Source organism: Ursus arctos, unplaced genomic scaffold, assembly GCF_023065955.2.
Source record: "Ursus arctos isolate Adak ecotype North America unplaced genomic scaffold, UrsArc2.0 scaffold_27, whole genome shotgun sequence".
Classification (NCBI taxonomy): Eukaryota; Metazoa; Chordata; class Mammalia; order Carnivora; family Ursidae; genus Ursus; species Ursus arctos.
In genome coordinates, this window is record NW_026622952.1 from 20,554,403 (window position 1) to 20,625,995 (window position 71,593).

Genomic DNA, 71,593 nt, shown 5'->3' on the forward strand with positions numbered 1-71,593 from the left:
AAGCTATTTGCCCAACCGAAAAGATGTAGTTACACGAGTTATCATTTAAGGAAAAGGCCAACAAGCTATGAAGATGAAGGGGTGGCAAGTACCCGTATAATCACCTCGATGGAAATAGGCTTGACTGTTATCCCCTCGGATTTCACCAGTAGTGAATATAAGAAATTGCCCTATCTAGGAAAATGTCTTTAAAACAAAAACAAAAACACTGTGATTGGGGACATTATCCGATGTCTTTAAACAAGGAAATCCTCGACAAATTCCCTTCCACAAAGAATTCTGCAAGCATCTGTTTTCTGCTTTTTCTAGGTTGGAGGACAGCTCAGAAGTCAGTGTGAGGTTTGTTATCATTCTTCTCGATTGGACTTTATCGTGATCATTTCTTCTCACCTTTACTTTTGGATTCATTTTGGGTTTTTTTGTTTTTTTTTTTTTTAAGATTTTATGTATTTATTTGACCGAGATAGAGACAGCCAGCGAGAGAGGGAACACAAGCAGGGGGAGTGGGAGAGGAAGAAGCAGGCTCATAGTGGAGGAGCCTGATGTGGGGCTCGATCCCAGAACGCCGGGATCATGCCCTGAGCCGAAGGCAGACGCTTAACCGCTGTGCCACCCAGGCGCCCCTCATTTTGGTTTTAAAACCTTTTCTACAATCTCATTTTTTCCCCCTGAGGTGGGTGGCATATACGAAAGGAGTCATTCATTCAGAGATTTAAAATGTGCCTCTTCAGACATGCGTTTCCAAGTGGCACTGCATTCCCTTGGCAGAAGGTTTCCTCTTTTCCCATTGTTTATTTACTTGAAGCGAGAAAAGACGAAAAAGCAAAGGACAGTAAATTGAGGGCGGAGGGTGTGCCTGGAAAATTCCCAGGAATAAACCACTGACAAAATATTGCCCCCGAAACAGATCGGTCCTACGAAGAATTATGATTTCCATATTCGAAGGCTCTTTTTCTTGTACAAATAGAGTTGAAGGGTGGCTTATCCAGGTCTTTCCTCCATGCTCAAGCAACAATTGACAAGGCAGGTGTGCTGCGCAGGAACTGTCTTCACAGCTGTCGCAGGGAAATGGGGGTGTATTTATCTGCAGTCTGAAAGGAGTAAAATTAATATGCAGAGGGGGACCTGTGAGATTTCCCTGTCCTGGTTGCTAACCACATTCCCAGATTTCTAGGACATCCATTAAGATCTTTGCATTTACTTTACAATTGTCCATAGTTATTAACAAGGTTTTAGAAATTAATTAGCTCGCAAGGTGGAAAATTACCCTTTAGATAGAAATCCGAGGGTCTTGGGGCTGCCTTCTTTCAAATGAGTAATTAGTAACATTTTGTGTGTCTAGTTTGTGGAGGAACGATCCGGTGTTTCCTAAGTCTCTCCACGTGCTTTAAAGGCATAGTGACAAATATTGACCAGGGTAGAGAGTAGGTGCCAGTAAGCGTGTTGAATACAGGAGTTTTACAAATGGAAACCAGGAGGAGCTTAGGACAGCAGGGAGACTACTGGTCCGGGAGCCGGAACACCTGTTTTATTCTGGCACTGCTGTTCTCTAGCACCGTCGAGGCAAGAGGCAGCATGCCGCCCATCCTTCCCCGTTCCCTGCCCCGAGGAGGCCATTCCTGCTAACTCCATCCCCGGAGCCCCCCTTGGGCTTGGCCTGGGGATGACAGGTGGGAAACAGAGGGTGAATAGCTAGTTCTCCCACTTCAGCCCGTTTTTTTTTTTTTTTTAAGATTTTATTTATTTATGTGACAGAGAGACAGCCAGGGAGAGAGGGAACACAAGCAGGGGGAGTGGGAGAGGAAGAAGCAGGCTCCCAGCGGAGGAGCCCGATGTGGGACTCGATCCCGGAACGCCAGGATCACGCCCTGAGCCAAAGGCAGACGCTTAACGACTGCGCCACCCAGGTGCCCCTCAGCCCCTGCTTTTGCCTCATCACCTTTCCTTTTGGCTCTTAACCCCGCTCACGCCTCTCTAAATGGCCCCATTCAAGTTTCTTCATTTGAACCATCTGGGGTGGATTCTGCTTCAGCCAGGCCTCTGACCAGTACAATTGGCAAGCAGCTTCAGCACGCTGGAAATGATCCGGAACAGTGGGGTTGAATTCTGAACCTCTGCTGGGCTCACAGTTGAGTCTGGGTTCTTTCTAAGAGCCTGCTGGGTGGGGAGGGGAGCAGGGGAGGTCAAGTGGTGGCCATGCGCCCCAGGCCCAGGGGCCTGCTGCCCTCAGAAGTGTGAGATACGGACACCTCAAGTGGTCTTGAAGCCACTGCTCAGAGGCTTAGATGCAATTCAACGCCCCAAGATACTAACGTGCTCAGGCACTCTGCGATAAAAGAGGTTTGCTAATGACTCAAACCCCAATTGTTTTTTTAAATGAGGGATTTTTTTGTTTGTTTTTTTAAAAATAGCCTTTTGACTAGAGGGTGAAGTGATCCCATGAGGAGGCAGCGAAGCCAGAGTGCAGGCTTCGCTCTGTTGGCAGAACTGTCCCCAGGCCCTGGCGCTGAGCCAGAAGTGGACATAGTTGCAGGAAGAAACGGGGGACCTGGGGACGAGGGGGAGGCCAGAGTGGGCAATGACAGCCGCAGTCTTTCATATTTAGATTTTATACATATATATTACATTCATGTATGACAGTCGTTTGTACCATTTCCCAGGGGGAGGAGACGTTGCCCAGGCAAGGTAGGGCGCGGGGGCGGGTCTGGGGTCGGGCAGGGAAGCGGGCGGCTAAAGTGCGGGGCCAGGCGCTGCGCTCACAGAAGCTGCAGGAGCTTCAGGGACTGTAAGAGGGCTCCCGGCTCTGCGGACGCCAGATACTGGCAGCACAGCCAGTCCTCCAGCTCCACCCCGCGCCTGCGGTCCACCGCCCTCTCGGCAAACTTCATCATCATCAGGGCGCGCTTCATGTCGATCCAGTTGTGCAGTGTGCCGCACAGCACCTCCTCCGACGTGCCCGGCTGCTCCACCAGCTCCCGCCGCGGCCCCCACAGCAGGCACTGCAGCACCCGCTTGGCCTCGCCAATGCGGATGCGCTTGATGGGGTCGGCCTCCAGCAGCAGGTGCGCGAGCTGCTGCAGGCCCGGCGAGTAGAGGGACAGGGCGGGCAGCGGGGGCAGGTCTTCCTGCCGGTAGTCCTGCTCCCGCAGCTGCGCGCGCACCTCGAACGGGTTGGGCTGGTGGAGCAGCTCGTAAATGAGGATGCCCGTTTGGAACTCATCGAACTTGCGGTACTGGGAGGCCGATACGATCTCGGGGGCCAGCCGGGCCTGGCTCTTTTTCTGCTGCAGGTTGGCGGTGCCACCCGGCTTCTGTTTGGCCTTCAGGAAGTTGCTGATGATGAGCCGGGGCAGGTACTTCTCGCCGGGCGCTTCCTGGCAGGCGGGGGCAGCCGAGGGACCGGGAGTGACACCGGCGGGGGGAGCGGCAGCGGGGCAAGGAGAGGGAGCAGCAGCCGGGGAAGGGGATGCGGCAGTGGCGGCGGCACTGGAGACAGGGGGAGCGGGCGTGGCAGAGGCGGGGCCGGGGGAGGCCTGCGGGGCGCAGTGCACCAGCAGCAGGTTCTCCAGGCACAGGTCCCGGTGGATGATGCCGTGCTCCTTCAGATGCTCTAGCCCGTTGCAGAGCTGCAGAAGCAGGAAGCACACGCGCCGCTCGTAAGCCTCAGGTTCCGACTGATGGCTGGTGGCTGAGTCCCGCACGAAGTCAGAGGCCGTCTGGTGGGGCACCTCTGGGGTGATGACCACCACGCAGTCCTGCTCCTGGGCAGGGGGGTGTGAGGGCAGTGCAGGCAGAGAGTCCTTGGGTGCGTCCGGAGAGGTGAGCATGCTGGAGGGCACCGAAGCCACGAAGTGGCCGCAGTCCTGCTGGATGTTGAAATGCACGGGCACAGAAGGGCTGCAGTACGAGGCTGTCTTGGGCTCAGGGGTTTTGCAGATCTGCGGGGAAAGGCAAAGTGAGGTCAAGAATGGACTCCATCAACCTGCTCAACAAATGGTGTTGGGACGTTTTGGTATCCATCTGCAAAAAGGTGAGCTGAGACCTTATTCACACCGTACACACAGATTACCTCAAAAGGGATCACAGGGACTTCGGTGTATGAGCCAAACATGCACATTTTAAAAGAAAACACAGGGAGCTTTGAGACTTTGGGTTGGGCAAAGAGTTGTCAGATACCTCCCCGTCCACAAAAGAAAAAAGTAGATAATGATCAAAGTTCTTCTTTTTTGCTTCTAAAGATACCATTAAGAAAAAGAAAAGACAAGTCATAGGCTGGAGAAAATACTTACAAAATACATAGCTGATACATGATTTTCTAAATAAAATGGAACAAAAAATTCTTACAACTCAATAATTAGGAGATAAGTTACCCAATTAAAGACAGCAAAAGATATTAATAGGCATTGTACCAAAGACCTATGTAAATGGTCATAGGCACCCGAAGGGGTGCTCATTAGGGAGATGCAGGTCCAAGCCACATGGAGGTTCTAGTGGACGCCCGCTAGAACGTCTATAACAAGAATGATGGACAATAACAAGTGTCTGGAAGGATGCAGAGAAATGGGAACCCTCCCACATTGCTGGTGGAGTGGAAAATGGTGCCATCACTTTGGAACAGGGTTTGGCAATTTCTTTAAAAGTTAAACATAAAGGTGCCTGGGTGGCTCCTTGGTTAAGCACCGACTCTTGATTTTTGGCTCAGGATGTGGTCTCAGGGTCCTGGGATGGAGCCCCTCATCAGGCTCCGTGCTCAGCGGGGAGTCTGCTTGTGATTCTTTCTCTCCCTCAGCACTCCCCCCCAATTGCTCACTCTCTCTCTCAAATAAATAAAGAAATCTTAAAAAAAAAAAAAGGTGAAACATGAAATGACTACACAACCCAGGAGGAATGGGGTTCCTGCAGAGCGACGTGCAGGGTGGCACCCAGGTACCAGCAGGAAGACATCCTTCTGCCCATGGTGTGGGCCGGACAAATTCTCAGGAAGTCAGACCGGAGTTTACACAGGCTGTCAGCCTGACTCCCCATCCCTTGCACCCGAAGGCAGCCACCTGACAGCGGATATGTCCAACCACGGGGGACGCTCCCTTCTTGGGGAATCTCAGGGACAGAAGCAGGCCCCTCAAGGACGTGGCCAAGTTCCCTCAGGCTGCCCCAGTTTCTAGATCCAGGTAAATATGCAAGGCCTGCGCGCCGCCATGGCCTGCAGGGCCAGCCGGTGTTACTGGCAGTGCTGGATGGAAGCCACACGCTGTCCTCCGAGGGTGAGTCACAGAGCCGAAAGAGAACAGACACTCTCCAGGGTTAGGGATGCCCAAGTGCCCAGGGCACCCTCAGAACTGAAGGGAGGAATAAACCAGCCGGTGATCTCAAGCTCCTCTGGGGAATCCCCACGACCACCCCTCCCCTGCTTCCCGACATCGTCTCGTCCGCATGACAGCACCAGCCCCCCGTGCCTCTGGAGCACCGCTAATCCTCCTGCAGCTGCCCCAGCTGGAGAGTCTCCAGCAGACATAATGGCCCTGGGTCAGGCCTCGATTTCCCTGCAAGTACGTGAAAGGGACAGAAGACAGCCGGTGGGCTCCTCTCTCCCAAGAATACAGTGCAGCCTCGGCCACGCTTTACGGAAAGGTAAGCATGGGTGTGCAGTCCTGCAGAGAAAGGCCTCGCCTCTACCGTTACCATACCAGCCTACAGACGGCCCAGAATCACCCTCCGGGCGGCTGCCTTGCCACACACGAGGCATCCAGCCGTGTCTGTGCAGCGCCACGTGCTAACAGGGGACGTTTTCAGGAGTTCTGTTGCAAGCATCTTCTCGCAGAGGTTGATTTAGGCTGCAGCTATCCAAACCTTCTCAGCATAAGGGAGTCCAGCCTCTGAGGAAACTTTTAAACACGATGGGGGGGGGGGGGCAGGTAACACATTAATTTAGTAATCCATTACAGAAGTGAAACAGAAATAAAATGGCAGCACATTTTCTCCCAGACACTGCTCCCTATTAACACTAACAGGAATGATTCTGGAACACATGGCGGGGGGGGGGGGGCGGGGATTGTTGCAGACTCCTGGTTCTAGCCCACCCAACTGTATCTGGATTTTAAATGGCAGTCTTCTGAAACACTATTGAAGGAAGGGAGGGGCGCCTGGGTGGCTCAGCTGGTTGAGCGTCTGCCTTCGGCTCAGGTCATGATGCCTGGGGTCGAGCCCCGTGTCCTTTTCCCTCTGTCCCTCCCTGCTGCTCGTTCTCTCTCTCTCTCTCAAATAAATAAATACATAAAATCTTAAAAAACAAAAAGCAAAACAAAAAACGAAAGGGAATTTGCAGCCCTCAAAAAGTGGTCTCGCATCTCGATCCCAACCACTGTGTACGGACCTGTCTGCCGTGCCAGCCGGGGCTACGTGGGCAACGTGCTGCTGTGGTCAGGGTCACTCTCCTCCCGTGAGAGCTTCTCAGCCACCACAGACCCCAGCCTAACTCTTGCATGTGTGAGGCACTGGGGCCTACTAAGCGTTTTTCACGCAGTGTCTCGTTCCATCTCAGACAACCCGAGGAGGAAGGAGCCGCTACGGAAGAGGAAACAGAGGCTCCAAGGGGTTAAATTATTTGCCCAAGATTGTACCAGTGAGAGGTGTTCCGGGGCCCAAAAGTATGGGCTTGGGCGTGAAAAAGACCTTGGCTTAACTCCGAACTCTGCAAACACTGGCAAGTGACAATCGATTCTTGCTGTTTGCAGTGGTCTGTTCTATCAAGTAGCCCACAAACACGTTACGAGTGAATGCTGACCCGTCGCTCCTAAGGGAAACGGCCAAGGCGAAGTTCTTACAAGCGTCTGGTCACAACATTTTACCAACGGGCCCGTGCAGAACCTTGCTTTGTGCGTGTTTCTGTTTAAAGACGCGTTAGCAGCAGACACTGCGGATTCACGGCCAGCACTGTAACTCAGGACTGAACGCAGTTTACTTAACGCTCTTGCAGACACACATCACAGCCTTCTGGCACTCAGGAATGCCAGACAGGACTGCAGCGCTCGGCCTGGTCATTTTCAACAGTGAAAACATCAACACGAAGCACAAACGTGAAGAACGAGGCAGTAAAGAGACCACAACAAGGACACTCGTTCACGGATGAGTGCTGAGACAGGAAGCCAGAGCCTTGCCTTGTCACACCCGGGCTGGGAGTTCATACCACGGGTGACACAAATTTCCTCCTACTCTGTGCGTGCAGTGACCACAAAAAATGATTTGGGGTTACACATAAATTTTAGAGAGTGGATTCAAAAATACGGAATCCACAAATAATGAGGATCAACCCGATGTGTCCCAGTCTGGTTTCTCCTCTGCAATCAGGGCCGTGATCCAGGTCCCTGCTCCCAGGGCCACTGTGAGCCGTCCATGACACGACGCAGGTGTGGCTCTCAGCATAGTGACTGGCCCACGGTGAGCACGCCCTGGGAAAGGTTGCTATGGTGATTGCTCTGCAGGTCTGGCTGGAGCCATGTGGTGAGGCAATCCCGAGCCAGCTTGTGGGTTATTGTACAAACCTGGAGGGTGCAGCTGGCCAGGGCCTGGGAAGTGTTTCCAAGGATCCCTTTTCTCAAGGGTATCAAAAGCCTGGGCCCAGCAAACACCACTGACAGTTTGCACAGATGTGTGAATGAAGGAGGTGAGTAAATGGCAACGGGGGCTGGATGCATTTCAAAATCGGGGACCTAGTCCTCTGCTAGGACCCGCAGCTTCCTCACTGCCCCGCGTCCGAGAGTCAGCACAGTACAAAGGTGGGGGGGGGGCATGGGCGGCTGCCCCCTGACATCCTTTTTTACCATGCGGCAGGGTGGGTGTGGGCAGAGGAAGGGGCGCAGGGGTGGGGAGCCTTCTTCTCCACCCTCATCCCCTCCACTTCATTTTCAGGGAGTTTGTGCTTGGGTTTTAGTGCAAGACCACACAAACCTTTGGTTCAGCTCAAATTTCAAACGCTTTGCTGAGCCAAGTCTCACTTTAAACTTCGGAGCCACAGCCTCATTCGTGGTGAAAAATCTGGGCGAAGTCACGTTTGTTAAATAAAGAAGGCCCAGCTGGCTTAACACAGGTCCCTAATTACCGAACTGGAGTTCGAGCTGACTGAGGAATAAAGCCTCCCCGAAAACTCACACACAGCTGATGATTTCTTCTTTTTCCCCTACCACGTATTCCCGGAGCAGGGCTGCAAGAGCTGGCTTTAATCTCCCGGCTGCGGCAGGGCGCCGAGCTCGTAAACGGAGGGCCCGGCATTTCATGGGAGCAGGTGCGAGCCTGCTTTTGCTAATGGGGACTCGCCAGCAAGGCTCCTGCGTACCAGGCACAGATGAAGTGAGCCCCGCAACAGGGCGGCGGCGGCGCGGGAGGGGGGACCGCTTGGTCCCGCGGATTCCAGGTGACTGTGTTCCGTCTAGACTGCAGCGCTAATGAAGTGGGAGAGCTGCACGTGGGAAACGAGGTTCCAAAAGCCCCCACCCCACAATTACCAGGCCAGGCGCACTTGCAAATTGATACTGTTGTTCCCTAGACTCTGGATATTTGAAGCTCTTCTCCGAATTTCCTTTTCGTACATGACATAGATAGTCCCTGGGCTGCCAAGTCTCGGGCAAAGTCAAACAGGACACCCAGGGAATGTCTTCCTTAGAGGGCCAGGGCCTAGCTTCTCGTTTCCTTATGGTTTACATTTCTAATGAATGGGGAGGAATGCCCGTTTCTCACCTCCTCTGGGAAAGCTGGATTTTCTGCATTGTTCTTCAGAGAACGTGGCTAACTCTGCAGTATTACAGGAGGTCCTAGATCCAAGCTGCACATGACAAGCACTTAGAAATACAAAAACCATGGGGGTGCCTGGGTGGCTCAGTCTGCCTTCGGCTCAGGTCATGATCTCAGGGTCCTGGGGTGGAGCCTCGTATTGGGCTCCTGTTTCTCCCTCTTCCTCTGCCTGCCACTCCCCCTGCTTGTGCTCTCTCTCACTCTCTCTCTGTCAAATAAATAAATAAAATATTAAAAAAAATAAGATGAAAATGAACTTATTAAAAATATATATATATAAAAACCAGATCCCTTTGTCCCGAGGTTCTGATCCGGTGGAAGAGGTTGTGCCAGGCAGCCCCTGGGTTCTTGCAGCAGGGTCACATCATGGTCTAGCCAGTGGCAAGAGGCAGTAAGCCTGTTCCACCAGGTTCTTTGCTCCTCAAAATGGAGAGGCACTGAATGAGCCCAGATTCAGCCTCAGGAGACAGGTGACAGGGGCCTATGCCCTTTGACCCCAGGGAGGGGTCACCTCCTCAGGTTTCCTGGGGCTGGCAAGAGCAAAGAACCCCCTCCAGGCACCTCCCTGCCTCAGCCTTCCAGGAGCTCACATGTACGGCCCTTTCACCCTTTCACTGGCTGGGATCTGGGCCGACAGGATAACAAGGCTTCTCATGTTCAGCTCACCGAGCGTCCACTCACTTCCCCTCGACTGGATACGGCACCATCCTAACAGGAAGGGAAACACTGGGATTGTTTCTTTTTTGCTTTTAACTGGTGTTGGGGAGTGGCAGGGCAGGATCGCTTATCAAGAATGTAGCTGCTGCGTTTAGATAAAAAGAGACCACGAGATTCAAGAAATGCACAGACTCTCCCCCAAGACGCTGGCGTTTGCCTCCATCTAGTGCCTGCCATCTTGGCCACACCTGCCTCGTCTTTGGGGGCCTTGATTTCTGGACCATCAGCTGGATCCTCCTTGTAGCCGTACAGCCCCCACCACCCTGTTTTTCCCTAAGAAGTCAGCAAATAATTAAATATAGCCCCCTGAACATATAAATCAGAGGTTACCCATCTGTCTTTTAGGGTGGTGTCACCAAGTTCTTCAGAGAAAAAGCTCAAAGTAAAGTCACTGCCATTTTCCTTGGCCAATAATCGTAATATTAACAAACAAACAAACAACAACTCTCCACTGGTAAGCAGGAAGCTATGCTTCCTCCCCAGACCATTTCATGTTAGTTCACTATCTGCATTTCTTTCTAACTGGAAATTAAAGAATATCTGGGGACAGGTGATAGCAGAAAAGAGCTCAGCGTTTCCCTCCTTGCTCCCCACAAAGGCTTCCATTTACAGAAGAGCTCCAGAACCACTAGGTATTCAAGGGATGCCAAAAAAGATGAGAGAAGGGGCTGCCTGGAAGAACCAGAGTGTGTGTCAGAGACCAGAGTGGCCAGAGGGGTGTAGACAGCCCGGCCAGCTTGCTGACAGCCGCATCCTGAGACAACAATGGGGGGTGGTAGCAACAGCCCTGATCCAGTGGCAAAGATTCAAGAGCTGTGTCACCTTGGGCTTGTCACCTAACTTCTCTGAACTTCCTTTTTCTTAACCAACAGGGTGGTAGCAGAGGTGTTGCAGGCAAAACAAAGCAGCATTCACTTCCATCTCAGCCACCGGCTAGCTGTGGGCAGACTACTTAATCCTTCTCTGATTCCCCATCTGGAAAAACCATCTGCAGTGTGACGCTGTGAGGTTGTGGAGTGAATACACCTGAGAGGCCTGTTGCATAGCAAATGCTTCATCTATGCAATTACTCTTATTGCTCAAGATGATGCTTAGGTCTAGCACTCTCCAGCTCTAACATGTGCAGAACAATATCTTCATTGGCTATCTCCCTTCCTAGATTATAAGCTCCATAGGAGCCTTATGTTCATCTCTATCTACTCAGATCTTTACAAAATACCTGGCATGCGGTAGGCACTCTGTAAAAATCTGATGAATAAATGAACTCTCGGCTGCCTTAAAAAGACAACTTGTTTCCCTAATCCAACTAGATCACATAGGCAGAGGAGAATGTTACATTCCCACTACAAATCTCCCTGCACTGTACTGTGTCCTGGGCCAGACTGAGGGAGAAATCGGTGAGCACTAAGTGTTGGCAGGAAGCTCAGGCTTCAAGCCTGAACCTGCAGCCCGGATAGGTGAGAGGCCTTGCTCGAGCTGCAGCCTAGTCACATCCAGGGCCAGCCTGCTGCAGTGCAGAATGGAAGCACAGGGGGTGGGGTGGTACCTACTTTCACAGCGTAGGTGCTGCCGGGGTCCTCAGAGCAGGTGGCACAGTAATAGATGGCATCCCCAGAGTCACAACAGGGCTTGTTACAAGTCAGTTTGAAGAGTGACCAGTTATTCTCGTTGAAGTGCAGCTCCTTTTTCTGGCCGCCCATGAAGAGGTCCTCGCACTTGGCCACGAGGCGGACCAGGGACTGGGCATAGAGCCCCCCAAGCTTGGCATAGGTGCCCTCCTTGCTGCTGATGCTGCTCAGCAGGCTGTGGAGCTGAAGCTGGGTGCTGCTGGTGGACGCCTGGCTGGACACGCTCAGCTGGGAGGACGAGGCCGAAGGGACCCCTTTGCACTGGAGGCTGGGGCTCCCGCGGCCACTCTTGCTGCCCGCCAGCCCTGGTATTGGCACCCAGTGGCCGTTGCCTTTGAATGTTTTCTCCAGGGGCTCAGAAGAGGAGAAGATAGGATGATGGCGGCTCCCAGGGCTTGAGGAGTAGCTGAAGCGGGGCTCTTCGTGGGCACAGACGTTGGTTTCTGAGTGGCTGAGGTTCAGCTTGGGACTCGCTGTTCTTGGCTTGGGGGAGCCTTGGGTCCAGAAGAAGCCATCGGGTGAAGAGGCTGCCCGGCTCACTAACTTCTTCTGGGGGAGAGGTGGGGGTTGTAGGGGGCCACTGGGGGACACATCCTCAATGGAGCCAGAAGGGAATGGAACAGGAGCAAAGAGCTTCTTCCCACTGCTGGTGGGCGAGTGTGCTGGCTCGGACGAAGGGCCTGAAATTGAGAAATAGCAACAATCAGGCTAGAGGCCAAGGCCACTCAATTCTGGGGCCCTGCCGTCAAAGCAATTTATTTTATTTGTATCTATTTCTCAGAGACAACAAATGTACAACGAACAAAATTCAAAATGCAAAAAAGGTGTATGGTGCCAACGAAGTGTTCCTCCTTCCCTGTCCCTTAGCACCCAGTCCCCCTCATCGGAGGAAACCACTGCTGGCAATTTCCAGGGATCCTTCTGGGGACTTGCCAAACAACAGATCAGATGTACAGATCTATCCAATTCTTTTTAACAGTGATCCCATAATATATCACCCTATGCACGTATCATAATTTAACTGATCCCCTCGTGACGGACACCTGGGTTGTTTACCAACATTTTGCAAGCAATGCCTACAACGGCAACAGCAAACCTGAATGTGTGCTTTCAGTGGATTTTTTAAAAGTTAACAGAGGTTAATAGAGAGTACAATTTACCTATAGCAACCCCCCCCTTTTTAGTGTGTACTTCTATGAGTTTTGACAAACACCCTGGTGCCTTGGGGGGCAGGGCAGACCCAGAAATGTCTTAGAAGGAGGAGGTACGTGACTTTATAAATGAAGAAATAGATCTCAAGAGAAAGCAAGTCTTTCCTAGACCCCCAATTCCCATAGTGGGGCACATGGATGCTGACCCTGGTGGGGGACAGGGTGGAGGAAACTCCATCACGGCCTCAGCCCCCTCCCCCACCCCCAGAGCATGGGGATGTTCAGACACATCACAGACGGTGAGCTGGAGCCGGTCTAGACCAGACGAAAGCCGCACTTCACTCTTTATATCAGCCTAGAAAACGGGTTTCACCATGAAACAAGAGCTCAGGTAAAAACATGCAGGGAAAATGGCACAACCACTGGGCACAGGAAAGGGCAAACTGAAACAGTCTCTCACTCTCAGAACTGACTGGAGGATGTCCCCACTATTTTGATAGCAGCTTTTAGGGTGGTAACAGAAGCACTCACTGTATTCATAGGTCGTAAAATGCCTCCTAGAATCCCGAAGGTTAAAATGTGAGAGAACTATGGGTCTTACATTCGAGGAAGGCACCAGGGACATGTGCCCCTCGTGGAGTTCCCCAAGCCATGTCATCCTATGGGCAGGGCACACGGTGTCTCTCTGCACCTCTCCCCACCTGAGCAGAATGACCGGAATGCAGGAGCTACAACAAACACACAGGCCCCAGGCACACAGTGAAAGGCCCCCAAGGAAGCAAACTGTGAGTTCCGCGTCGAGGCACACCATCTTTCTAGGTCTGCTCCTGCAGAGTTAACCGCTTTCTCTGCCCACGCTGAGTCCCCCTCTGCGTTCTCTAACCAAAGTGGGGACAGAAGGGGCCCCCGAGGAACAAGCACGGGCACTGGGCCCCTCAGATCAGCACTGGGCTTCCTTACTCAGGACATTCCATAGGGAGGAGGGTCCCTCTCGGGAGCAAGGTGAATGCACAGGTCATCAGGGCTCCTCCAGCCCCGGGCAGAGCGGGTGCTGACATCTGTGCCATAGCTTCACTGATGAGAGTAGCATCAGGTTGCTGACAGCAGGGGCCTCCCATCCAGGCCAAGCCCAGATGCAAAGCTCGCAGCATGGTCAAGTGGCTGCATGCAGCTTGACGAACACAGGAGCCGGGAACCGACAGGTTCGCGCAGAGAGAAGCCTGCGTGGCACAGCAAGGCGGTCGGACCCCACACCAACACCTTCCCTGCCTCTACTATCTCTCTTCCCAGACCCCGGAGAAAGCACAGTGCTTCTCTCGCTCCCACGTCTGCACTAGGCGAGCACTCTCGCTGCCCCGTGGCTTATCAAGATCACAGGCCGTTTTCCTTCCCGCCTCATCCTGCGCTGCTAATGACAGGCAGGGCACCTGCCAGCAAGGCTGAAGGAGAGTTTATACCCTTCCAGGAGGCCAGGTTGATTATAAACCAAGCAGCACTGGCACGGTCAGGCCAGCCAACTCTACACACCCGTGTAGGCTCCCCTCACAGTCAGAAGGGGGGCAAGCGAGAGCCAGGCAGCCAGAGGACGGGAGACCCTGATCGCAGCTGATCTCAGCAGGTTCTGGAAGGTCCCCTACCCCACACTCTCCAGGAAGAAACCTTTCTCCTCTCAAGGGTGCAGTCAGCAGTGGGGGCGGCTGAAGGCTAGGGCTGCGCACTCACTTCCTCTCTGTCGTCCCTCTAGCAGAGGCTGAGAAAGCAGGGGGAGGATCCCTCGCTAGCTCCTGGACTGAAAAACGGAACAGCAAGACCCCTTAAATATGGGGCTCTCAAAGGACACTAAGCCTCAGCCACCAAGGAGCCAGGTGGTGAGGAAGAGGGCAGCCAGGAGGAAACAGGTCCGTGTCCTGGCCTTTCTGCACTCTGGACGGCGGAACACGTCGAGGCGTCTGATTCTCCATTTGTCACCGACAGACAGAAGAGGTGGGGGGACGAGGGGAGGCAGGGGAGTGTGATCCGAGTCCCTGGTCAATGCTTTAATCCGTGTCTCCAGTGACAGGGACAGCCTGCCTACGGTGAGGACTCCTTCTGGTCCCCAGTCCCGCTGGCCGGGGTGTGTCTGACAAGTCAGTTTCTGGCCGAGTCGCCGCTTTAATAAAGCCTATTTCCCCATCTTTGGCGGTTTGCCTTCCCTGCCCTCCCTGTACAGCTCTCCAGGACACCCCCATCACAGCCTTTTCTGCCTCAACTGTGGTCTGAGGGCAGACAGCAGGGCCAGCCCCGAGCTTGCTGTTGCCCTCACCCGGCTGAGTTCCCTCCTCTAAAAACTGACCTGATGGCGTCACAGTGAAAGTCCCTTCCGGCAGGAAGAGTCTATCATTTTGGCCACTTGCTCCATTTTCAACCCCTCCCAACATGCATTTGGTCTCAAAGCTCCCCCTGAAATAAAATACCTCTAGTTCCCCTACCTCTAGTCCCCTCAGCTGCCCCTGGGGTCAACTTTTCAATCTGTAAGGATAGCAGGAATCATAAAAAAAAAAAAAAAAAAAAAAGTCTGTAACACTTCTTTTTCCCTAGATTCGTAAAGAGAATCAAGAGGTTCTGCTTTCCCACCAAAAATAACTTGTGTGTTCAGGCAGTTGGGAAGGAAGTGAGTTTCTCCCTGACCCTCTGGGTGTTCTCTTGCTCTCCCGTGGGAACTGTGTTAGTCAGCGCCTTTGATCACATCTACAGGTAAACCCGGCAAGGAGCACTGGGTGTTAGGTGGAAAACGGTTCATTTTTCTTTGTTTCTTAGATGCTCCGTGTTTGTCACCCAACAAAGCACGTACTGATCAGAGGATGGCACTGCCCCCCAGTGCTGCCTGACCACACACATCCCCAGCAGGGCGGCTGTAGTTCCCAAACCACATCCAAGGAAGTGAGGCTCCCCCGAAATGTGCACCTTCCCATATAATTGGGCATTACGTACACATATGGTGATTTTGAGGTAAAAAAAAAAAATGGCCTAATTCTGTAAAAGGCACAATCACCTTCCAAACTGAGGCATCCTTCTTAACCTAAGGTTTTCCTCTTCCCTTTCCTTTCCTCTCCTTTCCCTTTCTTTCTTGCTTTCTTTTTCTTTCCTTCCTCCCTTCCTTTCCTTCCTTCCTTTCTTTTTAACTTACAGTTTCTTAATGTTTTTCTCCAGATTTGGAACCACAGCTAGTGACAAGACCATACTTCACTCTGAGAGCCCCCGGCTGCCTCAGGACCACATAACAGCCCAGCTGGTAGTTTTCCCAGGGCTACTCCGAAAGAGATGTCAACCTGTGGCCCTTCTCGATGAAACTGTGATTCCTCCACCATGACACAAGCAGTACCTACTTGCTATGGGACCAGAGGGCACCCCTAAAGACCCACTCTGATTCCGCCAGTTTCTTCGCTCTTTCATGGGGGAACCTCCTCATGAACGTGGCTGTAGGCAACATAGCAGCCAGATTCTTACTTACAGCTGACCCTTAAAAAACATGGGGTCAGAATGAATGGGTCCACTTATATGTGTTTTTTTTTTTTTACATAAATACAGTACAGTGCTGTACATGTATTTTCTCTCCCTTATGATTTTCTTTCTCTAGCTTGCTTTATTGTAAGAATGCAGTATATAATACCTACAGCATACAAAATATGTGTTAGTTGACTCTTCATGTTATCAGGCTTCTGGTCAACAGCAGGCTATTAGTAGTTTATGTTTCTGGGGAATCAAAAATTATATGTGGATTTTGACTGTGCAGGGGTCCTATGCTTTTGCCAAGGTCAACTGTATTTGCAACAGCTGCCACACTCCGCATTTAGAAGAGCCAGAAAGAAGAGGGGACAGAAACCTAAAATAGTTGCAAAAGCCACAGGCAAACCACTGGTTCAGGAAACTGTGCCTTAAAAAAAGTCCTGGAAAAACTTTGGCCAACAGCCCGTATTCTCAGGACTCAGATTCAATAGCAAAGAGAAGAATTCAAATATATCCTGGTTTTATGCTGGTGTTAGATCACCCTGTTTCCAAATTCTGGCTTACAGCTAAGAGTGTAAAAAAAGGGGAGAATGGAAAATACTTTCCTGCGAAGTTTGCCTCCGTCATAGTTACATCATTGGTAGGTTTTTAAATGACTTTTCGTACTAATCGGGCCAGAGAGCTCCAAACCCCCATTCCTGTTTTTCTTCCAATTTCTAATTCTGCATATAAAGCCAGCAGCCAGCTATAGACTAGAACACTCCTGCATCTCTGTAATGTGTGTGTTTCAGAGGAGAGAAAGTGTTTCTGGTGGGGAAGCTACACATCACGTACGGGGCCCTGGGTGGGATCCTAAAAAGACCAAGGGGAAGGTATACTGGTTTGGTGCCATTATATTTAGAAAGCAGAGAAGAAATCGGGATTTCAGCGGTTGGAATAAACAGCTTAAAGCCAAGGCAGAAATGTAGGCCAGAAGTTCAAACGTAGTACTGCGATGTTTTCTTTATTATACAGTCCTCTCTTCTTGCTGGGTTTTAATAGGTACCTTCATTGTTCTCTTCAGCCAAAATGAGAGGTAAGCTTAAGGAGGAAGTGGTCAGTCCAGTTTTGAGCTGTGTGAATGAGCCCGTCTGGCTCCCCCCGCGCACAGCGCTGCCTCCCGACAGCAGCTAGCCAGAAAAAATGTGGAGGCCAAGGGGCAGAGTCAGGGCCAGGAGGACCCAAGCTCCAAATTCTTAGCTTTTGGCTCTGGCTGTTCTCCAACTGCAGGTGAGGTAAAGCAAACTGAATTTTCTTTTGTTTGAAAAACCTGGGGGTGTTCCATGGATCACTGTTTAAAATGAGGATATAGATTGTATGGATGGAAACGGCTGCGTAGACCTATCCATTCATTCAGCTCATGTTTCCTGATCACCTACTACATGCGAGGCATAGGGAACAAAACAGAGCGTCCAAACCTCTCCTACGGCCTGTGGCCTCCTTCAAACAAAGCCATCTATGCGGGCACCTTGCCAACGGCACACAGAAGTGGTACTCTGGCAGGTTTCTGCCGAACCCCTCTTCCCACCCTGTAGACGTGAAGTGGGTGGCGGAGGGGAGGGTCCAGCCTCACGTGTAGCTTTTTCCTCCAAGGAAAAATTGGCAACCTCTTGTTTAGTCACGCAATCAGACAGGCTCAACTCTAAATGTTTAAAAAAAAAAAAAAAAAGCAGCCAAGTACCCCTTCAAAAAGAACCCTTGCTTTCCTGAGAAGGTAAATGTGGTCTGAAAATGGAAGCACATTATTAACATTTTACCACTGGCAGGAAAATGTGGCACTCGTGAGGAGTCTCTCTGGAACACTTAATCATCCCAAGAAACAATAAGCAAGATGGGAATGCAATTTACATGCAAAAGAGGAGAAGCCCAGTCTCAGTTTGGAAACTGGCTTATGGCAAACATTCCATGCCCACCGCCTCAGCGTGGCCCCAGAATCCTGCACTTTCCATCCCCTGTGAGAACACAGTATCAGTAGGGGTCTTCTTTCCAAATGAACAGTAAAATTACCCGTTAGTTCAAAGCACTTTCCCATCCTGTTGATGGAGGCGTGCATTGACATTTTACGGGACCATTTGGGAACATCTATTTAAAATGCATATGTTTTGACATATCAATTCCACTTCTTCTAAGAATTTATCTTACAGATATGCTCACCAAATTATCTTAGTGTGTCATGGGATCTTACTGGAGACTGGTACTGAAAATCACCTAACTATGCATTGTTGAGAGAGGGGTTTAACTGCTTTCCACAATGACAAAATACGCAGCATTAACAAAAACGAGATCAATTCAAAGGTTCTGATTTGAAAGACTTCAAGATATATTAAGTACAAAAATGTGTTGAATTGAGGTTTATGACATTTTAAATACCGATAAAAGGGGAGACTGGGTGGCTCAGTCAGTCAAGCGTCTGCCTTCGGCTCAGGTCATGATCTCAGGGTCCTGGGATCAAGTCCCACATCAGGCCCTCTGCTTGGCGGGGAGCCTGCTTCTCCCTCTCCCCCTGCCTGCAGCTCCCCCTGCTTGTGCTCTTTCTCTCATGCTGTCAAATAAATAAATAAAATCTTTTAAAAAATAAAAAAAAATAAATACGGATAAAAATTTCTGAGAGGATATAGAAAAATGCGCTCAAAAGGTGTCAAAGGTGGGAGCGCATTTAGAGGGCATCGGATGACTTCGACTTTTCATTTCATATCTTTCCCCATCATGTGAATTATTATCAGAGACATGTACTGATTTTACTGAAGTAATAATAAATATTTAAAAATTCAGTTTAAAGGGAATAGTTTAAGGTAAAGCTTCACTTTTGTGATATTGTGAGGGCTCAGGCCACAGACATTCTTAAAAATGAGTACCTCTTCCTTTAGGATTGCTTCTTCATCCTTCACGAATCAATCTCCCAGAACAGACCCCATGACTCAGTCTGTCTCCACAGGGGTGGCCTAACCGTCTTAGAGCCAAACACCAAATGGAATATATTAGACCAAACCCACCAACTAAGGATCAAGTGCTCTGACAGCCTGTTTGATAGTCAGAACACACTATTTTCAGCTAGGGAGTTTTAGATGCCTTTTTCAGGGCCACCTTTTCTTCTTATAGAATCTGCTCAGTGAAGGTCAGGCTGTCACTCCTGACTGATGTCTGATCTTTGTGGACTTACTGTCTCTCCTCTGGACAGATCCGCCCTCCCCTCCCCACCCACTTCCTGGCTCGATTTCTCCCCCTGGCACTTCAGCCGTCGGACACCCTGGCTACCTTAGCCCTTTACCTTTCTCCTTGTCCATCTCTCCCCACTGGAACGTGAAAGGAGGAACTGGGCATTGTCTGTCACTGCTGAATGTTCAACATCTAATATTGTACCCGGCACAAGGTTTGGATTCAACAGATACCTATCAAATCAATGACTGAACTAATGTATATATTTAAAAAATCCTCTTGGGGGGAGGACGCCTGGGTGGCTCAGTGGGCTAAGTGGCTGCCTTCAGCTCAGGTCATGATCTCAGGGTCCTGGGATCGAGCCCCACATCAGGCTTCCGGCTCAACAGGGGGGAGTTTGCTTCTTCCTCTCCCTCTGCCCCCGCCCCCGCTCCCGTTCATCTGCTCTCGTGTGCACGCTCCCCCTCTCTCAAATAAATAAATAAAATCTTTAAAAAAAATGCCTCTTGGCATTATGACTGAGGAGAAGAAGCTGACTACTGTCAAGATATTTCATGAATCTGGCTACACCTCTGGACCACTAGCCACGAACACTGACCTGGTTCATACCTTCCTGTGAATTCGTACCTATGTTCACTGTGTGGCCAGACCTCTTCCCTACTGCTGGTGCCAACAGCTTCCGTTCAACAGAGCACTTTCTCGTCTCCTGTACTGTGGGCACCTGGCATCCAGGGTGGTTGTTACACTGTGGCACTGAATTTTAACGTTATCCTAAGTCAAAGGGGAAAACGATCTTAATGTGACATTAGGTTCACTTACATAAAAGGAACCATTTAAAGCATGGGTGTCTGCTGATGACCTTGGTAGTGATCATTCAGCGGAAGCTGTGTCGCACAGCTATTCACTGCAGATCACCTCTTGGCAGCAGTCACAGATCTGTCCTGACGCATGCAGTCTGTCCCTCCCAAACCAAGCATAAACCAAACAACTGCTTCTATGGATTCTTCCTTCCACTGAGCTGACTCACTGTTCACTTGAATTGCCCGCATGGACAAATGGGATAACAGATGTGCTCTGAGGGGTATGGCATGCGATACAAGCATAAAGAAGTGAAGTTAATATTGATATAAAGAGGATAGTTTGTAAATATAAAATTTAGGCACACTGGTTTTTAAAATGCAACAAAGTTATAAATTTCAATTATGTTTGTTTTTCTTACAAAAAAAATGTTTAAGACTTATTTCTTTATTTGAAAGAGGGGGAGAGAGAGAGAGAGAGAGAGAGAGAACGTGGGTACACACATGCATGAGGGAGAGAGGCAGAAAGAGAGGGAGAGAGAAAGTTCTGCAGACTCCGCACTAATTGCAGAGCCCGACGCGGGGCTCAGTCTCACGACCCTAAGATCAGGACCTGAGCCGAAACCAAAAGTTGGACACTTAACTGACTGCGTCACCCAGGTGCCCCTTTTCTTATAAAATTTAAAACTTTTTTTTTCTTGCCACAAAACCCAAATAGTAGAAAACTAACTTTAACCACTAACCCTGATAAGCGTCCAAGAAATTTACACAAACTACTGTTACGATACACTTGAGAATTATTTTGTCCTCAGTTCACTCTGGACGGCCTCTTCTGCATATACAAAAAGTCTGTGAAATGCATCTCTTTTCATTAGTGAATTCTTACTGACAAAACAAATAGTCTCGTGCTATCTTTTGACTTAACATATAGTATTAGAGAAGTAGACGCTACATTCCGGTCTCCAGGAAATTTAGCTTGAACTGACTCTCCCTCTCTTATTCAGATCCACTCTCTCAGCTTCAGTACTAGGTACAAATAGTCACAAAAGGCATGATGGATACATATTTCAATATGATTTTTACAAGGTAAAAGCAAGTAAGAATTCATGGGACAGAAGGGTTCCTCCCATTTCGTGACCAGCGTGGTTCTCCATAGTCTCCGGATTCGTGTTTAACAGATGTGACAAAGGGAGGCTGGACAAAGAAAATATGACCCGGGGTACAGAGTCATAAGCAGGAGCAGTAGCTGGAAATGGTTCACTCTGAGGACCCAGAGCCTGCTAACAAGGTTTATACTTTTTGTTGATCTAGGAATCCGAATTTTGAAGTGCATTCCCATTGAATAACTGGCTCATGATAAAGGCAGAACCACGAAAATATATTCATTTTACTTAGAAAACGTCTGAGTTAGGTGGCACCATCGTACTCCTGAATCCCCAGTGGCTCTGTTATTTTCCACTTCCACACACCGGTTTTGAGAGCTTTGTACAATCCAGCCTCTACCTTCCCACCAACCTCCGGTCCCATTTTCGCCTTCCTTGCTTCCACTGAAGTGTGTCGGTCCTACCCTTTTCCCAGCGTGCCCTGCTAACCCTGCCTTGGCTCCTCCTTTATGTTTTCACAACCTGCAGAGCCCTTTCCTCCCTTCTACCTCCTCAATTCTAACCACACTTGAGACGTGAGCTGAAGTGCTATCTTCTCCCAATGCCTTCCCTGAACCCTTCCTCAGTCCTCATTGATTCCTTTCTCTTCTGGAAGCCTTGATAAACATTCATGTTCTGGGAAGCCCAATCTCCTAGCTTAGACCAGCCACCCATGTGTCACGTGTTTTAGGCTTGTCTTCCTAGCTGGACCTGAAGAGTCCTGAGAGCAAACATGATTTGCTGGTTCTGACTAGCCAAGTGCCCAGACAGTTAGGTAGAATTCTCATTAACATGAGCTGGCTGGTAGCCAGTGGGGCTCCATGGTACAGTGCTCCCTCAGAACTGGTCACAATCCCCGAGAGAGCATGTCAGGGCACAGAGTCCAATGGTTCAAGTGCCCAGCCCAACCCTCTGAGGAATAACCCACCTCATTGAATTTTTGCACAATTGGATGGGAAAAGGGAAAAGATGTAAGCCCAGGAAAATCTGCCAAGAAAGAAAGCCCTCCTTTGCTACATGCCACCCCAATCAAGACTAAGAGATTTCCCGTTTTGAAGTCTGAGCTGTCAGAAGGTTCCCATAAGAACACGCCACAGACTGACAGACATATGCTCTAGACTTAGCAGTACTCATCTTTCCCATAGAAATGTGTTGGTGATTATGATTTTATGACAGAAGCCTCGACTCCAAAATTGCCTACCGGGAAGAAATATTTCCATAGGAGTGAGAAAGGTCGTCATGTTAGTACATGTCAAAGCCAAACATGCTAAAGCGAGTTTAAGAGAAATGCAGGAGAAGACACACAGGCACACAAAGAATGTTGAAGTGGTGAGAGGTTTTAATACTACCCATCACATAGGGCGCCTGGGTGGCACAGTTGTTAAGCGTCTGCCTTCGGCTCAGGGCGTGATCCCGGAGTCTGGGATCGAGCCCCACATCAGGCTCCTCTGCTGGGAGCCTGCTTCTCCCTCTCCCACTCCCCCTCCCTCTCTCGCTGGCTGTCTTTCTCTCTGTCAAATAAATAAATAAAATCTTTAAAAAATAATAATAATAATACTACTACCCATCACAACTACGGAAACACAAGAGTTCCTTCTCAGGAATGTGCCCAGTCAGGACATACCCACATAGTACGCCTTAGAGCTTTCTCCAGGGACTGGGATGGCTGGTAGTCTCATGAAGCCTCCGTGCTTTATTTCAACCAACATTTATATAAGCAGCTGCTGTGTCCAAGTAAGTGTGTGCATGTATGCACACGTGTGCACACTCATGCACATGAAGGAGGGGACAAGATGGGGGCGAGGGAGAGAGAGAAACATGGAGGGTAAAAACCTCAGGTTGGCGGAACCTAATCCCACAAGAACCAATCCCGAGGACGGAAATGGAGAACGGACCTATATATAAATGGCTCATCACCCCAGGAATCTGTGGACACACTGTGCGTCAGTGGAAAGGGCAATGCGGGATGAGATGCCTCATCATGTATCCAACAGGGAATTAACGCCAATGGCTCCTCGGTGGAGTCTACCTCATGGGGAAAGCAGGACCAAGATGGTAGGTCTAGCTCAGCCATTCCAAATCCTGGCCGTGAGCCCAGGGCTGGCCTCCCAGACTCGGGAGAATCTAAACCTCCCCGTCAAGGTCAAGTCTGTTACCTCCATCGCTGCAGGTCCTGGAGTCCGAGGCCAGGCTGTCCGTGGAACCCGTGGTGAAGCTGACGTGGACCCTGCAGGGCGGGCTGAGGCTCTCCGCAGAGCCCTGGCTCACTTTTTCCAAATCAGAGCTGCTCTTGTTCATCTTTAAAAGGTGCCTGGAAAATGTAAGAACAAACAATAAAAGCAATTAATTTGGTTTACATTCAAAAGCCAGGTGATGTATCATGAACCTACTATGCTCCCAAAGCCTGAACAGTACCAGCAGGTTTTGAAAAAGTGATTTTGGGAAGAGAGAACGGGCACTCTTTTGAAACCTTATGCACATGAACGGTAGGAAATTTCTCAAGTGTGGTTAGGAGTGAGTCTATGAAATTTAGACAGATGCCAAAATCATGATTTGGGAGGAATTGCCTTCATATTCTGACCCTGTTGGCCAAAACGTTTACGTCACCTATTATACACTGTATAACATCTCTATGAAGAAAAACACGAACATTATCATACGAGTCAATGTATAGAGATAAACAGAGATTGGGTAGCTTTTGCAAGATCACAGGACAAGTGAATTGCAAATCAGGACTAAAAAGGTGGGATTTCTTTTTGCCTGGTACTCTCTTGACAGAGCTTCAAAGGGTCTAGGTTGCTCCTTGGAATTAAGGAAAACTTTATATCAATTTAACCAGACTTCTAGTGTAATGCTCAGAAACATGTTAACATAACCCTTCTTCCTGAAGTACAGAATCCGCCCTTAGGCTTTCTATGAAATCTTGCTGCATTTCTAAGACAACCCTTACCAACCTATCAGGGACCGGAATACCAAGTTCAAGAGAAAAATCACTTGCCTTGGAGAAAACACTGCCATTACCAGGTAGAGCGGTTAGCTTATTGATTTCTCCTTCCCTTTTTCCAAGGACTACATGAATATTCACTCCGACCTGACATTTTCGCCACAAAGTGAGGCAGACCACAATCAATCTAGCTCTCTCTCCCTGTTCGTGGTAACCCAGATTTGTCTGCACTGATATTTCCTGATGACAGTCCTGTTCCCACCGCAGCAGATCTATATCTCGATATCTGCCGTAGGAAATATGCAATGCAGTATTGATCTGGCATCAGAACTGCTTCATTTAATGCACATGACCTTATGGGCAAGAATTTATCGATTGTTCTTTCTGTTCAACATCGCCAGGCCCTGTATTGGTCTTTGCAGTCACGGGGATCCTGTGCTGATTACCAGAAAAGTTTAGAGAAAGTTTGTTAGCCACCATGAAAATACTCTTTAGGAACACGTCCTTCTCCTCACCCCCAATTCTTAGAACCACATTAAAAAAATATTTTACAGCTGTCCAGTGTAAGTTGTGACCGGGAGGCAAGGTTATGACTAATACTACTCCTTACATTTTAATGTCACCGTAGGGCTCTGGAAATATCAGATCCTTAGGAAGTGCTGTAGCAATAGATTATCTTTATTTTACCCTCTGGCAAAATAAAATCATATAAAGTTTTAAAAAATATTTTCATTCTCATCAGGTCCATCAATCATGGCTTTTGCAGATAAAGCCTGGATATGCAGTTGTGAGTAATGACAACTCCTCGATCTAGGAGAGAAGCCAGCTCTGTGGCAATGCAACTACCCAGCCCCTCCGAAGTGGCCTCTGGAGTCTCTTGGTCCTCAGGCCCAGAAAACGGCCAAGGGAGAAATTCCAGCACCAGAGCTGCTGAGCTGGCAGAGCGCCCCATTCTGTAAACCTACAAAAACACTGAATGAAATGTATATAAACAGATAAAACTAAAAAATATGTAAATATGTGTTTGTGTGAGTACACACACACACACACACACACACACATGCTTGGATATATGTCCTTGAGCAATGTTACTCATATCACTAGTAGTGAATGAATGGCTAAGTCAATTTAGTGAGTCATGGCAATTTACCAGCAGTTTATTTTAACAAAATATGCTGTTATGTGACCGGAAAATATGAAAATATTATAGTAAGGATTTTTGAATCATTGTTTTGTGAAACTTTTGTTTCACGTGTGTGCTCGTTGGATCATGATAGTAAATGTATTTCTTATTGTGGGTCATTGTTAAAAAAAGGCTAAAAATCATTGCTCTGGAACAGGGGTTAACAAACATTTCCTTAAAGGGCCTGGTGGGCGACATTTTATTTTATTTTATTTTATTTTGTTTTATTTTATTTTATTTTATTTTTTTAAAGATTTTATTTATTTATTTGACAGGGAGAGAGAGACAGCGAGAGAGGGAACACAAGCAGGGGGAGTGGGAGAGGAAGGAGCAGGCTCCTAGCAGAGAAGCCCGATGCAGGGGTCAATCCCAGAGCACCGGGATCACACCCTGAGATGAAGGCAGACGCTTAACGACTGAGCCACCCAGGAGCCCCTGGTGGGTGATATTTTAGGCTTATGGATCATGTGGTCTCTGTTACAACTACTCAGCTCTGCTGCTGGAGCAGAAAAGCAGTCACAGACTATCTGTAAATGAATGGCCATGTTTTCAAATAAAACTTTATTTACAAACACAGATGACCACACTGTAGATGGTAGATTACTGAGCTCTGCTTTAGACCAGCCTTGTCCAATAAAATATAGTGCAAGTCATATATATAATTTTAACTTTTTGGCAGCCTAATTATAGGCAAAATTGTTTTTTTTTTTTTTAAAGATTTTATTTATTTATTCGACAGAGAGAGAGACAGCCAGCGAGAGAGGGAACACAAGCAGGGGGAGTGGGAGAGGAAGAAGCAGGCTCATAGTGGAAGAGCCTGACGTGGGGCTCGATCCCAGAACGCCGGGATCACGCCCTGAGCCGAAGGCAGACGCTTAACCGCTGTGCCACCCAGGCGCCCCTATAGGCAAAATTATTTTAACAATTTCTTTTATTTAACAAAATATATAAAAATACTATCATCTTAATAGGCAACGAGTATAAAAATCATTAATGAGATATTTTATTTTAATTTTTTCATTCTAAGTCTTCAAAGTCGGGTGTGTATTTTATACTAACAGCACAATGTAATTTAGACTAGCCACATTTTAAGCTACTGGTTATTGTACTAATCAGTGCAGATCTAAAGAAACTTTCGTACAGGGACAAGGCTTTTCATGGTGTTACTAACAGCAAAAACAGAATCATAAACACTCCAGTATCCATCAATAAAATAATGGATACATTGTGGTATAGTCTTATAATGGAATATGATATAGAATTCAAAAATAAATGAACTTGACTTTAATGAACTAATATTGAAAGGATTCTTAAATGTTGAATGTTAAGAGTAGCTTGCTGCAAATAAAAACCACAATGAGATAATCACCTCACACCAGTCAGAATAGCTAGTTATCAAAAAGATAAGAAATAACAAACGTTGGCGAGGATGTGGAGAAAAAGGAACCTTGTGCACTGTTGGTGGGAATGCCGACTGGTACAGCCTCTATGAAAAACAGTATGGAGGTTCCTCAGAAAATTAAAAATAGAACTACCATACGATCCAGTAATTTTACTTCTGGGTACTTAACTGAAAAAAAAAAAAAAAGAACACTAATTCAAAAAGATTTACGCACCCCTATGTTTATTACAGCATTATTTACAACAGCCAAGATATGGAAGCAACCAAAGTGCCCACTGATAGATGAACAGATAAAGAAGAGGTGGGACATATATACAATGGAATATTACTCTGTCATAAAAAAGAATGAGAATTACCATTTGTAACAACATGTACGCACCTAAAGGGGCATCAGGCTAAGTGAAATTAGAGAAAGACAAAAATACGCTACGATCCCACTTGCAGGTGGATTCTAAAAAACAAAATGAACAAACACAAAACAGAAAAATGGACTCATAAAAACAAAGAACAAACTAGAGGCGGTCAGAGGGGGAGTCAGTGGGGGGGAGGGTTGAAATAGGGGAAGAGGAGGAAGAGGTACAAACTTCCAGTTATCAAATAAATCAATCACGGGGATGGAAAGGACAGCATAGGGAATATAGTCAATCATATTATAATAATTCGTAGGGTGACAGATGGTAACTACACCTCAAGGGGAGCATTTCATAATGTACGTAAGTGTCAAATCACTATGTTGGTACACCTGAAACTAATACGATATTGTATGCCAACTCTACTTCAATTAAAAAAAAAAAGTAACTTACAAAAGTTTTCAAGTACAGTGTGATGCCATTTAAATATATTTTAAAAAATACATAATGATGCTATAATTTGCTTATCATATATATGCAGTAAAATGGAACTAATACTCATCACCTTCAAGACAGTGAATCCTCTAGGTAACAATGGGAAAAGGAAACAGAAACTAGATACGAAGTGATCTTCCACTAGACCTGAAATATTTTATTTTTGAAAAATCTAAAATGACAAAAACTTTAATAACACTTGAAAAATTTTTTGGAGGACACATGACAGTGAAATTATTCTTTGAATGTCACTGTATGCTTGAAATATCTGATAAATTGAAAATGAACATTTCTATAAGGAAAGAAAGTCACTAGGGCCTGCATGAGCCCAGGGATGGCCGCTCTTGTTGACCTGCTGCCGAGCCTCTGAAAGGCGAGGGACAGAAAGGATGACCCAGCAGGCTTTCCATCAGGCCCCACTATGGGACAGGCAGATTCAGTGAAGGTCAGTAATAACCACAGAAGAGCCTTACCGATGGAAAAAGTTATTTCTCGGACCTAACCACTCTTCTGAGACTTCAGAAATCAGTTCTTTCGCAGTTAGTCACTATGAGGGAGAAGTGATAGTTCTGAATTCACCGAGTGAATGCAGAAAAAATCAGACTATTCTTGGGGCTGCGGTATAAATCAGCAGCATACACACGTGTGTGTATGTGTAGGGAAGTGGCGAGCCTCCAAAAGTAGACAGTGGTAAATCTTGGTATCTAAGCACAGGGGGCATTTTCATGTCTTCATGGCTTCTGGGAATATTACTGTTTCTCTACTAAAAGGGCTCGAGAAGCCCAGGCTCCCACCAGGTAACAAAAGCCCAACAGGCATCTGCAATGCTCTGGGGTACATGGGGAAGAAAGCGTAACCCTTTCTCATAATAGCGAAATCTTGGGAGTGATGACTCTTTTATATGCATTGCATCAAAAAATCTTCCATCTGGGAAGCCGGTACAATCTGCACTCTTAGAGAATTGCCATTTTAAGTAGGGAATGAGCGACACTACCTCAGATTTCAGAATGAAAGGGGAAGCTTACCATCAGAGCAGAGACTGACAATCAAGTTGTTTTTGTGTGTTCCATCTATGTATGCAATAGATTTCTTACGAATCCCCGGAAAAGGCTCGATATTCCAAAGGTGACTTTTCTGAGCCCTGTTGGATTGTTCTGTCGGACCTAAGGCCAGATGACCACCCAAGTGCGCCCAACGACGCACAACAAGACTCTACTGATTATTTCTAAAGGCGAAGCTTTCCCCTCAATAATGAGCGTTTGATCTGATGTTCATAAAACTGGTGCCAGCCATCTAGAAGACGCAATGTGATGGCATGTCATTTAAGGAAGTGGCTTCAACGGGCCGAAACCACATACTCCGGTCTTTCCTCTCTGGGTGGTGAATAACATTCTTATCGGCTGCAGGGAGAGCACGGCCTGCACAGATGTCTTCGTTCACGCAGCGTGATAAACGACTTGTTCTTACTCAGACTTCCTTCCCTGCCTCCCGCTGATTAGCCACAGTCACAGGAGAGTAGGACGAAACACCCGGCCAGCGGCCCGGGGTCCTTGGAGACTGAGCCCTGCAGCTGCCGCCCGGTGTTTTCAGAACGGCTTTTCCCCCCATTGTCCTTAGCGAAAGAAGTCCAGCCAGAGTTTTCTCCCTACTGTATGGGTAGAAAGCTGGAAAAAAATAATCCAGGCGGAAGAGCCATCTGCCAGACTTCCTCATTCATAGGAACAAGCCTCATCTAAAAATACCCCCGAGCTTTTAGAATGTCCGAAATTCTTAACGGAGGCCCGGCCCAAGTGTGTGGCAGGGACGGCGTCTCAAGCTTCACGCGGCCGTCAGGGTCCTCATCGGATGGCACAGTTGGTAAAGTGTGACGGAGGCCCAGGTTCCTTCTCACTGCCCTGACTCGTGTTTCGTTCACACGCATTCGGTTGAGAGCCCTTTGCCTCCAGAGCAGAAGCTCAGGAAAACCCAAAGAACACTAGCACGCAATCTCAGACTCGGGACTCTAGACCCCGGTACACCTGCACGCCGAGCCTTCGGGTTGGTCAGATTCACAGCTAAGTTTGGGGGTGACTCGGAGAAGACCTCTGAGCTGGCTCTGAGATGCTACAGAGGCTACACCCGTTTTTTAAATTGCTGAGAAGTGAAAACAGACTAGTTTTAGATGCAAATAAGTCAAGTCATGCCTAAATCAAAGAATGAGAGCCTCTTACCATCCTAGACTCTGGCCCGTCGTGCCATCCTCATCGGCATGGCCCCCCAGAGCCCAGGGGCGGGCTGGGCCAGTGACTGCGGGGTCCCATGGAGCAGCCCTGAGGAGGAGGGCCAGCTTCGGTGACGGTGGCCGGAGCGCCTTGTCAGCCAGCTGTGAATTCACTGCTCAGAGCTCTCCTTTCCCCTCAGTTCCTCTCTGACTTTTCTATAAAATGCACTTCCTGCAAAAGCACAGGAAAACAGGGACGGCTCTGCCTCTGACCTGCAGCTTTAATCTCCAATTGTCTTGTTGGGCTCCGATGTTCGGAGCAATTCAAATACACTCTGAAACACAGTCAGCCTCACCCCACTCATTCTCTACTATGTGGCCACATGCTAAGGTCAAAATCATTAAATGATTCAAGTTGAAACACTGAGCTTGCCTGGTGAATAAAAGCACCTCTTTTTTTTACTTATGTCTCTATTACCTGCAGGGTGTCCCCCGTCCTGTCTATCCTGAATGGGATTCCCAGGTTTTTCGAGAAATAAATTTTGACTGCCTACTCTGTGGTGAGCACTGGATTAGGTGTTGGGGATACAACAGTGAGTAGAGATGATGCCATCCTTGCTTCAACAAACCTACAACCCGGGAGATAAATACTTATCAAGCTCCCCTAAAAAAATAGAGAGAGGGTTCCATCTATACCTTCAGAATAGATTTGCAGCCTTGGGGTTGAGCATGCTCACTCCAAGTCTTTCTAAAACACGGCTCTCATAATGATGGTGGACCCTAATGAGCCCTATATAGAGGTCTTGTAAGTATTCTTAACCTCGGCCACCATATTGGATCTTGGGTTCTCTATGGTGACTGAAACACACACCCCAGATATCCTTTGCCAATCTCAATTTCAAACATTTTCCCCAGTTGTTTATATATTAGAACATATGGCTAGACTTCTCATTTGGGAAAAAAAAAATATTGCCATTTTGTTTAATATACTACTATTTCTCCTCATAAATCCTTTGCTCCAATTGGGCTAATCTCTCATTGTCCCCAAATCACTCTGCAATACTGACCCCTCCCCATCCTGGCTCTGACGAAACAACTGTCTCTCCCTTTCAAACCTTTACATCCTCAAGACCCAGGGTCAGTATCACTTACCTACAAATCCCTCCCAAACCATTGCAGCCTTTTCTGACTGGCCCGTCTCCTCTGGAACACACAACGAACAGTCTGATTCACATCACTGGGCATTAGGTTATAATCCTGGTTAGATTATTCTAATTGTTTCATGTGAAATAGGCTTGTTACCACGCCCAGATTATAAACTGTTTGAGGAGCTGTGTCACACTCAGAATATACTGGAACGCACTGTAATTAATAAATACTTCTTGACTAACTTTATCTGCCTCTGTTTCAATAACTCGGTGTAATCTGGGAGCATAAATGTTTCCTTTTGGTAAAGAATTACACTTTCCTAGCAAAACTTGCAAAAGGCAGGAACACTGAGCAAACACCCCTCAATAAAGCTGGATTCAATACCCCAATCTTTCTCATATTTACAAAATACAACAGTCCCAAAATACCCTGAATTTGTATAAATCTTGTAATTAAAAAAAATTTTTGTTTCAAGAGATGGGATGAGAAAGGCAGATAACTATACTGAAAGGTTTTTATTGTTTTTATCTTTGATTCTCTTTGATGAAAATGCTAAGGGAGTTATTTTCCAAGTATCTTAGTGTCTCTAATATACTGAAAGGGCTAATAAGTCCAGTCTACTCTGGGGGCATGTTTACCCCCTGATTTATTAGCAATTATAAAGATAGGAAATCAGTTTCGTTTTCGGTCAGATGACCTCAATGTTCCCCACGGTGCAGGCCTATTAATTTGCATATGCAGTTAATGCACTAGTGACTTCCATAGCTGTACAAGCTGAAAAACCCTTTGGTTCAACCTGACGGTGAATGCAGTTTGCATTCAGTGGAAACCAATTAAAAATAGGAATAAAGCCATATTTATTTTTAAAGATAGGGATGTGCACACGTACATTTAAGTCAGTTGTTAGTTTTAGGGAAGGATAAAAATGCTTGAATTGGTCAAATGGAAATCTGAAGGCATTTGCCCTGACTGTATACAGATCTACTTTGGCACTGAGAGATACAAATGTTTTTAAAAGAACAGGTCTCTTTCAGGTCTCAAAAAATTCAAGTTCCTTCATCTGCGGCCCGGGTCGGCATGGTACTCTTTTGTGCACTTTCCTATAGAGAAGCTCTGGGCTGCCTGGTGTCAGGGGGGAAGGAAGGCAGAGGTTTGGAGTTACCTGGCCTGGGGAGCTTTGAGCTGAGGCTGAGGACAGGCCAGGAGCTGTCAGGGAGGAGGTGAGAGAGACCCCATCACCAGTGCACTACACTTTATCTCCCATATACTCACCTAAGAACAGAGGCCCTGAGTCCCAGCCTGGAAAGTCAAGGAGGAAGCTCTTACAGGTGTTCACACAGGGATGGAAAGGACGAGAAGATGAAAAGGCGAGGAAGAACAAATGGGCAACCGAGCAGCTGCAATCCACAGAGGGGTACCCTGACTGCCAGCCCTCCTACAGGCCAGCACAGTGTGGGAGGACCCGCAGGAGCCTTTGGGAAGAACAGCTGTGCAAGCATTTGCTGAACTTTCCAGACGGATTTCAGAGTCATCTAGGAAGGCTTCCTGGTGGGGTGGTTAAGACCATGAACCCGGGGGCTCTGCTGCCTGGTTTGGATCCTGGCTCCACTGCTTACTGGGTGGGTACCTTAGAAAAGGCTCCTGAGCCCTCTCTGCCTCAGCTGCCCATCCAGCCCATTTCTCCCAGTATTGATCTCCCGTCACACTCATCTCATGGGGCTGCTGGCAAGATGCAATGAGTTAATATTTGTTATGTGCCAAAAACACCAGGTGCACCAGGTGCACGGAAAGTGTTCCTTATACAGAAAGATGGATGGATGGATGGGTGGATGGATGGATGGAGAGACAGAGACTGAGGGACAACTTCAGCAGCCTCCAGTAAACTGAGTAATTCTGCTACCTGGACAGAAGCAGAAAACAGCACGTGGCTTACAGATCTCACTCTCATACCTCTACTTTTATTATGGTACTTGAAAGAGACTCAAAGGGGGCGCCTGGGAAGTTCAGTCAGTTGGGTGTCTGACTTCAGCTCAGGTCATGATCTTGGGGTCCTGGGATGGAGCCTGGCCTTGGGCTCTGTGCTCAGCGGGGAGTCTGCTTCTCCCTCCCCCATTCTCCCTTTGCCCCTCCCCCAGCTTGTGTCGTCTCAGGGGCACGAGCTCTCTCTCTCTCTCTCTCTAATACATAGATACGATCTTTAACAAAAAAAAAAAAAAACAACAACAAAGAAATTAAAGAAGAAAATTCATCAGGATGATGCTTTGAAGATACGCATTATTCTAAAGGAACTAGGAAGAACTGATCTGTCCATCAACCAGACCTCTGTGTGAATCTCCCACTCAAGACATTGCTAATTTGTACGGTAGCCCCAGGCTCGGGGCTGACATACTCCACAGCTGACCAGGCTGCTCAGCTCCATTACACACAAACTAAGAAACAGAAGAACCTCTTTTATTATATTAGCTTTCCTCTCCCATGCAAAAAAAGAACCTCCCATGATTCCTTCTCTCTTCACACCACCTCTCCACCCCCAACGGAGGACTCTGGTGATTGAGTAAACCAAAGCAGTAGCAAATTCTTACTCACCAACTTGGGAATGACTCCTCTTCTATTCCTGACCTATTCCTCTTGGAACCCATCCACCAATACAATCAGTGCCTGACCAGAATCTTTCTGTTTCTAGACTACTGGTTTTGGCAACGATGCTTTCAGAATTATCTTTCCCTCTTTCTCTTGATTCAGCAAATGCTCCAAGTCCACTTTGTTGACCCAGTTTCTGAGCCCAACTATTGGCTTAAGAAATCTGTGTGTATATATTAGACATTGTTCCTACCCTCCTGGCTTGGGGGAGTCGGGCTACTTGGAACAAAGCCCCTAGATGATCTTCTCCACTCCCCACTCTGGCCCAGTCTGTTGCCCAAAAACGATGAGGTTTCTTTCCCACTCCCAGGTCACCTCTTCAGCCCTCTGTTAGCTCCTCCCTCCCATCTCCCATCTCCCTCAGCCCTGGCTGAAACCTCCCCCAACCTAGGTAAGGGTTTTGGTCACCCAATTCCAACATGGCGGTGGGGGGGAGGGGCCCTACACCACGAATTCTCACCAGCTGGGTGTCCTACCATACAACTCAATTCTGACACTAACGAGCCAGAGACAGAATCAGATGCTGCAGGTTAAGGGCTCAGTCCCACTAAATTGCCTCTGTCCCAGATGACAATTGCAGGTCCACGTCACCACCTGTGCTCCTGACCGACAGGCTACAGACCGGAGGTTCCAATGACCTCTTCCTTGGGTCTGATTCATTTGCTAGAGCAGCTCACGGAACTCACAGAAACATTTCACTAGCAGAATATAACCCAGGAGAGACGCACAGGGCAAGGTGTGGGGAAAGGGCGGGGAGCCTCCATGACCTCGGCAGGTGCACCACTCCACCCACATCTCCACAGGTTCACCAACCTCGTAGCTCTCCAAACGCCATCCTTTGGGGGGTTTTATGGATGCTTCATTATAGAAGATACAGCTGATTAAAGCATTGGCCACTGAAGACTGATTCAACCTCCAGCCCCTCACTCCTCCCCAGAGGGCAGGGGGTGGGGCTGAAAGTTCCAACCCTCTAATCACAGGGCTGATTTCCTGGCAACCAGCCCCCATGCTTAGGTGGGTTCAAAAGTCACCTCATTAACATAATAAAACACACCTTTATGGCTCCTAGGAAATTCATCACCTAGCAAACTCCATGGCTTTGAAGAGCTCTGTGTCAGAAACAGGGATGGAGACCACATTTTTATTTCTTATTATAAATCACAATATCGTACTAGGTAGGTTCAAACATTTTCAATTTTCACTCCTATACCAGGCAGCCCACTGCCTCTCTAAGAAAGCGCATAACCGTGCACCTGGGGCCACAATTAATTCATGCTTCCTGCTTGCAGCAAGCTCTTGGGGCTCCCTGGCAATCCTTGCACTTGACCTCCCACTCTCCAAAGCAGCTATTCCAAACATTCACCATCTTTCTTGATATTCTTAGTTGCCATTTTATTTCTTGCAAATACATCCTCTTTCTCCATGATTGTCTTTCTTTATGTTTGTATTTACTTCAAGTGCAGAGAGGGGAGATCACCTCATGCCTCAGTTAATGATACACCTTCACACAGATCTGCATTGTTTTAGCTTTTTTCCTTCATCCCCATCTCTACGCTAATTCTCTATGTTCCCGATTTCCCACTTCCGGGTACACACTCTCTTTCCTCGGATATATATCCTTGGATTTATCTTTTAAAAAAATTGGTGTTACTTTGTGTGTTTTCAATTTATAGAATTACCTTGTGTTACAGATCGTGCTGTGTTTCTTAGTTATTTCACTCTAGGTAATTTAAGGTTCATCCACGTTTCTGGACATATATCCAGCCCATAATGTCTGACTGTTATTAAGCATTTCATTGCATACTCATGACGTTTTACTTGTCCGTTTGCCTAGCCACGAAGAGCCGGGATTGCGCCAACTACCCTCTTCTCTGAACAGTGCTGTGATGATCTTTATCCTATGTGTTCCCTTACCGACCCAAGTGTTTCTCTGAGGCATACACTGAGAAATGGAGATTGCAGGCACATGATGTATTCTTGTACTGAAATTTACTCACTCACTCATATTAGCTCCACCTATGCCGAGTCCTCAATATTTAGTCACGACCAAGAAAACTTCAGACTCTGAACTGTAAGAAGAGTCTCTTTCATTCTGTTTCTCCGCTTTTATAGGAAGCGTGGACAAGCATTGAAAGTAGGATAAGAAATAGGATCAAGGGGCTGGATTTAGGATTCACTGGTAGAGACAATTTCTGTTTCAAGTTTTGGAGAGGACATGAATATAGAGAAGGCATTCTGAGAGGTTTGAAGGGAGGTCATGAAGTAAATGTAACAGATCAGTGAATATTCTCGTCCTGGCTTTCTTGTCCTTGCTCCTTGGGATACACGCTCTGTCCCGAAGTTGAGTATCTCTTAAACAGACAACCTAACTCATCACCAGTCAAGAAGATGAAGAAAAATTATATGTACTATGTTTTATGAAAACATATCTTTATATTATAATACATTTATATTAAATTTATATGATAAATCTATAATATTTATATCATATTTATAATATGGAATTTTCATTTTCAAACTATCCCTCTAAAAGATGAGACATACTTCCTGCCCCTACACCCCCATTCTCCCATCGGGGAGCATAGAAAACCAGTGCTACAAACCAGAGAGGGTAAAGCTAAGTGAACATGCATTACTTAACGGGTGGGTAATAGACTTAACGGTAACTCTTACTTACTCAAATACAGATGTTCAAAAAGGTTAAAATTCATGGGATATTCATAATCACTCATGAAGAGAAAACAAAACCTTTGGCATTACGTCAGAACTTTGAGGTTATAATCAAAGAGAGAACCACAGTCTGCCCAAGTTTGCTTAGGACGGCCTGGGTTGTAGAGAACACAGATCCTCTCCCAGGTATAAAACCCTTGAATTAGTATAGGGAATAGTTACTAAACCTAGACTGACAAATACCTGGCACACATGTCTACACTCCCTGCTGGCATAACCTGCTGACAGTCCTAACTGATCATGGTGAACTTTCCTGGGGGAGGGCACATGATCTTCCCCGTTTTCCACGTGGGGCTCAGGCAGCTACTCCCGTTGACCAGCACTTTGGAACTGGTGTGGAGAATGCAACCGGACTGCCCTCAGGGTTCAAGAATATGCCGTCACAAAATCTTCCTTTTGAGCTCCTCATATTAATAGCATGATTTGAAGTGACAACCCCACTATGATTAGTTTTAAAATTCCAAAGCCTTCCTTCCTTTTTTCCTGATCTTCAGGGTCCTATTACTTATTAATATGTCAAGTTATCCATGTCGTTGTATTTTTTCATTCATTCTGACTGCCCTATGGTGCTCCCTGAAGAGCAAGAGCCATTCTGAAGGGTGTTCTACAGCCCAGGAACATACATAGTAACCCTGCCAATTATTTGCCTTGGTTTTAGACTTCAGATACGTTTTTACAGCACAAGCATAAATGAGCACAAAGTGGCTGAAAACCAAACTACCAGGAAGTCAGGGGGTCATCTGACAGTCATAGGTACTGGACAGTAAGATGAGTAAAAGGGGAAGGATTTCTTAAAGCAGTCTTCAATCTGCAGGAAGTTCCCCTTTTCCCCCCCGGTGAAGAACAGTTGTTTCTATGAGTCAGCCCATTAGAGAAACAGAGAGTAAGCCACCCAAGGCATTAGACAAAAGCTCATTGAAGCAGGAAGTTTTACAAACTTGCATGGAAATAGCAGGAACACCCTTAACGACCAACAGTTCTAGGGAATGTGTTCAAGAGTCAACATAAAGAAATAGTGAGCAATTTGAGTACAGGGGAGGAAGACCGATCTCAAACTCTGAAGGTTATCAGCTGCAGAGAGGGCCGCTGAGTATTCTCTGCAGTTGGTCTATCAACCCTGTTCAGAGGAAGTCCTTTCACGAGCACGCCGGCCCGATCCTAACGCAGTAACAAGCGACTCACACCACAAACAGATAATTTCTCACCAGCTGGTGAAGTCTACACCCAAAAAGTAGGCTGGCCATTTTAGGAAAAAGTCCCTCTGATCACCTAATGTACAAAGGGGGCTTGAGCATATGGCCCACACTCGTGTTTTCCAACCCACCGCAGAAAGCATGACAAATCTCCTCGAAGCCAAGAGAAGGGAAACCACACCTCGAATTCCTTGCGACTCACTGGTAGGGAGAAAGGTCCTTAGGTGATGACTACCTGCAAGGAACATTCTTGGGGCAAGAGAGGGCTGGCTCCACACACCTGCTCAGCTTGGGGGAAAAAAAAAAAAAGAGCAGAGTATGAACCCAGTTGCAAAACAGAAATGTATAATCATTCATTGGAGAGAAATTAATCCATGAAAGGATGCATTGTGTCCATATGGTGTTTGCCCACCTTGAAACATTAATAATTATTAACTTTGGCTTCTCTCACTCAAGGTGACAGTGTTCTATTGAGCAAGGCTAGGCACAGAATTATAATGGGATGTCCAGTGAAAAATCAGGCAAAGATCTGTAGTTCTCTCTGGCCTTTTGTTCCCCCTAATTTGATGATTCTGTATTGAATACCTACTATGTTCCAGGTACTATGCTAAGATATCCTGTGGGAAATTCAAAGAAAAATACATGAAACACGGTTCCTATACTCCCAGGAATTTACGATTTCTTGAGGAGATACAAATAGGGATCCGATTTAACGTGGTGCCAGACATACTGTGTTAACTGCCCAAACAGGGTACTGGGGCAGTCCAGAAACCTGAGTGTCAGAAAGATACTTGGATACAAGAATTTAAGGCTACTTGCTCCTTTTTCAACATTTCCTGCTGTGCAAAGCATAGTGCTTTCGGAGAGAGTGAGATAAGCCACGCATGGTCTCTGCCTACAATTCAACAAGCATTTCTTGAGCATCTATTATGTACCAGGCACCAAACAGGATGCTATGTTATTACAGATGGCTGAGCATGCACTTGACCTTCAAGGAGCATCTGCCTCCCCACACCATCCTGCCTTTTTAAAAATAAATGGTTATCTATATACCTGTACTAACCTTGATCTTGAATCGGGTCAAAAGACACTTAAAGGAAGGAGTATTCTTTCGCTCCTCCTGGACACCGAGCTGAACTTACCTCTGTGTTACCCAACAGAATGAGAATGTGCTGAGAATCCAGTTGCTACGATAACCAGTCTCAACAAAGGGAATCAAAACAGGGGGAGAGCCCGTGGTGGTCATATGACACATCTGCTGATTTAATTTATACCCACTCAACCCTCAGGGGCCTTAAGGGGCAGAACCCAGTCACTGATGTTTTAGCACCTTATACACAGCATAACGGAAGGTAGGCAGTTAGTAGACACCTGATGAATTACAGAAAGAATCTCTAATCCCTAGCCTTAACCGTGGATGTATGCTCCAAATTGGAGAGAAGTTACAAAATATTTGATATAGACTACTGTTCAACTCCGTGATTTTTTTAAAAAATTACAGTATAGAAATATAGGAATCAGTTTTAATTCTCCCTGGTCTGAACAGCATCACGAGATGTCTGGTGTTTTCAGGCTCTATCCACAAACTCAGGGAAGAGGCCAACTATTCGTTTGCCCCTGGCAGGCAGCAGGATATAAACGTGCATTGCTGATGCGCTGAGTTCTGTCTGCCGAACTCTGTGTGTATGTGCGGGAGCACTCTCTGTCCCCGAAGTATCCCCAGTATGCGTTCTTCCCTGGATCGATTCCACCTCCAGCCAACTTATTTCAGCTTTGTCAAAAAGGCTAAACATAGGGAAGAGTCTCAATGCACATGTAGTGCTTTCTAATACAAACTGGGATTTTCAAAATGCCACAAGAAAAGCCCATTATGCATCAAGACTATGGGCTTTCCTAGTAAATTGTTGTCGTTCTACCGTAATCCACTGTAGCAGAAAATGCGTCAAGAATAAAGTGACTGGAGGGGCGCCTGGGTAGTGCAGTCGTTAAGAGTCTGCCTTCGGCTAAGGGCATGATCCCGGCGTTCCGGGATCGAGCCCCACATCAGGCTCCTCCGCTGGGAGCCTGCTTCTTCCTCTCCCACTCCCCCTGCTTGTGTTCCCTCTCTCGCTGGCTGTCTCTCTGTCAAATAAATAAATAAAATTAAAAAAAAAAAAAAGAATAAAGTGACTGGAGCTTGACTCAGATTGGATACGGAGTCTGGAGATAAATATCAATCTCGATCATTCTACTCCCATCCTTGGGGCTTATGCTGAGAGGCCTTGTTACCAAGGGGCCACATGATGACGTCATTTTGATTTTGATTCCAATGGCCCAGTGGCCACTTCTGTGGACAGAAAAGTGCTCTCCTCTGTGACACTGTCACCACCTGTCTGCCGAGAAGTGACGTCGGAGGGAGAGTGGGGAATCAAGAACGAGCAAAAGCCCAAAGACAGACTCAGTCTCTGCTCCCCAGAATCCCCTGGAGAGGAGGGAGAGAATATAGTTAAGTAGTGGGTTAAAATTACAAAGCATGAGTGAAAACTTCAAAAGTAAATCTCTATCACTTTCTTAGGGAAACTCTTTTCTTTTGGTTAGTCTCATCTGGGGCCAGACCTCTGGCCACTGAAACCATATAAACCTCTCTTAGTTCTTATTCCCCTGCCGTGCCCTTACTCCTCCTCTGAGTTCAGGCCTCTCATCCTAATTTGGGGTTTCTCTGTGAACTTCCTGTCTGCACTAATCAGAGCATTCTCCCTCAACTGACCTTGTCACTCAAAAGCCATACGTCTTTTAAAACCAGGTTGCGGGGCGCCTGGGTGGCACAGCGGTTAACCGTCTGCCTTCGGCTCAGGGCGTGATCCCGGCGTTCTGGGATCGAGCCCCACATCAGGCTCCTCCGCTATAAGCCTGCTTCTTCCTCTCCCTCTCCCCCTGCTTGTGTTCCCTCTCTCGCTGGCTGTCTCTATCTCTGTCGAATAAATAAATAAAATCTTAAAATAAATAAATAAATAAATAAATAAAACCAGGTTGGCATCTGCGAAGAAATAAAAGGCAGAAATAAATTTGACTCTTCTGCATCTTAATTATTTCCCCAGGCACTACTGCTCTCATGAAACTGCTGAAGTCTTGAACATGACATTGAAACTAAGAAGTCCACACTTGTTTCCCCGTAGGTCTTAGCCTCCTCGCCAGCAGGACTTGTGAACCCTCACCTTCGAACTCTGCCCTAAACTGGGGCACTAAATTGCCCCAGAGACTCGGTGAGGTCCGCCAGTCTAAGCTGGCGAGCCTGAAGGTGTAGACGGTTGCCTTGGCAGCAGCAGGCACAGAAGAACCCAGACTGTGTTTCATCCGCTGGGAGGAACACTGGGGGCACTTCAACACCTCTCAAGGGTATAAAATGGGCATTGAGAGCCTCATGGCATTACAGCAAGAGACTTCTCCAGAACCCTAATGGAAGCTTACAGAGGACAATATTTCAGACAGAAAAGCTACTGCAAAACACCCAAAACAAGACCATAGGAAATTCTCAACATCTTTTTTTTTTTTTTTTTTAACTTCAAGCCACGGTCAGTTTTGTAAAGAAGGACCATTAGGCAAACCAGAAAATGACTCTTTGTTCTTCCATAACAGTCCAAGGAAGCAGAAGGAGCTAAGTGAATGTGTGGAAAGTAATACTGTCCTGCATGAAACAACCCCTTTCTTGAGAGTGTTGAGTGTACATAATACATGTCATGAGATTTGCTATTTTTGTTTGTGGGTGAGGCTGATTCTTAGAAATAGGACCCATTAACAGATGGGCCGTGCAAAGAAACTGAATTAACCTTCAGTGTCATTCAAAGACCTTCCAACATTTTCCATCTTAGAAAATTGACACCAGCTGCCATTGTTACCAGTGTGGTACTGGTATTGGTCCTGGATCAGCTGTGGGCTGTAATCGCATGAATAGTCCAATTTGCCATCACCCTGACCTACTAGATTTGAAGACTGTGGGTTTCTGGCACTCTCCTCAGAGGGATTCAGTAAGTACTGAGTTCCAGAATTAAAAGTCAGCTTATGGTCCCAAGCTCACCCTCTTTTCTCCTCACGAGGGAGATATGATGATTCAAGAGATGTCAGTAATGCTTAAAACACCTTCCTCAAATGACACTATATATGAGTTTGTTTTATTTTAAATAGTACCACGTGCTCTTTGCTCTCTTCTGGGTTCCCTTAAGTTAATTTTATTTCCTAGATTTCTTCCCCAAAAGTCTATTTCCCCCTGGAAATAAGAACTTTTTTGGTTTGCTCCTTTTTCTTGTTTTTAAGAGCTGGAACCCAGAACCTCTGAGATCCCACCTGGTTTGAACTGTATATAATCCAATGGGTTTATCATAACTAACTGGGCCAAAAAACTCCGATCTCAACCCACATGCTAATGCAAACTCTACCTGAGTCACGTGGCTGTGGTGACTAGGGTTTCTCCAAGCCCTTAATTCTTCCATGAAAAAGGTTTAGTTTCTTCTCCGAGGAACTAGGTGGTGTTCAGGCGGTATGCCTAGGAGTGGGCTAGGAGGTTCCCACAGGGTGCCGATGTCCCAGTACAGTCAATAGCTCCAGGGGGCTTTCGCCTGCATAACAACTAACCTCTCTATTGGAGTCTGCTCACCTCGCTTGAGTCTTTCAACAACAGGGTGTATGAAAGTATTGTTATTACCATCCAATTTTAGGGAGGCTCAGTCATGGTAAGTGGCTTGCTCAGGATCACTCAGCACATAGATATGACAGGTGCAGTATAAACTTGATTTTCTGATCAAGTTCAAAGCCTGTGATTCCCACTAACCTACCCAGGCCTGAGGCAGACAGATCCAATGCCCATGTTTTACTCTCATGCCTTGTTCACTTCCTGCACCTGCTGAAGTGTTAGGAGCAGAGCCGACCAGGTACAGTTGTGTAACCTTGGCAGGTGACTTCAGCTCCTCCCACCTCTGTTTTGTCATCTGTAAATTGGGGATGGTAATTCCTACCTCTTGGGGCTGTTCTGAAGATCAAATGAGTTAATAGGTCTAATTCCCTTAGATCCACGCCTGGCCCATAGTAAGCTCCATATAAATGGGAGCTATTCTTAGCTGCTGGATCCCTCATTCACTCGGGAAGTTAAAACTGTAGCCAAAAGGGGTCTGCAACCACCAGAGGATCTGGAGGACGTCTACGCCGCATGGCAGGTGGCCAATGCAATACCAGAACAAAGCAGTGGTCACGGAAAAAGCCCGTGTTAGAAAGCATCACAGCCTGAGATGCCTTGATGTTCAAAGTCAAGTGTCACAGCTGCATCTCTCTGTGGTCAGCTCCCTGTTCCGACAGCAGCCCGAAGGCACATGAGCTGAAACAGAATCACCAGAAATGACACAACTAGAAGAAGCCTGTTTGGAAAGGCTGTCATTTAAAAAATAACAACAACAACAACAACACAACCGGTTTCTCCTTTCCCTGATAAGAATCCCTTTTGCTTGAATAAGAGAGAAAGTTTTTGTTTTTTCCCCAGAATTCAAATTCCATGCACAACTCAATACCTTTAAAAAGGCACGTATTTTTCTGGGGCCTTGGAAAGGTACTTTAAACCGGCAGGAGACAGCCGTGAAGTGGTGGAAAAGCTGTGTGTTTCGGCACGCTAAAACGAACTCCTTCCCCCCCAATACCCACATCTGAAGGTTACTAACCATGTGCAAAGCCTCCTATTCTGCTCTTGGCTCCAAGGCCTGCCTGTTTCTGGAGCACACATTTGGCAGTGCCCGCGGGCCTCCCCATCTCTCTGCCTTTCCAAACGCTACCGCACAGCCTCCCCTGGCCTCCTTCTGCGTGTCTAAATAAACGGCGAATCTCCGCGTTTCCCCGAGGAAGCCTGCCAGAGAGGCTTCGGAGAGATGGGGAGGAAAAGAGCAGCAGCTTATGCGACTCCAAGCACCGGGAAAGGGGAACGACTTGGCATGCTTCTTGGGAAGCTTCATCTCAAAACGCCAATCCCGGGCAGGGCAGTGCTTGTAGGCTTGTTTGGGGGGCACACACGTGAACGACTCGGGAACTGACATCAAGGCGCAAGGGCCTTCGGGCAGACACCGGTGCCCGGAGCGTAGGACTCCGAGCTGGGGCCTCAGGGCTTTGGGTAAAGGGCAACAGCAAAGGTTTCTAGAAGGGCCCCGAGTTACACGCAGACCATCGTACTCACCTCGACTTCGGAGGCGGCGGTGGCGGTGAGAATACCTCAATCCTGCTTCTGTCCTTGGGGAACTCAAAGGCAAAAGAGGCCGATTTGCTCATGCCCGTCCCGACTTTGCCGCTCTGCCCAGAGGAGCCGTCCGTGGGGCGCAGACGGTGCCAGGTGGAGGAGTTTGAGGGCTCTGGGGTGCCATTTTCCATCTCTCTGCCCCAGCTTTGACTCAACAGCTCCTGCTCCACCTCGTCCTCTTCCTCTATCCGGCACTGGCGGCTCCAGGCCCCGGTCTGGTACCGGGGCCTCCTCTGGTCCAAAGCTGAGGCTGCGGCCGCAGGCGGGTGGCACGGGACAGAGTCACTGGCGGCGACGCCGTTGGCCCGGCAGGAAAAGGCAGGGTCCGTGGGGCCCCTGAAGGAAGTCGGGGGCCCAGTACCACCAGTGGAGCTCCCCTCGCTGAGGTCAGACAGTGGGGAGGGAGACGGTGACACCGGGGACCCTCCGGGGCTACTCCTGGACAGCTTGGGGGGAATGGCGGGCTTCCCCTTGGGCGTGTTCTCACTCGCGTCGAGACGGTGGCTTTCTCGGGAGCTCAGCCCCTGCCCAGCTGAAGCCTCCTCGTCACCTGCCTCGGAGTCCTGGCTCACAGGCCCACGTGGCCACTGCACCCCCACAGCAGAGTCGGGGCTGCTCAGGTAGATGGTCCGGTGGTCCTCTTCCGGATGGGCTGCCATGACTGTGATGGTGGCTGCCACCTGGGGAGCCATATCTGGGCCTTCCCTGTCCCGGCCCCAGCCAGATGCTGCTTTCTGAGCCCAGGCATTAGCTGTCCGGACCTGGCCCTGGCCCTGGCCCTGGCCCCGAGCAGCTGCTGCCTGTTCCGCTGTGGCCTGTGGCTTAGAAGGTGCTGGAACCGCCTTCTTCCTCTTGGTGCTTTCAGCATAGATGGGTTCAGACTGTACAGCCTCCCTGGGGTGGGCTGGAGGCTGGGGCTCCCCAGTCAGTCCGAGGCAACTGTTAGAGGTCACCACGTGGCAGCCTGAGTCCTGCTGCTTCCCTGGCATGGGTTCCTTCATGAGGGAGCAGTAGTCACTCTCAAGATGGGGGGTGAAGGGGCTGCTGGCCCCGCTGCTGGCACTCCCACAGGAGAGGCCGTCTGAAGAACTGGCAGCCTCCGAGGTGAGGGACGGCTTCTTGGGACCCAGGCGGGGCGGGTTCTCTGCTGGGCCCTGGCTGCAGCACTCCCTCGGGAAGCTCAAAACCCGCTTCTCCTCCTCAGGGAGCCCCTCACACACTCCCTGCTCCCAGCACAGTGGTGAGCGGTCCCCTCTGCCAGGTCTGCACCGAGAACTCTCAGCCTGTGAGGTGTCCGTGGCAACGGGGCTCCCGGGGCAACAGTCCAGGATGGAGCAATACTCCCCCCCTTCGCTGTCCCCTGAAGGTGAGCACCGTTGATCGCTGTCGTCCTCCGAGGGCAGGGACTCCCGCAGGGGCTGCGGAGAGAGGCAGGGCCCAGGGCCCTTGTGACAGCCAGACGTCATCCCAGCAAAGACAGCCACCTTCTGGCGGAAGCTCTCCTGAGTGGAGGTCAGTTCTTGGTAGGGAAACATGGGTTTGTCTTCTCGCCCAACCTTCTCACTGGAGAAACTCACTGGGTGGGAGGCCGTGTTCCGCTCGCCCCGGGCCTCTAGGCTGTGCAGGCCGACCATGGCATACGTGGGGGGGCAGCGAGCGTGGCCCTCTGTGGACGGGGAGGGCCCGGCGGGCTTCTGGACACCACGGAAGTAAACTATCGGCACGTCGTCCTGCTTCGGGAGGGGGAGCTTGCCGGGGGCTCGTCTCCAGATGACCTACACAGCCCCAAGGTTAAAAGACTTACATTAGACCTTGTCAGAGAAAAAAGGAAGAGAGAAAAAGTGAGAGGGAAGTGCCCCGACATTGTCAACGGTCTTCTGTGCTGCAGCGAGGAAGCTCTCCAGCACGCCCACCTTCTGATCTCCCCCCAGACTCTCTTCATTGCTGGGGCCCCCTGGAGCCAGTGGTCTTCCCAGACACTGAGCTGTGCTTCCCACCTGGGGTCTGTAATTCTGTAGGCTTAAGTCTGTGAGGTATGGGGGGGGGGAACCTCTAAAAAAGAACATTCTGCCTTTTCCCTCAAAATGGCCCGATGAGATAAACTCTCTGCAGACCTTTGAAAACAGAGTTTTGAGTTTGGATGAATTTTTGTTTTATGTTTGTTAGTTGTTTGATAACTGTGTCACAGTACAATCCTGAAGAAACCAGTCATGGGGCTTTTTTAAAACAGCTTGGGTGGGTGCGGGGGCAGGAGAGTGGGGGGTGGTTTCTGAGCTGGGTCCCCAGCTCCCTTGCTCCTCTCTGGGCCACGCCAAAGAGCGACTCCCCCTCCAAGTTACAGGCAGTGACCTCAGCTGGCGTGGCTGGACTAGTTGAGCTCTGGGACAAAGATGTGGGCCCGTCACGGGGCGCCCGGGTGGCTCAGCTGGTTAAGCGTCCAACTCTTGATTTCAGCTCAGGTCATGATCTCGGGGTCAAGAGATCAAGTCTCGTGTCAGGCTCCACACTAAGCCCGGAGTCTACTTGAGATTCTCTCTCTCTCTCTCTCTCTGTCCCTCCCCCCACTTATGCACACAAACACACACACACACACACTTTCTCTCTCTCTCTCTAAATAAAATCTTAAAAAAAAAAAAAAAAGATGTCGCCTGGTCATTCTCATCACTGAAGTCACAGTCCCCTTGTCCTTCTCTTCTAAAGTCTCCCCTACCCCAAAACCTTCAGAAGCAGCCTCAAAGTTGGGCATTCGCCTCCTTTCCAAGATGATTCTGAACTGAAGGAGTAGGGTCCCTAGCTTATGTCTGTGAAGACCAGAGGTACTGAGCACAGCCCGGAGAATGGGTGTAACCAGCTCATGACACATGGAGCGGTTCTGAAGGGACATGGAGCTAAGTGCAACCACAGGAAATGCCTCGCCTCAGTTAAGCCTCCTCCAGTTTAAAACTGCCCTCTGATTTCACACAGGCTCAATCACTCTTCCTGATCCACTCAGTATGATGATTTAGGAGAACTAGAATAGGTGAAAAGGTCAAACAAGTCCCAAGCAGTTCTCAGATGTTCTAGACTTCCAGCTTCCTAGACCTGTCTAGAGGCAGCAGGCTTTACGTGCCCTCTAAATCATTATACCCCTGCAAGGGGGACTTGTGGGCTGAGCAGAACGGTCTAATCTCTAGGGATATAACTGTCTCTAGCGATCCCAGGTCAAAGCTGCTAAAATCCAAGCTTCACCACTGGCTATACGAACGCTGCCTGGGAACTGGATACGAAGAAATTACTGCTAACACGTTAAGGGTGACCGTGGTATTGTGGTTCTTTTTTTTAGGAAGACTTTATTTTTTAAAGACATGGGTGGAAATGATGCGAAGTCTGGGGTTTGCTTTAAAATCACAGGGCGGGGAGGGTGGGGCTGGGGGCAGAGAGGAAGCAAGATGGGGCCAGGAGTTGATCTGTGGACACTCTTGGTGGAGGGCTGCAGAGGCAAGGCATTTGTTATGCAATCGCTGCTACTCGTGTATGCATTTTAAACTAGCGATGAAAAAACTTGAAAAGAATTTTTTTAAAAAGCTGCATTTTTGCGCGTCTCCAGATACATAATTAAGACCATCTTCGAGGCCCCTTGAGGGACTGGACCGATGGTTCTCAGCCTGAAGGGACAGATGGAAGGGAGCGCAGATAGGAAAGGAGGGCAGCAGTCAGGAAGGAGCAGTCGTGGGGCAGGCTGACGGGAGGCCAGCCCGCGGGAGCCTTGCTCTAACAGCCCTCCCTGGCTGCCGGCCAGCCATCCAGCCTTACAACCAGAGCAGCCCCTGTAAAAATACCACAGCGGTTACTCAGCCTCACCTGCGAGACGTCGGCGCTCAGGTTCGCCTCCGTCCACATCTCGGAGGCGTCGGAGCTCATCATGGTGGGCTTCACGGCAATGGTGGGCTTGGAGTAGGGCGAGCCGTTCACGCCTTCATCTTCCAGGCGGCAGTTGTCAGGCCTGGGGGGCAGGCGAGGCGGAGGGGGCAGGTGGCCGGCTCGTGGCTGGGGCTGGCCGGGCGCCAGCTGGTGGTCACTCCTCAGGCAGAAGCAGTTCTTGCAGGACCCGGGCTTCCAGATGTGCTCCACAAAGTCGCTGCACGCAGACATCTTTGGGCTCTCGGGGTTCAGTCGGACGGTCTGGTGCATCTTGAGCCGACGGGGCGCTGGTTCATCTTGCGCTCGGCTCCCCGGCGTGGTCTTCTGGAAGGTGGACGCGGGCCACAGGGCGGCCTCCTGGAGCAGCAGAGCCCTGGGCGATCAGAGAGCTGCCGGAGCTGAGGACGGCTGCATGACCAGCCAGAGCCTGCTTAGCTCAAGGGGGGCTTGTAGGGAAAAGGGAGGAGGAAAGAAGGAGAAAAAAGGTAAAGATTAGTATTCATGTACTCGGAGGCCCTCACCTATCTGTCCTAAGGCTCTTAGTCACTCTCCGGTGGGGCCTTATCAGAAGCGGTAAAAACCAAACATAACTCTGTTCCAGGAGTACAGAGCACAGTGGGCATGTCAGTCCCAGGGCTGAGGTTTGGGGGCTGTGACAGGAAGAAATCGCACAGGGTTTTAGATGAGAAACCTGCATGGCATCCATGCATTGCCTGCTGTCATGCGCCTAGAGCTTGGGACAAGAACGACAAAGTCATACAGCAAATAAAAATGGTGGCTTCTAGAGGACAAGCCATAACTTTTCACCAAGGACTGTGTGAGCGGGCAGGTAGGCCTGGGCCCTGAGCCCAGCGCTGGAAGCCATACTTCTGGCCAGGTGGATACTCAATGGATGAGAAAGGGGAGAGGGGTGGGGCCGGCCTGCCCCTCAGGGGAACTGGGTTGGGAGGGCCGGCATCTTGGGAATCTGCCCTCCTCCCCTTACTTCATAGACTTTTTTCAACCCAGTGGTGAGGTCCACAGAGCTGGGGCTGCAGGCCAAGGAGGGAAACAGAAAGACAAATGCCTGATTACCATAGCCCTCTGGTCTAAGGGTGGCTGGGTAAAATATAACAAAGGGAAGAGATTATCACACAATTGTTTTTCCCTACGATTTACCCCTGGGGGTAAGGCAGTCTGCTTGTTGCAAGAGTTGTCTCTGACAGTCAAACAGGGAGCAGAGAGTTGGCCCAGAGAAACTAGTAAATTCACCTGCTGAAAATGAGCTCAAAGGGTTGCAGATATTAACCAATTAGCCTGAATAACACCCCGGCAGTTATCCCCATTTTACAGGTGGAGAAACAATGGCAATGACATAAACTAAGACTTGTCCGACAGACACATGGAGTTCGGTGGTTCGAGAAGGCAAGGCGAACTGTGCTGGCAGCCCTTCAGCTCTTCAGGTCATTCATTATACAGAGCGGCTCCCCATCACCTGTTGGCTGCTCGTCACTCTTCTTTCCTCATTTAAATGAAATGTTCATGAGGAAATCATCTCTATAAACCTCAGGCAATCAGATTGTCAACAAAAAGGGAGTTTTGCCTTGAGGTTTGCTCTCCACTTTCCTCTAGTGGGAACCTGATTTGGGGCTGATGCCGTCTAAACTATCAAAAGGACTAACCAGGTGGAATGAGCCAGGAGCCCGTTCCAGCATCTTTGGGGAGAGTGCTCTCTTTCCAGTGACCCACACTCGCAGACAGGGGTGCTTATTCAACAAGCACTGCAGCTAAATTCGCCTCCTTCCCCTCCCAAGTTCACCGTGAAGCCACTGCCTCGGGAAGCTAAACGAACACTCTGAAATAAAGACAAGTGTCTGTCTTTCAGCAACTGTTCGTAGGGTCTTACGCATCCCTCTGTTCAAGATGATTGTGGGTGAGGGTCTTCTCCTCCCCTAAATACACCCAAGTAGTGGGTTCATGCCTCACCAAGCTCCCCAGAAGAGGTCACTAAGCTTCAACAAGCCGAGGAGGATACCAGGGATTTTTCTTCCTCCCAGAATCTTGAACCATGGGGAGTTTTAGGCTCTGCTGCTAAATTCTGGAGGGGCGGGGGAGTGGAGGAAGCACACTGGTGTTCAGAGAGCAAGTGTCCACATCCCTGCCCCAAGGTGGGGAGTTGGTCCTTTCCTAGAGAGTGGTTGGCTTCCGGAGCACAGGGAAAGAGAGGCTCCCCTTTACCGCAGACCAAGGCTCCCGAGCCCCCTGGATTGGATGGGGAAAGAAAACTTAGAAACCCATTCTGTGGGGGCCTCTCCTGTTCCTGCAGCTCCTTATAAAGCTATCTATGAAGGTGGGTGTCCAACCACTTCCTCAGGGCTGCCACAGACTCACAAAGAGGCAGTCTGGGGGGGGCCACCCTTCATTTCCTCCCCAGCAGGCAACCGAGCGCACAAACTCGTCATGTCTGCTTGGTGCCAGAGTGCCCCATTCTTTGTCCCCGATGGCCCACAACTGCCCTGGGACTTTGGGAAGCTTCCTTCAGAACCCTCGCCAGCTTACACACACTCTCTCTGCTCCCATGCGCAACTCTGAAATTCTCTGACACCGACACAGCTCTCCACACAACTGCTCAGAGATGCAAAGGTTTTTAGGGGAAATCTTTGAGTAAGAGAACAGAATGAAGCGCTAGCCTTCCACCATCATTGACTCACAGCATCCTGTTAAAACTGGTTTTTCAGTCACAGCAAACAGAAGTTCCCATCATGTCAAGCCAGAAAAGATTCCAGTTCTGTCTACAGAGCTCTATGCCTGGAATTATCTCCTATTTGTTTTCAGTGAAAGATGGTGAAAAACTCAAGTGGCGCTCACAAAGCGGTAACGGCGCTTCGCCTACCAGTGCCAACTCTCCACAGCCTGGGAGTGGTACCTTCCTGCCCACATTCCTTACCTCGGAGGGGAGGCAGCCCCCAGAATTATGCAAATTGCCCCATTTCAGTGGGAGGCAGCAGTGTAAGATTAGAAAAAGATCCCAGCATTCTTTCTGATCCAAGTCCCGATAAAATATCTTTGCCTCTGCAAACTTCTGCACTAGATTTGTGGCTACAATTTGCAAGACTGAAGTTGTCAGACACACTCCCATCCCATTTAAGAAGAATCTGAAGAATGGTGGCCAGATCCATAAAATTAAATCTTTTGGCTCAAAACGGCTCTCACACTGGAATCAAAGGTTGTTTATGCCTTACCCTGAAGTGACAGAATTCCAGAAAATACTCACCTAAAATAAATAAATAAATAAATAAATAAATAAATAAATAAATAAAGATATAGATATAGATATCAATTAAATTAATGCAACACTGGAAAAGAAAATTACATATGAACGTGTCTGGATTTCATTACTGCACTGGCAGGGGTTGCCCAGGCAGAAAGAACAAGGTGACAACCTTAACACCCACCCAACACACACGCAGAGGGTGTCATGATATTCGCCCAACTTTTTTATTTTATTTTTTTCCTTCTCCAAGGCTATGTAATCTAATCTCAGCCGTAGGAATGTGATTTTCATGGGTTAGACCTACTACAGCCTAAACCAGTTAAGGAGGACGGCCGAATTCCACAGGATCCCCTGATAACAAAGTAGCTGCAGAATCCCCCAGGGCTTCCTGTCAAATTTCCCTCTCAAAAAGGGAAAAAGGTTGCTACCATAGTTCAGGCCAGTGATCAATAAGGTCCGTGGAACCTGACTCTGCCCTGATCTCATTGCAAAACTCCTGGCCCACAGACCTTTGGGCTTTCCTCTCCGGCTCTGCAAAGCCATGCCCTCGCTGGCTGAGCTCTACCTGAGAAAAATAAACACGTGTAGCCGGCCCTGCCTCCATTCCCATTTACAGGACCTGAAAGCGGAGAGGTGGAGAGGTTCTATTTGTGTGTGTGTGTGTGTGTGTGTGTGTGTCCCCGGCTGGGGACACAAGCGGCACAAGCAAAGGTTAAGAACGTGCCCACAGTACGCCTTTCAGAGGGCTCAACCAGGGCTCGGGAGAAAGGCATCATCTCGTTCCCTCTGGGGACTCGGATGCTGGCATCTAACCCGAGGCAGCACACGAGGCGGCTACCCTGGGGCCCCAAACCATCTCCCCCCCGGGACCCCGGTCCTAGCATCTCGGGCGGGCTCTCCCTCTCCGCCCCTTTGACAATACTCCTGCCTCAAAAATGAAGTCTTCCCCATCAGCAACTCGAAAAGCGCTTCAGTCTCTGGCCCCAAACAGAACAGCAAGCCCAACAAGACCAGCTGAACAGTCGGTTTCCCCTCCCCGAACTCAAAGGAAAGTTTCCCCGTTTTAAACAGCGCGATTCTCCATTGAATCGAAAACACCCCTCCGGCACCCGTGTGCTCCAGGCTCAGCGCATCCAACCCCGGGCGCACGCGGTCCGGACGCTCCACCCTCCGCCAGCGGCCGCCTGTCACCCCGGGGGACGCCGACAGGGGGTCGCCCTCTCGGCTACCGCAGCGCTCCCCCGGAGCTCCCCTCTGCGGCCACGTTCGCCAGACAAAAAGAGACTGGATTCGGAGAAAGCGTCGCGCGGGCTCACCTCGGGGCCGCGCTCCCCCGCCTCGCCGTCGGTCGCCGAGCCGCCAGCCGCCCCGCCGGGCGCCCGGGAGCATTGTTTGGAGAGTGAGTGCGCGCGGTGCGTGCCCGGCCGCGGGCGGGTGTCTCTGCCTGGGCCGGGAGGCCGGGTGGCAGCTGCGAGCGCGGCTCCGCCCCCTCCGCCTCCGGTTACGCCGCGCGCCCGGGCTCCCGCCGCACCTCCGCAGTCCCGGCCGCCGCCCCGCGTCCCCCCCACCAGGCCCGCGCGCCTCCGGCTCGCTGCCGGCGGGCTGCGGCTCTCCGGCCCCGAGCGCTCCAAACTCTCCCCGCCCCGCCCCTCCCCTCCTCTCCTCTCCCTCTGCCACCCGCCCGCTCCGGGCCAGAAGGCCCCGCCCCCGGCTCGGGACTGGGCGCCTGCAGACCCGCGAGCCGAGCCCCCCCTGCCCCCGCCCTGGAGGCGGCGGTGCGCGCTTCTGCCACGGCGACGGTCGGGGCTTGCAGCCTTTCTTCGGCCACAATGTCTGTATAGGTAGCAGAGATGTCCTGCATCCCTTCATCCAGCCAGCTCTGCGAGACCCCGGGGCGGGGAAAGCCCGAGAGCTGGGGTGGGGGAACGAGAAAGCGAGGGGTCGAGACGGGTCGCGAAAGCTGCGTGGGCACCGATATTGTCCATTACAGTGGAGGGGGAGGAGGGTGGGGCACGAGGGAGCCGGACTGGGAATCCCGACCGCGGATTCCAGGTCCCGCTCAGTCCTGGGACTGAGCGTCCCGCAAATTGCTTCATCCCCAGGAGCTTTAGTTTTCTGGATGTAGAAGGAAAGGAGAGAGCTGGTCTTCCACCTCGCTCGGATGGACATCCAGGTCTTCCGCGAGCCAATATTACACCTGTGTTTACAGTTTCCCGTAGGTGACTCACTCACTGAGATAGACTGAGTTCGAGATAGTCCCCGGACTAAAAAATCTTGTAACAGAGAGTATGACAGCCTACCACCTAGTCAGTCCCCTCCCTTCCTCCAGCTGCCTCTGAGAGGCTCGCACCTTGACCTGGGTGTTCCCTCAGAGAGTTAGCGAGCTCAAGGGTCACCACCTTAAGCTGCCTGGGTGGGGGCAATGTGGTGAAATAGAATAGGAAGAAGACCCTGAAAAGAAACACCTGTGGCCTCTTCTCTAACCCCGCCTCCCTCCCCAAAGAGGTAGTATTGTAACTCCAATTAGGTCCTCTGCCCTTCTTCGGTCCATAGGGATGAGCCCTTGAGCCTCCACCCAGCTGAGAGGAGGAAGACTGGTTTCCCTTGAGATTCCTGTGCTTTCCATGAGATCTGGCAGTGACAGCAGGACTGAGGGGGTGAGAAGGTAGGTAGAGTGGAGACAGGGAGAAGACCTGTTCTTGAGGTTTGGCTTGGGTGCTAGAAAAGGGGAAGGTAGAGAGATATAAGGAATACTTCCTCACGCTCCGCTGTCTTAGTATGAATAGAATTGGAGGGGGGGTGGCATAGAGGGATGGAAGGGGAACTAACGTTGGTTAAGTACCTACCCTTTGCCGAGCCACCCCATGAGAGGGACATCATCCCCATTTTATAGGGAAGAAACCTTACGCACAGAGGACCCCATAATTTGCCAGGGCCCATCAGCTGAACAGTGGTATAATACTAGGATCAGAAGCAACAGCCGTCTGGCTCCACTAGTGGACAGTTCCACTCTGCCGTGCTGCCCTCTCCAAGTCCTGACAGTCCAGCCCTCTTTATCTTAAGGAAACCATGTGAACAAGCATGGAAGGAAAACTCTGGCTAGCCTCCATCAGCATCCAACAAAACTGAAGGGGCCAGGCCTCCCTTTCCTATAAGACACAGCGGGGGAGCTGGGAGGGTGCTGGCGATAACCAGATAAGTTCAAAGTGGTCTGCACTGGAGAAATACAAAAATGGCATAAGGGTGCGCGTGCAACTCAGTTACAGCGGGAGACGGCGCACCCCGGGATTCGAGAAGTTCCTGGTTGCCATGATTCAGGCCAGATGTATCATTTCTTCCTCTTTAAGGCCTGGATGGGGACAGGATTGAGCCTATAGGAGGCATTCACGTTCCCACTTGATTCTCCTCTCCTTACTTCATTTGTCCTTAAGACAAACAGGCTGAAGAGCGTAATTATAAGAAGCAAAGGCAACAGTGTGGCAAGGTTGGCAGTTCTGCGGCGCGGGACGGCAACTGAAGGGTTAATTTAGTCTTTCTGCAGAATAAACCGTGTTCCCAAGCATTTTGCTGTGCTCACACAAAATAAATGCATTATCCTGTAGTTGCTGACATATCACGTGCATCTTTTTATGCCAGCAACATGGCCTTAAAGATGGCTTCATCTTGCCGAGTGAAAAGAATCAAAAAGTACTTCAAAGGACCCACTTAGATCCACATAAAATACACATTCTCTTATCCAGTGCTCCACCAGTGACTGGTAAGTATGTTATCTCCTCAGTAAAGCTGTGGTAAGCTCATGCATTTTAATAAACAATTCTTGCTCGGACTTCCACACTGCACCCTGCAATGCAGTGCCATTTGCGTGTACACAGCATTCCGCTTCTGGCTACTTATCAGTCCATTTCATGACACTTCTAACTGCAGGGCTCGGCTTCCCTGATATAGATCAGATCTTGAGGAAGAGCGAGTTACTTCATGGTTTTAGTCCGTGAACACCAGTCTGTATAAGAGAGCAGTGAAATTGGGGGGAATCAGGACAAAGGCTGGGACAGGTGGTGCTTTGGGGGTAGGTAGTCTAGTCATTTGACATTAGGAAGGCAAAAAGGCAGAATGAGGAAGTGGACACATTAAAATATACTGAGAAGAGGCTAGCTGGGGTATTGGAGGGGTTGGACAGTGGGAAGATTGGACCACAGTAATCCCATGCCTGGTCTCTCCCCAGCCGGAGAATAGACCCCAAACAACAGAGAGGTGTCTCTCCCCTTAAAGGGAGAAAGGGGTTCAGTTTTAGTCAACAAACATTTATTGAGCACCTTCTACTTATGAAGGGCTGGATGAGGTCCTACGGGGACAATAGAAGGTCTGTGAGCGGGAGATGATGCAGGGGCAGTGGGAGCTCAAAGAAGGAAAAGATGGAAACCCAAACAGTGGTTTCACGGAGGCAGGGGGCTTAGGAGAATGAGAAGGATTTCCATTTGTGGACAATGGGGACTTTCCAGACTGAGAGGATGGTATCCACAAAGGAATGGTCGTGAGAGAGACAGGAGACTGCAGAGATATCCCATCCGGTCTGGCCGGAACGTGGTTGTAGGAGACAAGGCTGAAACTACAGTGTGGGACTGGCAGGAAGGAGGGAACCTACCAACCAATGGGAGAGCATTGACTTTTCTGAACAACCGAATGACGTCATCCAAGTTAGTTTTTCATTAGCTCTAATGAATCTGGATCTTCTAGCCCAGATAGTTTAGGAAGTGGGAGAGGAGGTTGGAGACAAAGAGACTGGCTTGGAGTGTCTGTGGTCCAGATGGGAGATAAGGGGCTGTGATAAAGGAGGCTGCAGTGGGAATGGAAAGCAGGGATGTGGGATGGATGGTTTGGAAAAAGACGTGAAGTGGAGATCTGGGTACTGGCTACTTAATAATTCACTGAGGACAATAAGATATTTACAAATAATTGCTTACATTGCGGGGCATTCGCTTTGTGTCAGGCCCTGTGTGCGAAGGGGTTCGCATGCCTTTTCTCGTATGAAGCGCACAGAAATTCCCAGGTAGGTGCTGTTATGGGGGGGAGGAAGGAATCAAAGATAACCAGCAGAATTTTAGCCTTCAGAGACTGGTAGACTAATGGTTTCACTAGTACAGCTAGGAAGTCAGGGCATTTACTCTATGGTCTCTTGAGTCTGGTGTGTTTGGCAGCCAACTGGGGAAGGAAGGTATCCCGCCAGCTGTGGCATTTGGAGCCATAGAAAAAATGGAGGACGTTGGAGAAGAGATGACATGAAGAGGTGAAGTGTTGGCAAACACGATAATCTAGAAGAAGCCATGGAGAAAAGGAGCGTGGACCCTCTCTTTGAGACCTTCTGAAACCCAGAGCAGTGTGAAGAGGGAGAACAGCCAGGGAGGAGGTGACGTGAAGGGAATTCAGGTTGGAGTGAATTGTGTGAGATGGAGAGTGTCTGAGGCCAGCTGAAATTCTTAGTCACTCTGTGTATAACAGCAGGAAGTTCCAGTGGACCCCATGGAAGAAAGGAAATCAGTGGGGAGGAAAATGGAATAGGAAAGGTGGGCTCTTCGATAGGGCTGTCAGTCCAGAAAAGGGCATTTAACAGGGGGAGGAGGACGGGCTGCAGATGAGATAGGATGGAATACCTGGAAGCCATGGGCAGGTGTCCAAAACCACCCGGGAGGGGATTGGGCAGGGAAGAAGGGAAGGAAAAAGGTCTTCTGAAAATTTGCTGTGAGGAGCTCATCTGAGTTTTTTCTGTGTGTAGCTGGAGGCTGGTCTTCTCAGTGAGCCAGCCAAAGGTTGGTCTAACAAGCATACACAGCCCCACTCCCCTCCTTCTTTCTCCCCAAGTGATAATCAGCTCTTTTGGTTGCCAGCCCAACTTATCTCTTTCTTCTCTGAGCTGTGGAAATTCAAGTAATCTTATCGGTTAACCCATGTCCTGTGATTATGGCATCACATCCTTGTGTCCCAGCTTTTTAAAAAACCTTTTCCAACATCCCATCCTCCCCCCGACTTTAGTCCTAGGCAATTCTCCACAGGATAAAACATTCTAAATAATTTACAGTATCATATTCCAAGCACTGAATAGATTTTTTTCCCCCAAACTGAAAGCTATTATTTAAATAACTGCTGGATGTCAGAATTTCAAACCACATGGGACTGAGAGCCCAGGGTTCAAGATTGTTATGATCTTCCTTTGTGCCCAAGTGACACAGAGCTCGGATGTCAAGTGTTGAAGAAGGAAAACACTTCCTTTTTTCCTTTTGTAGAATAAACACAGTTAGATGCACTTACGTAACGGACACCTTATTGCAAACCTCATTTTTTTTTCAAAAATGTTACTGTTATAGGTTGAATTGTGTTCTCCCACCTCCCAAAAAGAGAGATTGATGTCCTAACCCCAGTTTCTCAGAACATGACCGTATTTGGAAGTAAGGTCTATAAAAAGGTAACCAACTTAAAATAAGGTCACTAGGGTGGTCCCTAAGCCAATGGGACTGGTGTCCTTATAAAAAGGAGGAAAGAAACAGACACCCAAAAAAGGAGACTGTGTGAAAATACAATGGGAGAAGAGGCCATGTGACTGAATCGATGCTTCTAGAAGCCCAGGAAGACCAAGAATTGCCAGCATACACCAGAAGCTAGAAGAGGCAAGGGTTTTACTCCAGAGCTGTTAGAGAGAGCCTGGCTCTTGCCTCCACCTTGATCTCAGACTTCTAGCTTCCAGAACCTTGAGACAATACATTTCTGTTGTTTTAAGCTGCCCAGTTTTTGGTACTTTGTTACAGCAGCCCTAGGAAAATAATACGGTTACTAAAATGAAAATGTGCCAATGAGTGATATACACTACTGCTTCCAGGCAGAAGATAAAGATTTTTCAAAAATCAGCTCCAAAGAACATGACATACAGGAGATGTGTTAATTAATGTCCGCTGAGGCTATAACGGCAGACAGTTTTCTGTAATAAGGTCAGCATGTCCCTTTGTTCAACCTGCCCCAGGAAGAGAATGGTCGTTCTTTCTCTGGTTTCAGGGCCCATGGTTAGGAGAAAGTCCTGGCTCCTTACCTGTGTTGGCATTTGCATGGTTGAGAAACTCTTCACCTCCACACCCAGGCGGTATGAATTAAGATGTGTTTTAAAGCCCATCAAAGGATTGTTCTGGGTCCACATACACTTCCAGAGATGTCATAAATGGACAGGAGAGATCATCCAGGTCTAATCCTTCAGGGACAAATGGAGACACTGAGGTCCTCAATGACTGACATGACTTGCCCCAGGTCTCCTGAGCCATTTCATAACCTTGTTCTTCTGAGCTTTCAAGGTGGTTTGGTTTTCATGTGGACTCACTGTGAGTTAAGGGTGTGAAAATGAGAACTGTTTGAGGAATTAATTCATGACTCCCACTGCTTGACTTTCTGACTGAGCTGGAGCCAGGGTTGGAAAGAAGCAGAATATTTGACGGTGGGAAGAGTCGCAAAGAAAAAACCCATTGGAAAGATCTGCTTCGTTGCCCTAAAGAAAACCTCCTAATGGTACAGCCAGCCACTTCGGAAAACAGTTTAACGGTTTCCTAGAAAGTTAACCATAACTTTGTCTTACAGCCCAGCAATTCCACTCCTAGACATCTACCTAAAAGAAATGAAACTAGGTACACACAAAAACTGGCACACAAATGTTCGCACAGCATTATTTATAAGAGCTAAAGAGTACAAACAACCCGAATGTCCATCACCCGGTGAATGAATAAGGACATGGTCTGTCCATACAGGGAAATACCATTCAGTAATAAAGCCAAAAAATCCTGATACACGTGACAACACGGATGAACCTCGAGGAGGTTATGCCAACTGAAAGCAGCCAGGCACCAAAGATGACTTAACGTGCAATTCCATTTATGTGAAATATCCGGGAGAAATAACTTGAAAGAGACAGAGCGTGGATGAGCGGCTGCCTGGGGCGGGGAGTGGGAATGGTGTCTGGGATCGGGGATTGATTGTCAATGGGCATGGGGGATCTTTCTCCAATGACGAAAGTGTTCTTCAACCGGATTGTGAATCATGATTGCACAACTTGAAAAATGGACTAAAAACTGGTAAATCGTACACTTAAAAGGGTTGAACTTTATGGGATGTAAATTATACCTCAATGAAGTTGTTTATAAAAAGAGAAAGAATGGAATATGATTCAGCCTTAAAAATGATGGAAACGGACATCAAGTGGGATAACGTTACGCCAAGTGGGATAAGCCAGTCACAAAAGGAAAATTGCTGTATGATTCCACTATATGCGAGGTTCCTAGAGTAGTCAAATTCATGGAGAGAGCAAGCAGAATGGTGGTTGCTGGGGGTGGGGGGGAGGGGGGCGTGGAATGAGTGGGGAACTATTGTTTAGTGGGTGCGGTTTCCTTTTGGGAAGATGAAAAAGTTCTGGAGACAGATGGTGATGGTAGTTGAACAGAAATGTCAATGTGCTTAATGCCACAGAACTGTATATTTTAAAAAGTTAAAATGGCATATTTTATGTTGTGTATACTTTATATAATTGAGAGAGAGATTGAGAGAAGCACCTATATTCCTACACGTGAACTGCCTATTTCTGAAAGATGAAACAGGTCTGAGAAATCTCATGTTTTCTTTCTTTCTTTCTTTCTTTCTTTCTTTCTTTCTTTCTTTCTTTCTTTCTTTCTTTCTTTCTTTCTTTCTTTCTTTCTTTCTTTCTTTCAGTAGGCTCCATACCCAGTGTGGAGCCCAATGCGAGGCTCAAACTTACAACCCCAAGATCAAGACCTGAACTGAGATCAGGAGTCAGATGCCCAACTGACTGAGTCACCCAGGCATCCCAAATCTCATGTTATCTTTAAGTCAGTGAGCCTTAGTCATTCAAAGACCATCAGTTTTTAGGGGCGCCTGGGTGGCACAGCGGTTAAGCGTCTGCCTTCGGCTCAGGGTGTGATCCCGGCGTTATGGGATCGAGCCCCACATCAGGCTCCTCTGCTATGAGCCTGCTTCTTCCTCTCCCACTCCCCCTGCTTGTGTTCCCTCTCTCGCTGGCTGTCTCTATCTCTGTCGAATAATAAATAAAATCTTTAAAAAAAAAAAGACCATCAGTTTTTAAACTCCTGTAGGAAATAGATCGATCCGTAATTCTATAAAGTCACAGAAATTCCAGGCCTATTCGCCACCTGATAACTCATGGATGAGAAAACATCGCATGCTTTACTGTTCAGCCACCCCACCGCTGAGCGTCTTTCTCCCCATGTCTCCCCCAAGTCCGCTTTGGTTTTGCATTTCATTAGTCAGCCGACTTCTGAGTGTCCTGACCTCTGTGTTGTTTTTGTTGACTTCACCGGAAGGCTTCTGTGTAACATCACCTCTGAGACCTAGTTATCATTTGCCAAAACCCAGCCACGTGAATGTCATTATATGGACTGTATCTGAGGGGTTTTTACTTACAAATGTGAGCCAGTGCTCTCAATCAAGCTTTCCGAGGCATGTTCCATGGTAGAAGAAAAGAAAGGTTTCTGTTTTATTTATCTAAAAAGAACACATCATTTACCATCTGTTGTAAAGTTTTATAAGCCTGTTGAAAAGCAAACTGTTTCCTTTGCTTATTCACCCTTACAGCGAGGTGGTCTTTTCTTTTTCCCTTCTTTTTTCCTTATGGTTCTCATGGGAAATACACTACAGAAGGATTGAAAGACAATCTTTTGGGCACTTAGAATGTTTTACCAATAATCAGCATTGGCCCTTTCTAGGAGTAAAATCCCATTTTGATACAGCAAAAGTGACTCTGGGGACATCTTATTTCTCTCCATGGTCCACCACATGGTGAAACCAAATACACTTTTACCTGCTTCCTCCTTTCGTGTTTCTGAGAGCATGAACTGCGTGAAGAGACAGATGGTGCCTGGTTTCTATGCTGGGTGGGGTAGGGTGACATGGGGGAGCAAATAAACCTTCCTCTCTAGGACCTGTATATACATGCAACCTTCCTTCAATTTCAGGCCCACACTATGTAATTGACATAGATTATCTGTAGCCTATCTATCCAACCCCAGAGCCTTCTCCAAACACTGGCCTTTACTAGCAGACTACTTCTCCCCAAGTCATAATGTCCTAGAATTAGCATTCTCATGTGGGGAGGACTTGCATAGTCAGAGCAGTCAATAATCAAGTATAGAAGACTGCAGGGAGAAAAAGTGGCTTATTTATTTGCCAGAACCCCTGTTTAAACTCCCAGACAGCATTGCCCACAGTATCCTCCTTGCTGTACTTTGTGGAGTCGAGGTGATCTGCTTATGGGTTTACGTCCCTAACTGGTTCTGACATATCCAGAAGGTGGCTGAGAGGCTCCGGGAGGGATGCTTGGTAGAATGTCTAGTGGTCACAGAAGGGAGCAGAGTCACCAGTCTTTGCAAGTGACCAATGAGTGGGGGAGGGAGACCATCATATCTGGAAAGGGGGAGGGGAGCAAAACCTTCAACTAATTTACTGGAAAGCCCCAGGCTTTGTTAAGGAGGCTTTAGGATAATAGCTCTTTTGACTGACTGTTCAGTTTTTTTCCCCCCTTTTAGAAGTGGCAGTGGTGGCTGGCAGGGAGAGACATGTAGAGAGCAGGGCAGGAAAGGGGTCAAAAGACACGTGATGGGGCTGATTAACAAGTAGGCTTTTTAAGCAGTGGCCAGGGGACACCTGCAGCTCTTCCAGACTTGCTGGCCCAGTAGGGGTTGTTTGAATGAGAAAACAGCTTCCAAAAAGATGTAACACAAGAGCATAAAAGGGGAAAAGAAAAATGTGCATTTGTGAGATGAGGGAATTGTAGAGTTTTACCTCTGATTCTTCTCCAAAGAAACCTTTTATTATCCAATATTCTCCTCCATAGGTCAAGGCTCACAAGATGAGGAGAGAGGACTCATCACCAGGGCACATCGCTGGTGTTTTGCTCCAAAAGGAATTTGCTTTCAAACAGACATGCATTCACTAATCTCTTTTCTAAAAAAAAAAAAAAAGAAAGAAAGAAAGAAAGAAAGAAAGAAAGAAAGAAAAAGAAAACCACAAACACAAAATCTCTTCCAACTCAGCTGACTGAGTCCAAGTGGGGATGACAGCAGCATTCACTGGCATGATCCCACAGAGCTAGTGTCCAGAATGAAAGTAAATGTGACTTTTCAAATCAGGGCATAGTGTTGCTTTGTTTGTAATTCAATTAAAGATCAGGCATTACAATGTTATTGTATGACAGAGGAGATAACACAGAGGTTCACATCTCTGGGCTATAATACAGCAAAGCTGTGCCTCACAGATTGGCATTACTATCTAGAGAAAGCCAGAAGGGGACAGACAGCTCCTGATCTCCAAGGGGCTATACTGAGTGTGGTGGCTGGTGGGGGGCAGGCGAGAGAGAAGGAAAAGAACAAAATTCCCATACCTTCCATAGTTAACCGGCTTAGCCCAGAGCTATACCAGATGATTAGGTCTCATATTTACTGATATTTGCTATGGGTAATAGCGCCTTCCTTGATAAATACCAACTGTGAGATCATACACATGAGATGCCCACCTGTCTATCTATCTGTCTCTCTATTTATCTATTTCTCCCTATTGAGAGGCTAACTTGCCAGAGAAGGTCAGCCCCTTAAATTTGTTTTTAGCCGGACTTGGAAGGAATTAAATTATCACAAGCATTATCATTGCCACCTTTGGAAAGCCTTTGCTGACTCTGGAACAAGACTAGGATGTTCCCTCTTGGTGCTTTCCCTGGCCTCAATGTCCTTGTCTGTAAATCACAGTAAGTGATACCTTCCTCAAGGGGTTGTTTTGAAAATCAAGCAAGCTATGTAAAATGCCTAGCTCAGAACCTGGGGTCTTACTACACTTGGGCTATTTTAACAAAGTGCCATAAACAACAAACATTTATTTCTCACAGTTCTGGAGGCTGGGAAGTCTAAGATCAAGGCCGCTTCAATGTCTGGTGAGAGCCCCCTTCCTCGTTCACAGAAGGCTGTCTTTTTGCTGGGTCCTCATATGGTGGAAGGGGTAGAGGAACTCTCTGGGGTCTACTCTGTAAAGACACGAATCCCATTCAGGAGTGTTCCACTCTCATGACCTAATCACCTCCCAAAGATCCCACCTACTAATATCATCCCTTTGCGGGGTAGGTTTCGAAATATGAATTTTGGGGGTGAACCAAACCATTAATCTACAGTACCTGGAATATACTACACTCAGTCAGTGATGGGTGTTGTGAGAGCATGCATCAGAAAGTTACATCCGTTCATCCACTCATTCAGCACATTTTTATTGAGGACACACCGTGTGCCAGGCTCGAAGCAAGGTCCTGATGATACGGTGATGAGCTAAACAGATAGGCTTCCTGACTTTCTGAATTGGACAATATAGCGGGGAGCAGGGGATTGGGGGGATGGGCAATGACACAGCCAAACAGGACCATGCATTCTTTTTAACTATATTCCCTTTAAAATGTTTCTTATTGAAGTATAATTAACGTACAGTATTCTATTAGTTGCAGGTGTAGGGATTGTGCGTTTTTGGTGGCTAATTATGACAGGTGTTCTGAAGCAACAGTGGTCTATAAGGTTGCAAGGCAGGGGAACTCCACTGCCCAGGGAGTTAGCGAGGTCTTCCCTATGATTGATATGGTGCCTGAGGTTGCCAGGATGACAGGGGAATGCTTGGAAGGTGAAGCGGGGCACGGAAGCAGGATGTGGGAAAGGGTATCTGTTCTGTTGTGGTTTAATGTCATATTCTTGCAGGATCAGGGTATTTACTGGTATGGATTTGGAAGAACTAAATTCTCGCCCTTTTCCTGGCATGTGAGTTGTTCCCTCTGGCATCACAGGGATTGCAGACAAAGCAAAGGACAGAGGTTAAGGGGTCTGCAGGGAAGACACCTGGGGGAGGATTATGGAGGCAACTCGGAGGGCACCAGCAGGATCCTGGGGTAAACCCATGGAGCACTGGGCTGAGAGTCCGGAGAACCGAATCCTGTTCCTGGCTAGGAGTTCTAGTTTACAGATGAGAAAACTGGGGTTCAAAAAGACTGTGTGTTCACCCAGGATCTACGCCTAGTAGGTGGTGGAACACTTAGACCACAAATCAGGCCTTTTTATTCCAGGTCTTTCCTTAATAAAGCTCAATACTATGAGAGATGCCCACGGTGCTTCCTTAACTGTGTAACAAGAAAGCAGGAGGAGGAGGAAGGGTAAGGCAAGGTAAGCAAGGAGAGGAGAGACGGAAGAAAAGAGAGACGGAAAGAAAAAGAGAAAGGATAAAAGAAAAGAAAGGAAAAGAATCTTAACTGTTATTTATGACTTTTCCACTTTGGAATATGTCCAATTTAATCATTTATAGAGCCATTAAAATCCACATCAGAGCGATCCCCAATTGAGGGTTTTGTCTCCATCTCATCGTAAGGGCAATCACTGGGAAAGATACGGGACTCCAACACCGTATTATCATAATGGTTATTTCAGCCAATGCTCGGTTATCTGTGCCAAATGCAGGGCAAGCCGTGGAGACATGAACCCCGCAGAGAGTTCAAAACCGTTCTGAGTCATTAGCTCCAATAAACTCGCAGCTCCCAAAGCAGCCCAGCCGAAGGTCTCTGCTGAGCCTCATTCCCTTACCCTCTTCCCTGCTCTTGTTCTGAGCCTAGAGGTTAAGAAATTAAAGACAGCACACACAGCAAAGCTTTCCTTTGCCCTCAGGGGAGCCGGCCAGCTAAATCGCCAAGCTGACACTGGCGTCTGGAGTCTAGGCAGTTCCTTTTCCTTTCACTGCTTGCACCAAGCCATCTTTTGGCCGCTCCAAGTGTAAAGCAAATATGCTTCTCCCGAAGGCCTTTTTGGCATTTCCTTATTCCCTTAGCCACAGTGCCTGAAGACGCTGTTCTTCGTGCCAGTGTCTGCGTCAACCGCCCTCCCCTGCCAGGCACACTGTTTTTCTGTTTACACTTTCGTGAAAAATGTAAATGTGTTGTCCTTTAAACATAATATCAAAGCCTCCAAGGTGTTTATTTTCTGCTTCTCTGTTAGAAGAAAGGAATCGTGAGAAAAATTGTGCTTTGTGGTTCTCATGGCATTTAAATATTTTAAAAATAAAATATTAGTAAGAGATGCATATCTCCTGCTCACCAAAAAAAATCTTAATTTGATAAAACGAATGTTTAAAAAAGTAGAATCTGGGGTGCCTGATGGCTTGGTCGGTAGAGCATATGACTCTTGATCTCGGGGTTGTAAGTTCGAGCCCCGCACTGGGTGTACAGATAACGTACTTACTTACATATATACATTTCAAAAAAATTAAAAAGCAGAATTTGCTTTGTGTGTGTGTGTGTGTGTGCGTGTGGAATAGGGACTCAGGAGTGACTTTGGAACTTGTTAACAGCTCCTGGGCTCTGTGTGGGGTAGAAGGAGAAAGAAGCTAAAACTGAGATACTCTGAGGTGACACTCCATACAAAAATAAATCATCTATAAAAACAGCATATTAATAGTACACGTATTTTAAACCAATGTTAGAGTAAAGCAGAAAGATCTTCTCAACATTTATCCCAAATTCTATCATCTAAGACTTTTCGAGAGGAATATCTAGGAATGTACAGACCAGAAAATACAGTGGCTTTCTAAGACCATCGAGAAAGAAAATAAGGCCAGCTCCTGTTAGCCTACAAACTCTTTCAAAGAAAACCAGACCCTTTTTAAGCAGCAAATGACCCTATGTTAGGGACGAGGCCATTAGAAAACATTTGTGTTCAGAAATGTCATCTGTGTGTCATGGGATCCCCAGTCTAAGATCTAACTGACTGGCTATGATGGGTTTTATCATTAGAGAATAATCTCATGGACTTCAGAAAAGAAAAGATATTGTTGCCCTTTGTGATGCTAACACCAGATCAGGATACAGACACATCCCTAGTTTCTCTTACCAACCCATCAGGTGTGTATAAACTACAAGGTTATATTCACACTTTTGAAATACATATGTATTTAGTCTGTATCTTTTAAGATTAACACGTTCTGTAAGGCTTCCAACTCCTTTGCCAAGTAATGCTTATTTTACTTCCTCCAAATGCTGTCACTTTCTACCTCCAAAGGTAATTCAACTTCCCCTTTGGGCTCCAAGGAAGCAATTCATACTCTCTTCAGCCCTCTGATCCCCTCAAATCTCTCTGGGTCTTCCCCTCAGCTTCCATACCTAGTTCACCATCGACGTGCCTCCTTGAATCTGTCCGCACCAACAAACGCGTTCACCGTACTGATGAGTTTTTCCTTCCATATTTTTAATGTTAATCAGTTTTACCTATAAAGCTCTTTTCTCACCCCACCAGCCCATCTAAATTCTATTCATCTTGCAAAATTCATTTTGGGATCATTGCCCCCCACACTTCCGCCATGTCCTTTTGCCCTTAGCTCAATCTACTGTGACCATCAATACCATTTACGTTGGTCCTCTTTTCACCACTTCCATGCCTCCTTTCATTGTTCTTAACCATTTTACAAGTTTATTTCTTGCTCTTGCCTTGGCAGTCACAGCCCAAAGGTCAGAAACCTTGATTTACACTCATTTCTTGTCCCTCTTCGCCCGTAGGAGTGAACTTTACATAGAAGAAGAGCTATATGTGTGTCTTAGAGTCTATGATGGTTTCCCTGCCAATCTTTGTCAAGAAAACATTTAGTCCAAGTCTGTCCTCTTTCCAAGTTTTTTCCCCACCAGGATCGTTTTCTTGCTGTCTACGGACACGAGATACCTGAGAGAAAAGCAGAAGCTCATTATTTCCTTATGAAGAAGCAGAAAAGGGATTCAGTGGACTATCGCATGGGTGGATGAAGACCATGCGGTCTATAGCACATCTACAGACCTCACGGAGGCATCTGACGAGGAATTCCATGATATCTTTGCGTGAAAGAAGGAAAAATAAATTGTGTTGAACCCAAGTCATTTCTGGATCTTGAAGCAGTCATCAGTCATTCTAAATAAATCCACTGGCCTTCTGTGTCAGTTTCATAGGCTTGTCTTGCCACATATAGCAGGGCCAACATTCAGGGTGCCGACAAGAGTCTGGGTTCTCCGCCTTGGTCAAGTCCATGACACCTGGCTCTCATCACCACGTTTCTGAGCCAGGAGCCTCACCTTTCCCTTATGCAGTCTCTCACGTTACAGGCTCGATGTTAAGCCAACCACAAAGTGATGGGTTGCCAAAAAGTCACTACAATCTTCGCCCCATTGCAATGGAGGGTGATGGGGTACTGGGCAGAGCTAAGGCCTAGCAGAGCCAAGAGTCTTGGACACTGTTGATAAGAAACAGTAAGAGCGTGGAGGCTGCATCCCCCAGAAAAGAGGATTTGGTGTCAAGAGGGAGCAGCAGGATTATATTTCATCTACTCATGCCCAAAGGTAATATGGAAGCGGGCCTTCGTTTATATGAAAGTTAGGACTAGTGAGCGTAAATCATAGGCAGCCTCGGTAAGTTTACGGACACTGACAGCAAGCTCCCCCCATTGATAAGATGTAAGGACTTGAATTCAGATAATTAATCAAGATATTATGGAAGAGATTCCTGCTTTGCATGGGACTAAAATGTAGGTGTTCCCTAATGCTATACACAAATTGCTCTAAGTCCAAGCTCCTTGGAGTCTATTACGTTTCCATGAGATACAGGAGCTGTAAAGAAATACGGTTGCAACTTCAGATGTATAGATGCATCAAGATTTCAGGCAAAGGCAGGATTTGGAAAGGGGGGTGTATGGGAAGGTTTTTCCAGTATCAGTCCTGATATCTTCCTCGGAGTAGGTCTTTCTTGAGAACATGGCGGTGATGCAGAAGGTGATACTAATTCTGTTTCCTCCTTCACATCCAGTATACCAGTCAATACATTCACCAGATTTTAGGCACCCTAAAACCTCCAAAAGTTTGAAAAACACACATCAGTTGCTCTAAATGTGTCCAGCCTTCTTTCCATGTCAATTTGCCATGAATAGGAGTAGCAAATAATTAAACTTTGGGGGAATTATTCTATGAAGAAAAAGTATCATTTGTTGAGTTATTTTCATACATACTATCACATTTATTCTCTAAAATAATTCCATAAGATAAGCATCGCCATTCCAATTTTACAGTGGACAGAGTTGGGGAAAGCAAGCAACTTACACAAGCTCACAAAACCATTAAGTTGTGGAGCTTGTATTTCAATCTCGGCCAGCCCCAGTCATATATCCTGCCTATTTTTGAAAGAAGGCAATGTTTAGAGATGCCCGTTACTTCTGAAAGGATGGCTTGGCTTTACAAGGATAGAGCAGTCTTTGCTTAGTGGGCAGGAACTCTGGCTTTGGCAGTGATGTGGGTTTGACTATCGCTCTACCCTCGAAATAGCTGAATGCCCTTCAGCAAGTTCATTAATTTCTCTAGGTCTCTATATCCTTGTTTGAAAAACGGGAGCGCTCATAGTACCTTCCTCACAGGGCTGTTTTTAATAGTCAATGAAATAATACACGGAAAGCACCGAGCACAGTGTGAACATAGAAAGTAAGTTCCAGACATTGTGAAGAATATATATTCTTCTTTACCTTATATCTCTCTACTTGGAAGGGAGTTGGCAGGGGTCAAAAGACATCAGTGAAGAACTAGGTTATAGGGAAACACCATAGGAGAGACAGACAGGACAAGCAGATCGTTCCTTAGAAGTTAGACTTCCTGGTAACAGTAGCGTTCTTGTTGGCTCTAATGGATTCCTCTGTAAAAGGTTATCTTCTGTCGATGGTTCTGAGAGTCTTCCCAACTCTCCCTCAGCGCCTGCCACAGCGCTCACAACGTGCACCGCCTGACTTGCCCAGGTGAAGAAGAAAAGAGCACACAGCGCAGAATAGGCAGCAATCTGCCACAGACACCGAGTGCAGACCGGGGTGATAAAGAGCCTTGGTGATCGTGGTGCCCTGTGTTGTCCGGAGGACTGTGGGGCAAGACGCAGGTGCAATCCCAACGCGCCGCAGCGGTAACAAATGACTTAGACACATTCCCCCGGGGGAAGACCCCCTTTGGCAGAGAAGAAAACAGATAGAAAACCCCAGCAAATGAGGGTCATGCTTGGCACCAGGAAAGGAAATCTTTAAAGATATTCCAGAGGTTGTCCAGTGGCTAAGGCCACTGTTGATGCAATCGGAGGTGCTCCCTTCCACCTCTAAAGACCTAGCCGCTCCTATTTTTCCTTCAGCTCCCCCTTCCCGCCCCTGTCAAGCTTCTGATTTTACTTCCCCTCGCTGTCTTACAGCAACTGGGATTTAATCATCCTGTTTCTGCTAACAGTGCCTGCCTTTCAGCCAATTGCAACTTTGGCTGGCACTTAAAGTGACACATCGCTGTCCCTGCAGTTCCTTGTTACCTCATTCTGGCAGCACCCCTCCCCCCACTTTTGTAGCCCTTCAAGGCAAATGAAAAACATGTCTTTTTTCTTTTTCTTTTTTTTTTTTTTTTTTTTTTTTTTTTTTAAAGATTTTATTTATTTATTCGACAGAGATAGAGACAGCCAGAAAGAGAGGAAACACAAGCAGGGGGAGTGGGAGAGGAAGAAGCAGGCTCATAGCGGAGGAGCCTGATGTGGGGCTCGATCCCATAACGCCGGGATCACGCCCTGAGCCGAAGGCAGACGCTTAACCGCTGTGCCACCCAGGCGCCCCTCTTTTTTCTTTTTCTTGTTCCTTTTCTTTTTTCTTTTTTTTCTCTTTCTCTTCTTCCTTCCTTCCTTTCTCTTCTTCCTTCCTTTCTTTCTTTCTTTCTTTCTTTCTTTCTTTCTTTTTTTTGCCTCCCTGCTATACATTCCTGTGGCACAGTCCAGACACAAGAAGAGGGAAACCAAACGTACTCGGCTGGTGTCCCTTCAGTGCCCTTATGAAGCCGGAACAGGAAGGAGGCTCCTCTTCCCAGGGGATCACGCCTGCAGGCTCTTCGTGCACCAAGAAGGTTAATACCGACTTGAGTTTTCCACCTTCAAACAGATAGTGAGAGTGTTTGAGAAATAAACCAAAGCACTGGCAAATCTTGGTAGAGGCATTTAGAACTGGGTGGAGAATAGGGTTTGCCCTCTGCTGCTCCCTTCTTCCTCCTCCTTCTTCCCTCACTGTTCCCCCGAGGTCTGGGAGAGCATGACGGGTTAGCCGTTGCCATTCTTTCACAACTGCCATTCTGCATTTGCTGGGAATCCTTGTCTTTGGCTCTCTCCAGGAGTTGGCATTATCCTACATCTTTTTCTTCGACATCACATTTATTGAGCCATAATTTATACATAGTAAATTCACCCTTTTGAGGTGTTGCTGTTCTATGAATGTTGACAAACATATGCAATCCTGTGACCACCACTACGATCAAGATAAAGAATAGTTTCATCACCCCAAAAAGGTCATTCATGTCCCTTCGGGGCCAGGTCCTTTCTGCCATCTCTGGCCCCTGGCAGTTGCTCATCTGATTTCTGTCCCTAGAGTTTTGCCTTTTCCAGAATATCATATTAGGAGAATCATACATTATGCAGGGTTTTGTATCTGACTCCTTTCACTTAGTATAAGGCTTTCGAGATTTATCTATGTTGCCCCATGTAGTAGCAATTTGTTCTTTTTTCCCTTCTCAGCAGTATTCCATTACGTGGATATACCACAATTTGTTTATCCATTCGCCAGTGGATGGATATTTGATTTATTTGTGCGTTTTAGTGGTTTTGAATAAAAATTGATTTCAAAGGGTTTTTTTGCAAGTTAAGTCAATATTGTTTTTAGTAACTTACCATAACTTAGTCACAGAGCGATTAGCAACTGTACTTTTAGTCTGATTTGATATTAAGAAATCAACCCTTGGGGCGCCTGGGTAGCGCAGTCCTTAAGCGTCTGCCTTCGGCTCAGGGCGTGATCCCAGCGTTCCGGGATCGAGTCCCACATCAGGTTCCTCTTCTGGGAGCCTGCTTCTTCCTCTCCCACTCCCCTGCTGTGTTCCCTCTCTTGCTGGCTGTCTCTCTGTCAAATAAATAAATAAAATCTTAAAACAAAAATCATCTTTTGCCTTTACAGCGGAAATTGAGTTGTGAAATATGACCAGAACCAGGGTGGGCCGGCCATGGGAACCTGTCACAGACGTTCCACGAGGGAGCCTTCTTTCTGTACTTGTCATTTCAGGCCCATGACTCTCCACAGGGAGAGCAGAACACAGCTTCCTTTTCATATCTCAACAGGCAAACGTGCTGCTGGCCGAAGGGACTGAGAAGCTGGTGGCTCTAGCTGCCCTAGATCTCCTAGTCCCTTTTGCAATAAAGCTATGATGTGAATAATCATATGTGAACAGGTTCACCCAGAGAAAACTAGGGGCTCAACTTGAATTCTTCAAACCCTGCTACATACTGAAAAGTGCACACCTGAGAAGCAAGAAGAGCACCCATAAAGACATCAAAGTACCAAGATACGTGGAGTGCTGATTTATTATGTAGTGTATGCACTTAAAATGGGATTTGTCTTTTAGATACATTTGCCGCAAGCATCATAGTGTTGCAACATGTTGTGGTATCGGGTTGCAAAACTATCCCTGTTGAAACTTCTCTCTCTCTCCAACCTCCTTCTTTTCCCAGAAGAAGGGGGGGGAAAAGCAGAGTAAAGGGGGTAGGGAGTGGAGAAGGGAGCAGAAAACTTGAGTAATTATACAGCACTCTTTATCTTAGAATCTCGAAAATTCTTTTCAGAATCAATTCACTTGCTCTATTACCTGATTGCCAGGACACGGAGAGCTAGGGAGGAACTAGAGTGGATTTTTGTGGAGAACCACAACATGGTGGTTAATTTCATGTGTCAACTTGGCTGGGCCATGGGTTGCCCAGATAGTTGGTCAAACATTATTCTGGATGTTTCCGTGAAAGTATTTTTGGAATGAGATCAACATTTAAATCTGTGGATTTGGAGTAAAGTGGATGACTTCCATCATGTGGGTGGGCCTCGTCCAGTCAGTTGCAGG

The 71,593-nt window shown here is 47.9% G+C and overlaps 1 protein-coding gene across 1 annotated transcript; it reads right to left on the reverse strand.

Annotated features, from left to right (window-relative positions):
• Window positions 1–2,590: 2,590 nt before the first annotated feature.
• On the reverse strand, window positions 2,591–52,083 carry PRAG1 (PEAK1 related, kinase-activating pseudokinase 1). Its single transcript, XM_026508482.4, has 6 exons — window positions 51,903–52,083; window positions 47,274–47,779; window positions 43,374–45,208; window positions 23,057–23,211; window positions 11,052–11,809; window positions 2,591–3,938 (listed from the first exon to the last, which is right to left on the reverse strand). Exons 2-6 carry the CDS (start codon window positions 47,601–47,603, stop codon window positions 2,757–2,759), a joined length of 4,260 nt encoding a protein of 1,419 aa, XP_026364267.3. The 5' UTR covers window positions 47,604–47,779; window positions 51,903–52,083; the 3' UTR covers window positions 2,591–2,756.
• Between the last annotated feature and the right edge of the window lie 19,510 nt (window positions 52,084–71,593).

Coding starts and splice junctions, on each gene's coding strand:
- PRAG1 (XM_026508482.4), bottom strand. CDS start 47,603: ATGCACCAGACCGTCCGACTGAACCCCGAGAGCCCAAAGATGTCTGCG. Junction 11,810..23,056: donor CAGGACCTGCAGCGATGGAG/GTAACAGACTTG, acceptor TCTCAATTTCAG/GCCCTTCGTCCGAGCCAGCA. Junction 3,939..11,051: donor GCAGCACCTACGCTGTGAAA/GTAGGTACCACC, acceptor CTTTCCCCGCAG/ATCTGCAAAACCCCTGAGCC.